This window comes from Vicia villosa, unplaced genomic scaffold (assembly GCF_029867415.1).
Source record: "Vicia villosa cultivar HV-30 ecotype Madison, WI unplaced genomic scaffold, Vvil1.0 ctg.002184F_1_1, whole genome shotgun sequence".
Lineage (NCBI taxonomy): Eukaryota > Viridiplantae > Streptophyta > Magnoliopsida > Fabales > Fabaceae > Vicia > Vicia villosa.
The window spans coordinates 336,274-402,256 of record NW_026705861.1 but is presented as its reverse complement, the minus strand read 5'-3'; the positions used below and the strand labels follow the sequence as shown (position 1 = coordinate 402,256).

General features: G+C 35.2%; 5 protein-coding genes across 5 annotated transcripts; 2 read left to right on the top strand and 3 right to left on the bottom strand.

Annotated features, from left to right (window-relative positions):
* Nucleotides 1–17,008: 17,008 nt before the first annotated feature.
* Nucleotides 17,009–19,990, top strand: LOC131638127 (pantoate--beta-alanine ligase). The gene is made up of 4 exons (XM_058908675.1): nucleotides 17,009–17,709; nucleotides 18,703–18,816; nucleotides 18,899–19,030; nucleotides 19,150–19,990. Exons 1-4 carry the CDS (start codon nucleotides 17,140–17,142, stop codon nucleotides 19,264–19,266), a joined length of 933 nt encoding a protein of 310 aa, XP_058764658.1. The 5' UTR covers nucleotides 17,009–17,139; the 3' UTR covers nucleotides 19,267–19,990.
* A 1,153-nt stretch (nucleotides 19,991–21,143) lies between these two features.
* LOC131638128 (vesicle-associated membrane protein 722-like) lies at nucleotides 21,144–24,723 on the bottom strand. The gene is made up of 5 exons (XM_058908677.1): nucleotides 24,257–24,723; nucleotides 23,112–23,250; nucleotides 22,906–23,026; nucleotides 22,614–22,676; nucleotides 21,144–21,847 (listed from the first exon to the last, which is right to left on the bottom strand). The coding sequence occupies exons 1-5, from the start codon at nucleotides 24,444–24,446 to the stop codon at nucleotides 21,698–21,700; spliced, it is 663 nt and encodes a 220-aa protein (XP_058764660.1). The 5' UTR covers nucleotides 24,447–24,723; the 3' UTR covers nucleotides 21,144–21,697.
* A 12,543-nt stretch (nucleotides 24,724–37,266) lies between these two features.
* LOC131638118 (vesicle-associated membrane protein 722-like) lies at nucleotides 37,267–39,355 on the bottom strand. Its single transcript, XM_058908667.1, has 5 exons — nucleotides 38,916–39,355; nucleotides 38,661–38,802; nucleotides 38,438–38,558; nucleotides 38,112–38,174; nucleotides 37,267–38,001 (listed from the first exon to the last, which is right to left on the bottom strand). Exons 1-5 carry the CDS (start codon nucleotides 39,103–39,105, stop codon nucleotides 37,873–37,875), a joined length of 645 nt encoding a protein of 214 aa, XP_058764650.1. The 5' UTR covers nucleotides 39,106–39,355; the 3' UTR covers nucleotides 37,267–37,872.
* An 8,046-nt stretch (nucleotides 39,356–47,401) lies between these two features.
* LOC131638123 (laccase-17-like) lies at nucleotides 47,402–49,995 on the bottom strand. The gene is made up of 6 exons (XM_058908672.1): nucleotides 49,854–49,995; nucleotides 49,579–49,730; nucleotides 49,236–49,480; nucleotides 49,019–49,147; nucleotides 47,804–48,778; nucleotides 47,402–47,702 (listed from the first exon to the last, which is right to left on the bottom strand). Exons 1-6 carry the CDS (start codon nucleotides 49,986–49,988, stop codon nucleotides 47,572–47,574), a joined length of 1,767 nt encoding a protein of 588 aa, XP_058764655.1. The 5' UTR covers nucleotides 49,989–49,995; the 3' UTR covers nucleotides 47,402–47,571.
* Nucleotides 49,996–51,775: 1,780 nt separating this feature from the next.
* Nucleotides 51,776–52,435, top strand: LOC131638122 (uncharacterized). Its single transcript, XM_058908671.1, has one exon. The coding sequence runs from the start codon at nucleotides 51,776–51,778 to the stop codon at nucleotides 52,433–52,435; it is 660 nt and encodes a 219-aa protein (XP_058764654.1).
* Nucleotides 52,436–65,983: the final 13,548 nt, after the last annotated feature.

The following is a 65,983-nucleotide window of genomic DNA, read 5'->3' as shown; positions in this document are numbered from 1 at the left end:
TTTTACTTAATTAAGACCTAAACAATTAGGGTTTTATCATAAACTTTATTTACAAAATGATTTAGGTTAAAACAAAGTGAAAATATGTATTAAAGTATTTAAGAAAACACCTAAAACATACTATTTTAAACCTAATAAAAATACATGAAATAAATAATATTTTTTATGATTTTTTTTATTATTCACAAAATAGATATGTTAAATAAGAAGTGTGTGAAAAATGAAGTGAAAATGATTTAATTTGATAAGTGAATTAATTATGTGAAGTTGTGAAGAAAATGAAGAGAAAAAGTGATAAAAAAAATATTTTGGCCTCACCATGGTTTGAACCCACGCCCTTGAAGCCAACAATCAAAACACACACCAACCAGCCAACGCGCGCATGGTGTTATAGAGGGCATTTCATTGCAATATGTGTGTTGTCTAGTGCATAGAGTGGAAAAAAGAAAATAAAATCAAAAGGTCTGAGGCGAGGGGGATTCGAACCCCAGACCTTGGGCATGAGGAGACTAAGAGCGCATGTGTGGCCACTAGGGCAAGTTATTCATTCGTTAAGGAAACGCCTATCATTAAAAATAAAACAAACTTCGCTCAGAGATTTGAAAAATGGCGCCACCCTCCATCTTCGTCTTCAACCTCAAGCTCCATCAATTCAAATTTCTGAACTCTCTCAACTCTCAACCATTTGCAATGATGTAAACATGAAACTTGCTCTAAATTCACTCACGATTCTAAATATGTAACTAACATGAATTAATATTAACTACATCTAACTAATTTACCAGAAATCGTGAAGAACCCTAAAATTTCAAAATCAAATTAAATGACTATACTGAAAGATAAATGGATGATGATAGAGGGTTTTCAATCCTCTGATGATGCTGAACAAGATAGAATCGAGCTATTTCACAAAGAGTACTTAAATTAGAGAAGTGAGGTTCAGAAACTTACCTCTGAAAATGGAGGTCGTGAGGATGATAGAGACCACCTGGGCTTGAATGGATGATCTCAATAGCTTCCCTGAGACTCAATGATGCTAACTGGATGCTTATTGTAGCCTGAATCCTTCTGAATTGTTCTATGGACCTCCCTCGATTTCAGCTTCAAGTGAACATGGAGGTTGTTGAATTTGGAGTTACAGATGAGCTGCAGCCATCTGGTTAGCTTCACTATGACCTGAGGAGTGTGCCTGGATGATTGGCTTGGCTTGAAACCTCCTGAATTGTTCTGTGGTCCTCCAACTGCAAGTGCTCCAAATGAGAGGTGGAGATGATGATTCTCCACGCCCAGCAGTGTTCCAGAGGTTTGGATCACCTCCAAATGCCTCCCTCAATGTGTTTGAATACTTATTTTCAAAGAGAGGGCTTTGGTTTGAAGAATCCGAGTCTTCTTGCCAAAGGACCTTTGAAAAAACTAAGTATGAAGAAAGAAAAGAGAAAGCAAGAATTCTGTTGCTTTGGTGTGTTTTTTGAATGAGAATGAGGCCTCTATTTATAGGCAATTGGTTCAGAGCAATTGATCATAGTAAGCTTGCTTAGTGTAGTGAGTTTGGTTTCTTAGCCATGAAGGAATTCAAAGAATATTCCAAGTGCAATGATGAGCTCTTTGATACCACTCCCTAGCCCTCGGTTTTGCTTGATCTTAGGGGACCAAATGGCTGCAGAAATGAGCTCCAATTGGTTGGGAGAAGATTCCTTTGATGAATCACCAATTTGTCATAAATTCAAAAATGCAATCATTACATAATCACATGCCTTTGTTTTTGGGAATCTTCTCTAATCCTTATGCAATGATGGAAATTGATGTATGGTATGGTTTCAGATGCATTAGAGGTCGTGTAGCATCACTTAGTGAAGCAAAATGCACAAAATTGCAAAGTTTCAAATTGTACATGACCTATAATTTTACTTCATGAGGCCAACTTTGAACAAGCATAACTCCTAGATCAAATTGAATTTGGAGAAGGTTGAACACAATTTGGAAAGCCCTAAACATCTACTTCAAATCATTAGTTTATGTCTTCTTCAGAATCATTTGGGAAATTTGTGAAAAATGAGCCCAAAGTTGGATGAAAACTAGGTTAAAACACTTAGAAAAATTTCTAAGTGTTTATGACCTAAACTTCAAAATTTCCAAAACTTCATAAATGATTGATCTTTTGAAAAAAGTTCCTTTGTAAGATGTTGTTTTATTTTGCAAGATCTACAACTTTCATGTTGGAAGTTTTTTGAGTTGTGTAGGTGAAATTTTGAGTTCTCACCATGCCTTAAAAAACCCTAATTCCCGACTTTTTGCTCCTTGATGAATTTCTTTGAATTTCTTTGGTCAAATGACTTTGACATCCATATATTGATAATATTGACCTTTGAAAGTCATTTTTTGACCAAAAACCTTAAAAGTCAATGATGATCCCACACAGTTGACTTTTCCTGACAAAGTGAATTTTTGGGCTTTTGTGTAGAAACAAGATCTTCTCCTCAAATGAATGATGTAAATGGATTATATTGAGGTAGTAGAGACTCTTGAATCATTTCTTGATTTTTGGATCCATGCCCTGATTAAAAGTCAACTATCTTGGTGAATTAGGTCAAAAACCCTAATTGTCGACCAGAGGACAATGATGACTGTAGACTTTGAACTGAGGTGTAATGTCCAGTGGATATTGTCATAAGAGTTATTTGAAGATGATTGATGTCTTTGAATGGTTCCCTGGGGCTTTTTAGGGTTTCCCAAAGGTGATCCCTGATTTTAGTCCTTGATAGGCTCCAAACCCTAGGCTGTTGATCTGAGTAATCCTGTGCTTAGATGACTGGGTGTCTTAATCAATCATAGGTGTAATAATGAAGCTTTTGAGTTTTATGATTGTATTAGAGACTAATCCCTCTATTGATTGATCCTTTGCCTGAGTTTTCTTGTCTTTGAACACCCTCGATTGAATGCCAGACTGCCCTGAGTACTTACTTTGACTTGATGAAAATCCTGAAGATATGTCATTTCAGGGGGGTCAAAAATTAGGGTATGACAGATATATGAAGTCATTTGATCAAGGAAAATCAAGAAAATCAATCAAGAATCAAAAAGTCAAAAGTTTGACTTTCCATACTTAGAAAAATTCTAAGTGTTTTTCAATGGTTTTTTCCAAACTTTGGAAGGGAATTTCTCAAAATTTCACCTACAAACTGAAAAAAACTTCCAACAAGAAAGTTGTAGATTTTGATCCAATAAACAACTTTGTCACATATGATGATTTTCCAAAAGATCAACCATTTAAGAGATATAGAGCTTCAAAGTTGGTATCTTTTGAAAATTTCACTTAAAATCTCACTTTTCTCAAAGTTCATGGATCTTTTTCACCCATTTCCTTAAAGGTCTTGAAGAAACTTCCAACTAGGGTTTTGAAGTACATAACATGAGCTTTCCAAAATTTCCAAGAGCATGAAAAAATATGGAGTGTAGCCATGGTTTTGAATTTTGTCATTAGAGGTCATTATGCATGAAATTTCAAGCCATTTTCACAAAGTTCTTACACTACATGACCTATAATCCAAGTAATGATGCATAGAAGCAATAATTGAAAGATATTTTCTGATTTGAAGATCAGAATGGAAGAGGATAAGAAGCTTGATATTTAACCATGGTTTAGTCACTTTTAACCATTTGCATTTAATGTGAAAGATTCCATTTTATCTCTTAAGCCAAATCATCATTCTTGGATCAACTTGCAAAGGCTTTGAGTTCAGAATCCTTGGCCTATAAATAGAGGTTCAAATCACTTCCAAAATCACACCAAAACCTCACAATTATAGGTTTTCTCTCTTCTTTCTTGAATTGCAAGTTTCATAGTTTTCAAAGAGGTAGAAAACTCAACCTCCAAATCCTTGAAGTTATGGCCAAAGTGATGGTTCTAACAACTTCTAAACATCATATGTGATGTGTTTGACCCATCCACATACCCCAAAAACACCCAAAACTCAGAATCACTCTTCAACCTCCAAACTTGCACAAAGTGAGCCTTATCATGCTAATTTTCGTTCTAGCTCATTTCAGTCCAAGTTAATCATCCAAACACCATCCATGTACCATATATGAACTATCCCAATCATCATCCCTGACCTGTAACTCCAAAATCACCAAGTTTGATCCTCACTTGAGCCCTACTGCAGATCGAGTACCACAAACTGATCAAGAGGTTTTCAATCCACTCCAAGCGTCCAAACATGTTCCATAAGGTCCACTGAAGGTGTTCAGATCAAGAAACAACATCTGGAACCCCTCATTTGCAGAATTTGATTCTCAGTTGTGCCGTTTTTAAGGTAAGTGCTCATGAACTTCAAACTCTATCATACATGCATCATAAATGAAAAATTGAGTTACCATCTTGTTTCTGCACCATCACTGAATAATAACCCTCAATCAATTGCATCATATCATGATCATACACGATTTCACAATGATTTGTCATATTAGGGTTCTTCATGTTCATGCGAAAATTAACCATCTTAGAACAAAAATAAATGAAATTAAAGATCACCATCATGTTCCTTATGAAAAATCGAGCAAGATAGGCTATTCACTTGATCCAAACAATTCAGTTTTCAGAATTTTCAAATTCAAGTTAGGGTTGTGTTCTTGGCGCAAGATTTTTGAAACTGAAATTAGAAATTGATTCAAAAATATAATTGATTCGTTGCAAATGTTAAACAGACCACGCGCGTGGTCCAGTTGGCAATGTTTTTGAATGGTAAACGCAAGGGCGTGGGTTCAAGCCCTTTGGAAGACAAAACCTAATTTTTTAACACTATTTTTCTTATTTTTCTTCACAACTTCATCAATTATTTTAACCTATCAAATTAACTCATTTTTTTATTCATTTTTTACACACTTATTATTTTATATATTTATTTTATGAGTATCAAAAAAAATCACAAAAAAATATTTATTTAATACATTTTTAATTAAGTTTAAAATGACATATTTTTAAGTGTTTTTAAATACTTTAAATATTGTTTTTCATTTGATTTTTCAAACTTAATCATTTGTAAATATTTTGTGATCAAACCCTAATCATTTAGGTGTTAATTAAGTATAATCTTTGTGTTTATCTTAATTAATTTGATTTCTTTCAAAATTTCAAACCGTTTCAAAACAAACGATCACAGTTTTTCAAAACGATAAACCTTTTCTTTTTTTGGTTTTCTTTTCAAAAGAAACTATTGATTAAATCTTTTTGGATTGATCAATTGATTTTCAAACTTGGGCCTCTCGAATATTAGAGAGTATAAGTCCCTTTCCTTTTCTTTGTACAGTTTTTCTTTAAACAGAAAACTTCTTTCAAAACAAAAACTTTCACACTATTTTCAAAACCTCACGCTTTTAAGCAAAACAATCAACCATGTTTTATAAAATAAAACAGGGGCCTCCACATAGGTATAAGTCTCATTCCTGTACATGAAATTAGGTATTTCATTGTACACACACCTTTTTGTATATATCTCGTTCAATTTGTTTTTTTTAACTTCGAACGACAAATCAAAAAATGAAGGTTTTCTTTAAATCTTCCCAAAAATACCATGGGCCTCCATGTAGGTATAAGTCCCGAGCCTTTTTGTAAATACTTGTTTACATAGCTTTTGAATAAACTCAAGTGGGCCTCTCCCCGAGTATAAGTCCCGAGCCCCCGTGTATACAAATGGATCATGCTTACAGGTATATTTCCTTCATAAACTCCATTATATACACACACCTTGTCATATATATGTAATTGTTCATGTTTGTCCATGTTTGTTCATACTTGTTCATATTTGTGATTGTGTTATATATACTTGTTCAACTTAGTACAACACTAGGTTCCCCATAGCCTCCTATTGGGCTCCGTGCAAAGAATCTCCCTAGTTTAGGTTAGGACATAGAGTATGGTTTCCCGGTGAAATCGCTCTAAGAGCTCAAACCAACTATACCATGCCTCCTCTTGGGCTTCGGACAAACGACTTGTCCTTCCCATAGCCTCCTCTTGGGCTTACAATGCAAGGACCCTCGATTGTCCCTCCCATAGCCTCCTCTTGGGCTTACAATGCAAGGACCCTCGGATAGCCTCCTCTGGGGCTTCGTACAAGGACCCACGGGCTTCTTATAAGCATCCCCAATATCCAAATAAAATACCCTAGGAGATTAGACACTTATCATCTCTATGATAGGAGTATCTCATCTATATCATCACAAACAATCAATCAATCAATCAATCAACTTAGCTTTTTTTGCCACAAGGCTGGCTAATCAATTAAACCTTTTTGCCACCATACTGGCTGATTAATCAAAGTTTTTGTCACAAGGCTGACTTCATTGAAACTTTTGCCACAAGGCTGGCTGATTAATCAAAACTTTTTGTCACAAGGCTGACTTCATTGAAAGTTTTTGCCACAAGGCTGGCTAAAAAAACATCTTTATCATTCTAAGCACCATAAGTGGCATGGCCCAGGGCTTATAATGAAAAGATTTTCAAACAAAATCAAACAGATGTATGTGATGATATAGATTAGATACATCGAACATTGAGATGACATTTGTCTCTTTTCCTTTGCTTCCACTAGCATAAGTGGGAACTACGATTGCTCTGACTTTCTCAACATCCCTTTGAGAATACGTAGGCACAAGGTCGTATCCTTGGCGAGCAAAACTTCTCCCTCAAACCACTCAAACCTTAGCACCCGTAGACCCCGAGCTACAGATGCTCTGATTCCCTCTAAGGGATATGTATGCAGAGGATCGCGACGATCTTTGCGAGCATAATCAAACAAACACCCTAGGTCCCACCTATCTCACAAGAACCTCTCCATAACATAGAATGAAACAAACATAACAAAGAAGCCTATAGAGTACTATAGATACGTTGGGTGCTAATACCTTCCCTTCGTATAACCAACCCTCTTACCCAGAATCTCTCCCCCACTTTTAAGGTTATTGCAGCTTTTTTCCTTTTCCTACTTTGGAAACAATAAAAAGTTTGGTCGAAACAAAAGAAAAATCATTTTTTTTGAGCACTCGAGCCCAAAGAAGGCATCAGGTGTCTCATCCCGAAAAAAGATACGATTTTTCCCCGCGACAGACACAACATTCTATCTGTGGTGAATCCTAACAACAATCTTCCAAAGCTCTTTTCCATCGTTGATCTCTGCTATTCTCTCAACAGGCCTTGACATGATCATGCAAATTCACACTGCACTGAATTATAACCGCAGAAGTTAGAAAGCATGGAAAGAGAAGAATGAAAGTGACTGATAAATAGGCAAGCTATTTAAACAGGTCATTACTACGCATTGTGCAGTTTGGAACGTGGATAGGCACACAATGATGAACCATGCGTAACTGCAACAACATGAGAAGCTGGGAGGGTGAAACTCCCACAGCAATAACTGCCGCTGCCCACCATGCAGATGAATGATCAGAAAATCATGCTTAACCGCCGAAGCTGATGTGGAATTAATATAGAACAGATGCTGATGTGGATAGGCTAAGAATTGCTCAAATGGTAGACTCTTCTTATATGATAGATATGATTCTGAGTTATAATTATTTTGTAATTTCAACCGGTTTTTTAATTAGTAGCGGAAGGTTTGTCATTTGAGTTCTATTTAATTTTTCTTTTTTTATTTGATGAAATAAAAAATTTGTATTGAGTAATGAAATTAGTGGGACGTATTCTTTTTAAGTATTTTTTAATTAATTAATTTTTAATAAATAAATGAGTATTGATATTGATTAATTTATATTCTCTTATTTAATTTTTTATACTTAATAAACAAAATTTAGGGGCCTATTTTTTAGTCATTTTTAAAATTAATAATAATTATTTATGAATAAATGGGACCCGTTTTGGTGAATGAGGTTTTTTTAATAATTTATTATTATTATATTTATTATTTATTTATACTAATATTTACTTTTTATTTAATTAATAAGAGTGCTATTTAGATGGTTATTTTTAGGGGTGTTCTAAACCAAACCAACCCAATAGAAAACCGCAAACTAAACCAAACTAAACCGAAACCGCAAAAAACCGTATTTGGTTCGGATTAGTTTGGGTCATTTTTCAACAAAACTGCACGGTTCGGTTCGGTTGCAGTTTGTATTTTGTAATTCTAACCAAACCAAATCAAACCGCATTATGTTACAACCTAAATTTTACTTAACGTCGAACCTCTGAATCTGGAGGATTCGACCATATCTTATTGATCATGAGAAGCTGTGATCCAAGAGGCCTTGATCCTGATTCCTGCTACATTTGCATCTTCATTAACATTTTGCATTCATGCATGTGCATCCATGGTTACCAAGACTCTTACCACTCTTCCTCTCCATCAGACTAGTCAAGGCGATTCCTCCACACCGATATCTGACAAGAGCTCACAGACAAAGAATCATGGGGAATTACAAACAAGATCAAGCTACTATCAGAGAATCCCATGCCTACTTATGAGGGAACCTTCCACCAAAGGAGCCTAAAGACTTTATGTTTGTCAAAGAACATTTCATTTGCATCCAAATAAGGCCAAACTTGCCATTGTATAGATTTCTCAAGTATCTTCAACTGTATTACTTTTGTTGTTATCAAGTACTTCTCAATGTAAGAAACTCATTCTGTTCGAATAAATAAAAATAATGCAATATACATGTTTTTCTCAAATCATTTCATCTTTGTCATTATGTTCATTGATACTTCACTCATTTGTCTTAAGCAACTAAAAAGGAGAATAATGAATCAAAAACACATGAATCACTAATTGTATGCTTTTGGAACAAGATCCTGCTGACGATGTACAGGCATTGTTTCAATTCCCAAACACTGGAGTTATAAGGGAGTGAAATCCTCGTCAACCCCTTTGAGCCTAAGGAGTAGTAGTTTCTTTTCAAAAAATACAAAACCCTCAATCTTAACCAGGGGCAGGGTAGTCTTCAGTTAGTGCGACCGAGTGCTCAACTTTCAGGTATTCCATCAGAGGATCAATCATATCTCAGATCTCACAACAAAAAAAGAAGAGCACAATCCACAATGGATGTCTCCCATTCACTAAGAAGAAGGCAGTCACAACCTTTTCATCAAGTCAATCACCAAAGTCATACAACTTGTTCCCGAACGAGACAAAAAAAGAAGAATGAAAAGAAAGTTATGAATCATGATAAGAAAAAAAGAAACAATAGCCCGCTAAGTCAAAAGAAAAAAGAAAAGCTTTGAAGCAATTGACTTAGGCAAAAATTATGGCATATCCCGCTGGACAACGAAAACCAAAATCAAAAGAAACTTTCTGTCCAGGCAAAAGTTAGGGAAAGCAAAAGAAAATAACAAGAACAAAAATCCTCCAAGGGACAAGTTGTCATAATCATCGACGAAAGCACCGAAGGGTGACTGCCACCTCCATCAAAGCCATAAAAGATCCTCATCCATCACAATCCTTCCTGAAAGGCGAATACTCGTGTCGAACTAACTGAACGTAGGACTGGAGAACATCACGAAGAGGGGTGGGTTAAGTAGAATTTGAGCCTTTATCCTTTGTTTCTCAAACCGTGAACCCGACCACGTTACAACCCTCAAAAGTCCTAATTGAAGTAGGGTTCGTTCCGAAAGCATACAAACTGTAAAATCATGTCAAACTGACTCCTAATGTCGCTGTGTCACTTGTGTTAGTATCAATACAACATTTTGACAAATAAAACTTTTCTTTTGAGATTAACATGTGCATTGCATTCTCATTATCTCTTTCAAAACAGAATTGTCTCTAATATGAAATTAAGTACTTGATACCAAGGAAAGTTCAACATTGAAATTCCATCGAGCAATCTTACAAAGGCAAAGGTTGATCATCCACTAAGCAAATATCTGAAACATTCATTAGGTGGAAGAGTTCCTTTCAATCTGGGGCATCCATTCCATGATCTACACTGGGGCAGACCATCACAAATCTCCATGATTCAAGCATTATCAAAGTTCTATCTCAAGAGATCATACACGCTGGGGCAAGCTAGTAAAAATTCATCTCTTCGTCTTCAATCAAGTTTCAGATATCAAGACAAGTGTCGAGGATTCAAGCTAAACACCTCACCTTCACAAGGGCTATCCTTCAAGCTATGACATTTCTACAAAGGCACTCTCCATCCATCCCTGGTACCTTGGAAACAAATCATTCCATTCATAGTCGTGCATGCATCATGCATATCATTGCATTCTCATTGACATTTCTCCCACAATAATCCAATCATCAATAAATCAGGGGCATCCACTCTACCTTGATTCTCAAACAGAGTGTCAAAACTCCACCTAATATATCCCCCACACAAAGCAGAAACCCTGATCAATCAGTACACTGCATATAGAAATCATTGCATCGCATCTTCAGAAGTGCATAAAATAAATCAAACATTTGCATGTGAAGCATAAGCCAAGTTACTCATTAGATGAGGTCCCTACAAAGTATTCAAATTGATATCCCACTGGATCACTCAGAGTTACCATTGTGGCGTCATCTCCCATAGTCAATCATGTTCATCTTTCTTCAATCCAGAGTTGATGTTTTTGCTCAACCCAGAGTTGATTTTCCTTTCATCTTTTAACCCCGAGTTAATTATCTCTTCTTATTTCCCACTCAACCCAGAGTTGACGGTTATCTTTTATCTTTTCCCTCTCAACCCAGAGTTGACGGTTATCCATTGTTCAATCCAGAATTGATTTCTCTCTTCCCACTCAACCCAGAGTTGACGGTTATCTTTTCTCTTTTCCCACTCAACCCAGAGTTGACGTTTATTCCCATTTGACTTTCTTTTCCCACTCAACCCAGAGTTGACGGTTATCTTTCCTCCTTCCCCACTCAACCCAGAGTTGACGGCCATCTTGTTTCTTTTCCCACTCAACCCAGAGTTGACGGTTATCTTTTACTCAATCCAGAATTGATTCCTTTTCCCACTCAACCCCGAGTTGACGGTTATCCTTTTTCCCACTCGACCCAGAGTTGACGGTTATCCTTTATTCAATCCAGAATTGATTTCTTCTTTTCCCACTCAACCCAGAGTTGACGATTATCTTTTCTCTTTTCCCACTCAACCCAGAGTTGACGGTTATCCTTTGTCTTTTCCCATTCAACCCAGAGTTGACGGTTATCTTTTTCTCAACCCAGAGTTGACGGTTATCTTTTACTCAATCCAGAATTGATTCCTTTTCCCACTCAACCCAGAGTTGACGGTTATCCTTTATCCTTTTTCCCACTCAACCTAAAGTTGACGGTTATCCTTTATCCTTTTTCCCACTTAACCCAGAGTTGACGGATATCTTTTATTCAATCCAGAATTGATTTCTCTTTCCCTCTCACCCAGAGTTGACGGATATTTCTTATTGTTTCCCTTTCCCTCTCAACCCAGAGTTGATGGTTATCTTTTTATCCTTTTCCCACTCAACCCAGAGTTGACGGTCACCTTTTATCCTTTCCCACTCAGCCCAGAGTTGACGGTTATCCTTTGTCCTTTCCCACTCAACCCAGAGTTGACGGTTATTCCTAATTGTTCATCTTTCCTCTTTCAACCCAGAGTTGAATTACCTTCTCTCAACCCAGAGTTGATGTCTATCTCTTGTTTTCAACCCAGAGTTGATGTTCTTGCTTTCGTTCTCAATCCAGAATTGATATTTACCTCTTATTCAACCCAGAGTTGACTTCCCTCCATTCTTCAACCCAGAGTTGACCCACTTTCCTTTTTCAAACCCAGAGTTGAATTCCCTTTATTCTTCAACCCAGAGTTGATCTACTTTCCTTTTCAACCCAGAGTTGACGTGTATTTCATTTCTAACCCAGAGTTAATTTGTTCAAACCAGAGTTGATATGATCTTCCTCAGTGGATTTGACACCACTCTTTTCTCCCATGGATCCTATCTCATCAGGCAAATTTTTCAGGTTCACTTGGTATTTAATCTTCTTCTACCTCGAATGCTCGAAAGGCTAGTGCCAATCTCACCTTCAGGTTTAAGATGATTAAATAGGGGCAGCTGTTGCACCCCAAAATTTGCCCATCTTAATTTATTTATAACCGGCTTATGTTTTCTCATTCATCTGCATACTTTCATAGGTCATGTACATAACCTTGCACCCATTCAGGAAATAATTTGAGACAGGGGATCAAAGGTCTTATGGTGAATTCATTGTCTTTTGCAAGTTTGCTTCAATTAAAATTCTCCTGGAACATGGATTAGGGTTTATTTCCCTATTCCGTGTGATGATGAAGAGGTCAAAGGAATATTGGAATAAAGTTTATTTATTCGTCTATTTGTCATGAAAAAGAAGGGGGTTTGGCACTTAATTAGATGGCTTTCATGGATCATTAATTAAACAACCAAATGAAGTTCGTGGCTTAGAGTTTATTTCTCTAAATAATTAGTGAACATTCTGAATTTATGCTAATCCAAAGAAAATAGCCCAGCATACACTACAGCTATCAAACCACTTCCATAACTTCATTCTATTTTTATAAATCGCCATGCAAATTTCAAATAAATTACATCCGCATCAGGGGTTCCATTACATATTGGGGCGATTACACAGAATAGAAATGAAGAAAAGATTGTGTCAAAGCTATTCTAAGTGATACATCTTAACCATGAGTGTGTTCCTTCAAGCTTTCATCCATCATCTACTGCACATGGCATACCAAAAACCTGCTGCAATTTACCATAATGCTACCCTGCATCAAGACAAAAAAAAACCGTAGCATAATCAGTAGCAGCCAAAAAAACTGTTGCAGAACCCACACATACACAAATAAACCAATACAAATAGCCTTGCACAAAGTCACATTCACACCTACACATCATATAAAAGCACAATTAACATTTATTCACTCACGGACAGTTACCAACAAAGCTTGACCCTTAACCACCCTGCAACTAACTTAACAAACTTTCTAATAGTTTTCAGCAACTCATAACCAATCCCTAACAGAATTTAACTTCTAACAGCTAACAGAATGTTAACTACCAAACTCTAACAACTCCTAACCATTTTCTAACAACCTAGATAAATCTCCTAACTGCCATAACAACCTATAACAGAAGGAACCAACAGCAATAACAGAAAATTCAGAATAACAGAAAACCAACCTTTAACTACATTGAATCTGGACCTTCAATCTTCAACCAACTTTTTGATCCATTGGCTCAAGCTTCTCCCTTTTGTAACTAACTTCAAGCTCTAACTGAATTCAAACTCTCACCTATATATCTCAGCTTCCCTCCATAATTCAAGGCTCTCAACCATTTTCACCATAGCTCTCCACCATAATCTCTCTCCTCCATCTTTCACCTTCACCATTTCTCAGCCTCTATAATCATTCATCATCTTCTCTCTGCTTGATACTCAGCACCTCACTTTCTTCACCATCTTCAATCTCTCTCCACCACAATTCATCATCACCAAAACCTCTCAACCGTTTCTCTGCCTCAATCATCATCTTCACCCAACTCCGCACCTCAATCACGAATCTGCAAAACACGTATTCATCCAAGCTTCAATCTTTGACATGCTCCAGATGCATCGTCATCTTCATCAAACAATAACAACACGCAGCAAGTACATAACAAAAGATTCAACACGCAGAAATCACACAGAAATAGAAGATTAAGGAGAAGAAGAATCAATAACAAGAAAGAGCTCAGAGCGCACATACCAGAGGGATTCGTCGTCGCCATCTTCGCATCGGTTTCAAATCAAGGTCCACCGCGTTTATTTCGCCAATCGCTCATCAGAATCTCCTCTTCGGCGTTCTCAATCTTCAATCTAGGTAAGTCTGATTCCCTCTCTTATCCGGTGCACGCTTGTATTTGTCTGATTGAGAGTTGATTTAAAGCGAGAGACGAGAGAGATGATGGGGAAGGCCATTTGCATGGCGACCGAAGCAAGACGACGACGCTCAATGGAGGTCGGAGAAGACGAGTTCGCCGCCGTCGTCGTGTTTGAGCGAAAGAGAGGGAGAGTGAGTTGAACGAATCTGAAAGGCCACAAAAAGAACCCTAATTTTATCCCTTTCTTCTTTTAATTTTAATTAATGGTTTAATTGTGTTAATTAGGATTTATTGCATTTAATCGAGATTATTCAGTTATCATTAAGTGTCAATAATTAAATCAAAATCTGGATAAAACTTGAATCTAGATCAAATCCCTTTGGGCCGAGTTGCTATACACACTTTCTCTTGGCCCACACACATTCTTTTTCTTTTTTGGTGATTGAACAAAATCTGTAACAAAAACATCTCCTGGGCCAATCATTTGGGCCCTGCGCCCCATTTATTCTTCACACCTTTAATTCCAATTCATACCCCCTGGCTCTATATTTTAACTAGTGAAATTTAGTTTTTTTACTTAGTCTTTTTCCATTATTTTTAGGCAATAAAATATTAATTTTTCTCCTATGTTTTTAGACATTAGTACTAATTTTTGACATAGACAATAATCAAAAAAATATTAGTTTTTAGGCTATTTGTTTTTAGTCTTTTTACTTGACTTGTAATTCAATTTCTCTCATAAAATTAACATAAAAATAATAGTACTTTTAATTCACTTTTGTGCTATATTTTGACTTGTTCTATTTCATGCTCTTGTACTATTTTCATGTATCCTACTTGTTAACTTCTAATTGTGATCTTTATTTTCGTATTCTTTTATTCCTAACCTTAGGTAGAAACCATGATAACATTAGGTAGAAATTCCCTTCATACTTAGGCTAGTTTCTTTTCCTTTTCAACTTTAAAACACTTAACAAATGCTTGATTTTAATTCCCTTAAAAGATACAAAGACAACACTTAATAAAACATTAATAAAAAAGTGAAAATCATTAAAAAGGGAATGGAAGCTTGAATCTCCCTTGCTTTAGGGAATCATTCGAGTGCTTGGATCCCCCTTGCTTTAGGGAACCATTCGAGCGTAAGTTCCCAATTTCTAAAAAACACAAACCAAAGAGCAACTCGAGTCTCCCTTGCTTTAGGGTGCCACTTGAACGCTCAGACTCTTTTCTCTATCTCGCCTCCGAGGCATTCTTTAATCGGACACGTTATTTCCGCTCCATTCCCAGCTTAAGACTCCAGAGGTCGAGCAGCAGAGTGCGAATGTAACTTCGTCCACTAAAAAACACAAAAACAAACAAAAACTAAAGAGTCGAACTACGGCGCTCTGATTCCTGAAAAGGATATGTAGGCATTAGGTCGCGGGGCCTAAGCGAGCACAACTATTTATAACCCTTATTTTCCCCGTGTTTCTTTTCTTTCATTTGCATGCATTCCCTTAGTAATTAAGCTTTAGATTTATACACCCTTTATATAGCAACAAACATAGGTGGATACCATCGAGTACGATGGGCGTAAGGGGTGCTAGTACCTTCCCCTTGCGTAACCGACTCCCGTACCCTATCTCTGGTCGAAAGACCTTTTCTTATCCTTATTCTAGGTTTTCTGATATTCCTTTCCCTTATGGGATAAATATATTGGTGGCGACTCTGTTGTTCATTTCGCGAGCTTGCGACAGTAGACTCTTCTTATATGATAGATATGATTCTGAGTTATAATTATTTTGTAATTTCAGCCGGTTTTTTAATTAGTAGCGGAAGGTTTGTCATTTGAGTTCTATTTAATTTTTCTTTTTTTATTTGATGAAATAAAAAATTTGTATTGAGTAATGAAATTAGTGGGACGTATTCTTTTTAAGTATTTTTTAATTAATTAATTTTTAATAAATAAATGAGTATTGATATTGATTAATTTATATTCTCTTATTTAATTTTTTATACTTAATAAACAAAATTTAGGGGCCTATTTTTTAGTCATTTTTAAAATTAATAATAATTATTTATGAATAAATGGGACCCGTTTTGGTGAATGAGGTTTTTTTAATAATTTATTATTATTATATTTATTATTTATTTATACTAATATTTACTTTTTATTTAATTAATAAGAGTGCTATTTAGATGGTTATTTTTAGGGGTGTTCTAAACCAAACCAACCCAATAGAAAACCGCAAACTAAACCAAACTAAACCGAAACCGTAAAAAACCGTATTTGGTTCGGATTAGTTTGGGTCATTTTTCAACAAAACTGCACGGTTCGGTTCGGTTGCAGTTTGTATTTTGTAATTCTAACCAAACCAAATCAAACCGCATTATGTTACAACCTAAATTTTACTTAACTCACATTCAACCCAAACTTAAACCTATTATACATTAGCCTTATAATTACGAACAATTTTCTGATCCTTACACATATAATTTTAGTCACGATCTTCTCAAATTTCTAATAACATTATCGCACATTCTTTGCCACATACATCTTCCCTCTTCTACTATAATCTCTACTCTCTTATATTCTTTCTTTTTCACCTTCTCATTTTTATGGAAATGTTCTGTATTTCAGTTTCGTTTTTATCGCACATCTTCTTCTCTAATCTCTCAACACTTTTTTTTTCTTTTTCACCTTCAGTAATCTTTCGTCTCTTCTATTTTTTGTTTCATTATAATAATTTTTATATTATTTTATGCTATTATATTATGTTTAATATTTCACTTTTGTCTAATTTAATTTTTACATATTAAATGGAAAATTGTTGTCAAAATATGACGAGTTTTGTTGTTATTTGATAGTGTATGAATGTCTAAATACAAAATTATGTTGTAATCTATATGTGTATGTATGGCTCAATAAAATATTTGTAAAAAACCGAACCAACCGAACCGAACCGAACCGCATTAGTTTGGTTTGGTTCGGAATTTTTTTAAAAGCCAACCGAACCAAACCAAACCGCACTATTTTTTCTCTTGCGGTTCGGATGATTTTTTTCGTCAAAATCACCCAAACCGCACCGCGAACACCCCTCGTTATTTTTTAGGAGAAATTATAGAATTATATATTACTAGTTTACTTTTCAATAAAAAAAAGTGTACATACTAATTAAGTAAATAATTTTAAAAATCAACCTAGTACATTCCATTCACAATCAGAAGTACAAACAGGCGTGCGTACACCAACATATCCGACAATTCCTTTTGAGTTCTTCCGCCATCACCAACGTTGTACCAAACAAAAACAAAAAAACAACACAACCCACCAAACCCTTTTGATTCCAATGTCTCCAAAACAACCTCTAATAATCAGAGACAAAACCCAGATGCGAAACTGGTCAAGGTCAATGCGATCCCAATCCAAACTCATTGCTTTCGTTCCCACCATGGGTTACCTTCACCAAGGCCATCTTTCTCTCATCACAGAAGCTCACAAACACGCCAATGTTGTAGCAGTATCCATCTACGTCAACCCGGGTCAGTTTTCACCTAATGAAGATCTTTCCACTTACCCTTCTGATTTTGAAGGTGATGTTCAGAAGCTTTTGTCTGTTCCTGGTGGGGTTGATGTTGTTTTTAATCCGAAGAATTTGTATGATTATGGGGAGAGTGAGGGTGGTGAGGGGGGTGGTGGTGGTGGTGATGGGGTGGTGTCTTGTGTTGAGAAGAGTGGTTTGGGACATGAGAGTTGGGTTAGAGTTGAGAAACTGGAGAAGGGTCTTTGTGGGAAGAGTAGGCCTGTTTTCTTTAGAGGGGTTGCTACTATTGTTGCTAAGTTGTTTAATATTGTGGAGCCTGATGTTGCTGTGTTTGGGAAGAAAGATTATCAGCAGTGGAGAGTTATTCAGAGAATGGTAATTGTTTCACACTTTTTCCTTTCTTTAGTTTTTTCCTATCATAACAAGTGCTCTCTGCCTCTCTCAAATTACTGAGAAATATTTAGGATGCATTGAGAAGAGCTTATTTCCTGCTTATTTGGGTTTTTTTGTCTGTGTTGAATACCACTAGTACTATTCATTAATAAGTGGACAGACTCTCGAGCCTCGCGAGTGTAGTGAAACCCTTGTGGCACGGCCCTACCTGTAACCCTATGTGTTGAATAATAGAAAACTACAAAGCTATTATATTATCGGAGGAGACATAGGCATAATTGGCCGAATTCTGTGATCAATAGTTGTTTTCTTGAGTGGACTGTGTAAGTGTCTGTGAATGCTTAAGAAAAGAAACTTATCAGATGCTTATTTACCTGTTTTCAACTTATTTCAATATGCTTTTTAAGATATGTCATTCTGTGTTATTCAATATGTTTTCAAATTATATATAAAACAATTTAGCCATCAAATTGAGTACATAAGTTATGTCATTGTGTCTTATTCTCATTCTTCGAACTTCAGCTGGTTATAGTTATACCCTTAAGCACCAAGCTTCTGAAAGTGAGGTCGGTGATTGTTAGATAGTGAAAGTTTATGCTGTAAATTTCCTTAACCCAATGTTGGTAAATAGCCGCTATAACAGTGCTATGCTGCTATAGCATAGCAGAATTTGAACATACCAATATTATCTCCGTTTCTTCTGTTTCTGTTATCACTGAAAAACAACATGTCCATCATGCACTGTACCTTAAGCTTCTCTGATGGGATGGAAAATGAAAACGGGCCTAAGAATGAAACAAATAATAGACCGGCGGGAGATAAATTGGAAGAGGGAGAGAGGATTCAAGAACTAGGAAATTAGAGGGAAAATGGTGAATATAAGGGTAACTTGTAACAGAAGGTTTTCCTTAAATGCTATACCTATTATTGTTGTAGGATGTTGGTTTTAATAGAGTGACTGATTCTTTTTCGCAGGTTCGCGATCTTGATTTTGCTATAAAAGTGATAGGTTGTGAAATAACAAGGGAAACCGATGGTCTAGCAATGAGTTCGCGCAATGTACATCTCTCATCTGAAGAGAGGGAAAAGGTTTATTTTCAGCTTTACTTCCATTGTTTGTATTATTTGCCTTCTTTCTACAACTAGGTAACATTTTTAAATCCTTTTGCAGGCACTATCTATAAACAAATCATTATCAAGAGCCAAGTCAGCCGCCGAAGATGGTCAGGTGCAATGTGAGAAATTGAGGAACTTAGTCAACCAATGTATTACTGACGCTGGGGGAAGACTCGACTATGCTGAGGTCAGATGTTAATATTTTTTAAATTATTTCTGGGGTACAATCAAGTAGGGAAAAGAAAGGTTACGAATAAATAATGGTATATTTCAATGCTACCTGCTAACCGATACATTTTCGTGCAGATTGTTGATCAACAGAGTTTAGAGAAAGTGGAGTTGATCAAAAGTCCTGTTGTGTTCTGTGTTGCTGCATTTTTTGGGAAGGTCAGGCTTATAGACAACATGGAAATCAACTTATAATTAATCTAACCTTCTTTGTCACATAGCTATTGGTTAGTAGTTCTAACAGTTCATAGGGTACAAAACATAAGGGATATTTTTCGAAAAATCTATGCATGAGATGCATTTATCCGCCACAAGAAATTCTAGGAGAGCTGCTATACAGAATTCAAATAAATGCTAAATAACAACTTCATGAAAGTGGAGGAGTGGATTGAAGTTTTGTGACTGCAAAACATGGATTGAATAATTTGTACTACTCTTTGTTTCCTAGTTGTATGTTCAAATCAATTTTTTAGTCGTCTTCACTGTAATAATGATTATAAGCACTTTTTTTTTACCCCTTGATACCTATCTCAAAATTGACTTCGAGGATAAACAATAATATCTAGGTTGGTATCAACTCTCAACTCTAATTAAAAGTAAACACTTCAATCTCAATAGATATCTCCCACTAACATTTTTCAATCAAGGATTCTTCGAGTCATCATTTGGACAAAACCTATAATCAAGCTAAACAGATATTTTTTACTAATATTTTTCAATCAAGCATTCTTCATGATATTAAAATGCATGGATGTTTATATTCAACTTCTTATTTGAGTGCTTTTTTAGTGGCAAACTCACATTCTAGCGATCTTAATACTTTTTGTGCTTGTAGATACAAAATTGTTTGCTTTTAAACTTGACAAGCTAAATGGGGGCAATACAATATACTCCATCTACCCGCTAATTATAAAACTCTTCAAAAAAATTGTTTGTATTTTAATATTAGACACTACAAATTTCTGAGTACATTTACTTTTAAAATATATTTTTATCAAGACAAAAATTAATATCAAATTACCTTAAAAGATGAAAATTTAATCACTCGTAATAGTTATGTACAAAACATATCGTACTAAAAGAATATACACGGTATGAAATCTTACCAATTGCGAAATAGAGCATCAGTATTATGTAAATTGTCCCCTTATTTTTTCTATTCTTATCTAGTTTTTATACCCAGGCCTTCCATTCACAATTATGCCGGATAAGGCATGTCTCTTTATTTGAGTGTAACGGCCATAACAACCATTAACAATAAAGTCCTTTTGTATGAGCATTTGTAAATCTCCTTAAGACCATTACTTATGAGTTATGACTAAGTCACCAATGCTAGACTCGCACATTTGTAAATCTCCTTAAGACCATTACTTATGAGCTATGACTAAATCACCAATGCTAGACTTGTATCCCACTCTTAATTTACGTCAACCACAAGGCCAGACCAAACAAGATGACCATCTTCTTCATGATGGCAAGCCGTTGTGATTCTTGCTTGAGCTTGCCCTTTCCCTCCTAAAACTCTTCACGTCAACCACAAGGCCAGACCAAACAAGATGACCATCTTCTTCATGATGGCAAGCCGTTGTGATTCTTGCTTGAGCTTGCCCTTTCCCTCCTAAAACTCTTCGGGCTCAATGTATGATGGGCAAAGGTTGGTTGATGCCAAGTAGGTGTAAGTCCATAAATGATGGGCAAAGGTTGGTTGATGCCAAGTAGGTGTAGGTCAATATATGATGGGCAAAGGTTACTTGATGCGAAGTAGGTGTAGGATTAATATAAACATATCAGTGCACAGTCCTCTAAGCAGAGGCGAGCAAAGTGCTTTGACTTGGAATGAATCCGACTGACAAAATTTGGAATAGGCATACTAGTCTCTTAAAAGAATGTTGGAGCGAAGTGCTTTGACTTGGATGGTACCGAATATCAGAATAGGCATTCCAGTACACATATACATTAACATGACCCCTATTTCTAGACGCAGAGATAACTAAAATAAAATGGACACCAATCATCAATACTTAAAATTTAATTAATCCTTATCAGTCAGTGTTTAAATTTAAAAAAGAAAATCTAATTAGTTTCCATTCAAATGTTAGAACCGTGCCAGTTCAACTTTTTCAACAAAAGTTAAAAGTTAAAACCCAAACTGTCCGCTTTAAGAATATCACGAATCAAAATGCAGCGCTTGCCCAAGATGGACAGTGTAAAAACACACATAACAAAGAATATGGAACTTAACTAAGAAATGGCTGGTTTCTAATAGACGTGTAAAGAAAAATAGGCAACATCAAACTAATTAAGAAATGGCTGGTTTCTAATAGAGAAAACATCATAATCCTCGCACAAAATGCTGAAACAAACTCCCACCTAAACTATATGAGAAGAACAGATTAGCACTATACTATGGGAGACAAAATGGTGAAGTGAAGGCTAATAAAGCATTGCACACTATACAAGCAATGTCATATAATACTGATGACTATAATAGATGTAAGAAGAATGTAAATCCCAAAAGCCAAAAGCACTGCGTGGATAGTAGAGGCAATGATAATCAGCTAGCAAAAATCTTATCATCGAGTGAGGAGATAGCTTGACACAGTTGAAGCCACAATGGAAAGACTACTCATTTAGAACAGTTGAAGCCACCACAGACTGAAAGAACAATAATGAGAATTATGGCAATTATGATACCAAGAACTATTAGCTTTATCTTCATATTTTGGAACCACATCTTTCTCCTTATCTTGGTTCCCTGTTGCCTGAAATCTTGCGCCTGCAAATTCACATGTGAAGTGTGAGTTGCAGAAAAAATAACAAACAATTTTGTTTCTATTACAACAGATCACTGCAAGCACAACGTGAACCAAATTCATTGTTTGGAGGTGAAAAAACAAAGAAAAACAATACCATGTCCGAAACATACTATAGCTTTTACACAATCTTACAAAATTTAATGAAACTTTGAAACTGTAACTATTAGATGTAGACAGGCTTGCCTTACTAATGATTTGTATTTACAAACATATGCATGTCAAAGGGCACTCCAGCAAATTTGTTTTACCAATGTTACTAGTACTCAACTAATCAATATTGTGTACCACATATCAGATTTACCTTAATGCCTTGTTGTGATAAGGTAAAACTAAAAAGTGGCATCGAATACCTATTACAGTATTTCATGTAGCTAAGACACTCATCATTAGATATAATGTTTGCTTATGAAAATCTTGTTGCCTATTTACTATACATGTATAGATTTGGGTCTTCATAGCATCTGTCCAAAATCATCTATTATGATTGAAGATTACTTATCATATAGATTGAATATCAGCAATTTAGTATACAAATCTCAGATTGTAGATGCCTGTTACTTCAATACTTTTTGACAGCTAAAAACATTAAAACTCAGCACTGAGTTTTAAGGAAGGTGGCAGGGGCAATTTTGGACCATATATAGCAATATATTACCTTGCACTTTTATAAGATTGCTACTTAATAGTTTATTAATATACAAAATGAAACTATAGTAACCAACAGACCTGAGAGCGAAGGTTCTCTGTCTTGTCAACTAAAAGCTCAATTTTCTCTCCACGGTCCAGAACCTGCCAAAATGGATAAATGTTAAAAAATTCCATATGTCAAACTCAACAGATTAAACTGCTTTAAATATGACCACTTGATAAAAAATAATGGAAACAACAATAACTATAATCATGAGAAAGTTAAGCTTCTGAAAACATTTTCATCCCACCCACAGCAAAAAGACAAAATGTATTTGCATATATGCCTGAAAACAGAGGAGGAAAAATGATAAGGATTTAAGTGTTTGACCTTCTCAATATTTTCCATCATAACTCCTTTAACTTCTGAAACCTGAGCTTTCACTTTAGAAAGCTTGTTAATCTCCTCTGGGTGATCAACACAGTACTGCATCTGTTCCTTTAACTTAGGCCTACACCATGAGCAACAAATATTTCACAATAAATGGATGTCATTATAATAAATTAGCATTGACAAATTGCAGGATTTGAATATACCCAAACTCTCTATTCAGACTCTTCGCAGCCGCATTTTCAGCTTTTCCAACATATTTCTTGGTAAATTCCTCCTTGATGCGTTCAAGGAAAGCAATTGGAGTCTGCCGTCCAGCAGACTCAACAGCAACAACACAGTAAGCTACAACATTCAACCGACTTAAAGTCAGTTCCAAACTCGTAATTATTTAAATTTCAATAGAAAACGGAAAGCAAAACATCACCAAAAGAAAACAAAACTAAAAAACAATCAAGTTTTTAACAATAAAACCAGATTTAATTTTTTAATTTATCATTTACATTCGGTATTGTAAAATCTCTGAACAACCAAATCGTTTCCGTAAAATCTCTGAACAACCAAATAGTTTCTTTCTCCCTCAGCTTTCATTCTATATAGCTATAAAAAGAAACTTTCCGTTGATCTTTCATCTATCAACAAAATTTTAAATGTTCCCCTTTAAGTTAACAAGTAATAGAACAACAACACCAAGGTTTTTAAAAACAATATGTTATTGCAAAAACGGCCGCGGCAAAACAGTATTCCACTATTAGTCACCGTTTTTATGATAATTGTGGTTAATTTACACAACAACCACTGCAATCAGTTTCGCAACAAATGTTCCAACCGAAATCGCGAAAACTTTTACGCGACCGCGACAGTTATTAGAAACTCTGAGCTACACCAAATACAACTTATGTAGCACGAATCTTCGAATTGAAGACGTATACGAAGCTCAACAATGACATGTAGATATATTCAATCACTTTGGCTTCTTCTATTTTAAATTAATATCAGTGCTGTGTCCAAACGAGATACGCATATTAGATCAACAATGTAATCGACTCAAATCTCAGCACACAGATTTATCGTTTCCTATTACACCTTTTTTTTTGTTATATTCAGACAACAAAACCATTAGAAGATTTCAACAATGAGAATCAAATACAATCGATCAGAATTAACATAACAAAATCAAATCAAGCAACGCAATCGGAACGCAAAACTCCATTTCCGTTAACCTTTTTCTCAACATTCTACTGTTCGCAGATCAAAGAGTAAAGACTAACCTATATTCAAATCGTAAAATAGAAACATCAAAATCATAAAACGAATACAGATCAACGAAACAAAGAGTTAAAAGAGTTACTGAGTCCACTATCCACGAGGTAGTTAAACGTATGTCCATCGCAGTTGTAAGTGAACTTGTTGTTAGACGAAGGAAGTTTCTGGAGACATTGCGCCGCAACGCCGGTGAAGTTACCGGTGAACTCGGTGTATTCCGCGATGATAACGGTGCCGCGAGCGACGAAGCTGTAGATCAACGATTGTTGTCCCATCGTCGGAACTACAATCGCAGATTAAGAAAATATCACGAGATCGGTTCAGAGAAGATGAAGAAAATGGCAATGTCGGTTGTAGAGAGAGAAAGAGTGAAGGATGATACGGTTTTAGAGAGATAAAGTGTGGAGAGAAATGAATGAGGGAGGGTTCTTTCGTTTTTCTGTTTGTAGTAACAGAAAGCGTTTGGGAAAAGAGAAAGAGGAAATAAATGAAATGAAGTGTGTGTGTGTGTGTGAATGTGTTTTGTGCTGGCTTAGATGCGAAGCAAGCGTGAAATGGAAGAAAAGGTGAATGTGAATGGGATTAAACTTAAAGTGCCATTGTGTTTATTGGTTATTTACGTAAATGACACGCTGTACGCTGTATTCGATTCGTGCAATTCAAATTCAAATTGTTTTTTTATTGGTGAAATTTCATTGAAAGTTTTCATTTATTGGTTGTGTCTAGTTGTTTCCTACCTCCTTTACACACTAAAAATGATTTTACACTGTTTCCTACCTCCTTTACACACTAAAAATGATTTTACACTTCACCCAATTAAATGTTAGATAAACAAATTTATACCCGTGAATTTTAGTTGAATAGCATATTTTAAAACAAAAGAGTGATATATTATCAAATAATGTACGTCTTAGCTTAATTACATTGATCTTTCTGGCCTTGTGTTTGAAAGATTGTAAATTAGAATGACTTTTTGCATGGATCTAAAAGAGGTCCTATCGTCTACTTAGCCCAAAAATAATACGTAGTACAAAAAAAGATTGGACACAAAAAGGCGACATATCACGCAGCGAATAATACGTAGTACAAAAAAAGATTGGACACAAAAAGGCGACATATCACGCAGCGAATATATGATGTTGTTTGGTTTTTCCAATACGCATTAGATGTGGATCACCCTAGTCACATAAGGATGTATCAAGACACGTATAAGAGAAAATAACTATAATGTCTACTAGTCTAGGAAAGTAATAACATCCCATATTAAGGGAGGATTGATTCGTCTTATCCCCGTTGTCTCGCTGAGGGAATAGGTCTTGTAACTGGTTTCTTATCAATAGCATGGCCTAGGGTTCATGTATATAAATACTCCAATCACACAGTTGGGGCTATTCATTATTGTACTTACCATAAATACAATTGGTGCTCATTGTTGAGCTTGGTAAAACTGATTAGGGCCATATTTTCATATGAAACATTGGTTGCCTTTATCATCCTTCCACAATGGTAAGACAAGACAACGCAAGCAACAATGATAGCGAGGCCATATCAGAGATAATGGTCGTTATGGAATAATTGTCTCGCATCAACGACAATCCATTAGAGGGAGACATAAACCTTTATCCCTAACTCCTCTCTAACGCAATCAGGGATACTCCAATACCAAAAAATTCAAGCCTTCATCTCTGATAGCCCTTAACAAAAAAGCGATCTGCAAGAGCACATTGCTGCCATCAACACTCAGTTGGCAATAATAGGCATCACCGACTCCTTGAAATGCAAACTCCTATCTAGAACGTTCAAGGAGACGACACTATGGTGGTAAATGAACCTCATTGTATTTTTGATGACTAGCTATCAATACCTTTCGAGAAAGCTAATCCATCAGCTTTTGGCAAGCAATCATTGAAAGGTCTCGACCACTAGCTTGGTCAATATGCATTAGGGTCACTCTGGCTCCTTGAGACAGTATCTTGTCGGGTTCAATGAGACGTCCATGAAGGTGGATAATCAAAAAATGTTTGTGGGAGCGTTTCAAAATGGCTTGAAAGTTAGGTCGCATCAATGAATCTCTCTCCCAAAAGCCTGCTACTTTCCATGGCTGAGATAATGGCACGAGTTGAGTACTACATAAAAAGAGAAAAAAATAATGCAAAGAAGAAGGCAAGAGACACAAAGGAGTGAACCAAGTTATGTTCTTTGAGATGATGAATTTTGGCAGGCCAAACCTGTAAATAATTTGTTTCACTAAAGTCACATTACCCTCTTTATTCTAATATTTGACACGAACTCGATTTTTATCCACTTGGTGAAATAGTCCACACCCACAAGTAAGAACTTTAGTTGTCTTAAGGCCAACAAGAATAATCCTAGAATGTCAACTCCTCACTAATAGAATGGCCACATAAAGGTCATTGAATGAGGGACCTCACTTGGGACGTGACATATGTTTGAGCATCATTGGCTCTTGTCGCCCTTGTTGAAATGGTCGTCATTGTCCCTTTGCAAGGTTGCAAATAATACCTAGCTCTCAATAATTTATTGACCAACGCTCTTCCTCATATAAGACTTACTGATATGCCTTTATGGACCCCTACTAGTACCAATGTCGTCTCATTATCGTCAAGATACCTCAACATTGGCATTGATATTTCTATATTGTATAATTTTCAGACAATCATAGTGAAGGTTCAAAGAAACACAAGAAATGGGGGGTTTGAATTGAGTTTCAAGATTGAAACTTTTTCTTACTAAGAACACAAACAACAAATCTTCTAACAAAAATAAACACACAAGTATTTTTATCCTAGTTCGCTATTAACTAAGCTACCTCCAGTCCACCCGCCTGAGTATTTTTTTCTTCTCTAATAAGGTCTTAATCCACTAGTAAAAAACTTTGATTACAACTTAAAGACTACCCGTCAATGACTTTTCAAGGATTCTGACTATACCCTAGTCCCTCAAGGAATATAATCTAAAGGTTAATACAAGATGTTTGTGTTTACAAGTTGCTTCTTAAAAAGCTGATACACAAGTTTAATACAGATGAGATTTTATAACTAAGAATGAAAGAGATAGAGCTTTGAGAAAAATGGTGTTCTTCTTTATGTATATTTCACTGTTTTTCATTTAAAAAATATTTAATTTCTAAAGTTTCTTGTCCTCTTTATATAGATGGTGAAATTGATTCTGTTGGAGGGTAAAATGGAATTTCTTCACTTTTACACCTGCAATAGTAGTGGAGCGTAAGTTGTGGAGAAAATTGCGAATAGTACAGTACTTTTATGATTTCCAACGTAGTGGAGAGGAAGGTTGGTTTTGTATTATTTTCACAATTTCTTCTTCCAAAAGTTATCTTCTTAAATCAGTGGCTTCTTATATGAGATGATGAAGCTTGATCAGAGTTCAGATCCTGATTTCAGTGCCTAGTTGAAATGAGACTTCAAAGTCTTGAGTATAAAGTCCTGAGATTACAAAAGCTTGTATTATCATAGTCATGTTCAGAGTCATTTTGTATGAATATCTTTCTTTAGCGCGTACTTAGTAATCCAGATGCTTGACTATCATTGTAAACACATCATTGTATATATTTTTAGAGTGCGTTTGATATCCAGAGTTCACTTGTCCAGAGTCCATAGGCTGTTTTCAGAATCTGCGCACTTAACAAAATAGTTAGAGTACAAAATTGTTCTCTATACTTTGTATATCTTGTTATCATCAAAACTTAAGGAAAGTTGTAGAACCAAACTTGTTTCAACAATCTCCCCCTTTTTTATGATGACAAATTCACATATTTTGATGAACAATTTTTACTTGGATAATCAAACTTTAAAATACCAGAGTTAGGTTTATAAGCTCCCTCTAAGTTTTATATTGTCAAAATTATTCTCAACTTCTTCAGAGTGAGATTTGTAAGCTCCCCCTGAGTTGATACTAGAATAATTTTGATATTTCAGAAAATAATAATCAACATGATAATACACTTTCACCTGGTTATCATAAGTGTTTCAGAGCTTGGTTATTATCAAGAAGGAATCTGATTGCTTGGTTGATAAACTTAAAAACACAAATCTGATTTCCCGATTTATAATGAAATTCTGGTATACAGATCTCAGATGTCCAACGAGATGTTGAATTGGTCTCTGAGTTACATACAATGGCAGGATAAACATGATTCAAGAACAAGGTTGAAAGTAATTGAACACACAAAATTGTTAACCCAGTTAGGTGTACAATAACACCTACTTTGTGGGCTACCAAGCCAGGAAGGAAATCCACTATTAGCACTATCAATTCAAAGCTAAACAACCTCTGGTATACAATTTCTCACTTAATCCCTACCCAGTGCAACTTCTACCTAAGAACTTCCTAGATAAGAGAAAACCTTCTCACTTCCAATCACCACAGTGATGTCTCAATATAACAATCCCAGTTATGATATTGACGACCCTTTACCTCAATCTTCAATTATAAGCAATACTAGATTAAGAACATCTTAATCAAGAAGAATACTTGATCTTACTTAAAAGCTTCGATCAAGAACAATAGCTTGAGACACAAGCAACACACACTTAGATTTCTGTATCAATGATACCTAAGTGACATACAAACATTCAATGCTTAAAAGCTTATTATTGTGAATTCAATACCAAGAACAAAGTATAATGCAAGGGAAGAATAAAGGACAAGGAAGAAGAGGAACACAAGAATTGGTTATAACTGCTATTCTTTCACTTTCTCTTAGAAAACAAGATTACAAGTTTACAAGAATAACAAATAACCTCTCTCACCCTAAATTAGGATTTGCAGCTTAGCAATGATGAGAGACTAGTATGCTATTTATAATAAAACCTAACATACTAACTAATGGGCTTTTTCCACAAGGCCCATTACACAAGCCAACTTAATAAACAAGCTAGCTTAACAAATTAGGGTTTAAACACTAAACCTAATTTAACATGCTAACAACCCTAGCATCTTCGACACAAGCATGTGAACAACCTTCGACTTCATGCTTAATCCTGTCGAACCAAGAAGCTACCCTTCGGCCATACTAGAGTTCGATCCAATATCTCACAAATCTCCACCTTGGATCTAACTCTACAACATCAAGGGAACAAACTAGCTTTCTTCATGCAGCTTTATCAACTGCATACAGTGGAAAAACTTGCAACTCGGCAATGTCTTGGTGATCATATCAGCAGCATTGTCTTCAGTTGAAACCTTCAGCACTTGGACTTCTCCACGCTCGATTACTCCTCTGACGAAATGCAGTCTCACATCAATGTGCTTAGTTCGCTCATGATAGGCTGAATTCTTCGACAGATGTATTGCACTTTGACTATCACATTTAACAGTGATACATCGACCTTGAAGTTTCAGCTCCTTCGCAAAACCTTCAAGCCACAATGCTTCTTTCACAGCTTCAGTTAGGGCAATATACTCCGCTTCAGTGGTTGATAGAGAAACAACCTTCTGAAGTGTTGTTTTCCAACTAATTGCAGTGCCAAACATAGTGAAAACATATCCAGAAATAGATTTTCTGGAATCCATACAACCTGCATAATCAGAGTCGACATATCCTTCTATTACTACTTTACTATCTTCACCCAAGGCTCCACCATAAGTTAGGACTCTATTCAGAGACCCATTTATGTACTTTAAAATCCACTTCAATGCTTGCCAGTGAGCCTTTCCAGGGTTCGCCATGTACCTGCTTACAAGACTTACTGCATATGCTATGTCGGGTCTAATACAGACCATAGCATACATCAAAGAACCAACTATATTAGCATATGGGATGCTATTCATATAGGCTCTTTCGACATCAGTACTGGGACACTGATCAATACTCAACTTGAATTAAGGGTTTGTTGGAGTCACAACTGGCTTCGAATTCGACATACCAAACTTTTCGAGAATCTTCCGTAGATATGCCTCTTGAGATAAGCATAACTTCGACTTCTTTCTATCTCTTCGAATGTCATTTCCAAGAATCCTAGAAGCAGCTCCCAGATCCTTCATATTGAACTCCTTATTGAGTTCAGCCTTCACCCTCATCACATCTTCGACACTGTTGCTTGCTATGAGAATATCATCCACATAAAGCAACAAAATAACAAATGAATTACCAGGTCAAAATCTGAAGTAAACACAGTGGTCGAACTGACTTCTAATGAAACTTATGTGTGCCATGAACTTGTCGAATCTCCTATTCCACTGTCGAGGAGATTGTTTCAGCCCATATAAAGATCTTTTTATCTTGCACACATAATCTTCCTTTCTCTTTTCGACATACCCTTCAGGTTGCCTCATCAAGATCGTTTCATCTAAATCACCATACAAGAACGCAGTCTTCACATCCATCTGTTCCAATTCAAGGTCGAACTGTGCCACTATGGCAAGCAACATTCGAATGGGCCTATGCTTCACAACAGGAGAGAACACGTCATTGAAGTCGACACCTTCTTTCTGAGTGAAACCCCTTGCGACCAACCTTGCCTTGTATCTTTTCGACGTCACTCCTTCAATTCCTTCATTAACTTTGAAAATCCATTTACAGCTGACTAACCTTGCCCCAGCAGGTTTCATGATCAGTTCCCAAGTGTGATTATCATGAAGAGATTTCATCTCATCATCCATGGCATTCATCCATTCAGTCTTATTTCGACTCCTCATAACTTCCTTATAATCTCTAGGTTCATCATCAAGAACCTCACTGGCAGAGATTAATGCATAAGCTATAAGATCTGCATACCCAAGTCTCTGAGGTGGTTTGATGACTCTTCTCGACCTATCTCTTGACAATAGGTAGTCATCGTCAGTTTCCTCAACTTCCTCAGCATCTTCTATTTCTTCTTCGACTTCATCAGGGATATGCAATTCAACATCAACATGCTCCACCTCAACAGGAATCTCTACCTGTTCCAGCTCTTCTGCACTTCGACCATCATCAGTTTTCTTGAAAGCCATTTCAGCTTCATTGAAAACTACATCTCGACTGGTGATACACCTCCTGTGACCTGGCTCTAGGCACTATAGCCTATAAGCTTTGACTCCTTCAGGGTATCCCATGAACATGCATTTCAGAGCTCTAGGTTCGACCTTGTCTTGCCTAATGTGAGCATAGGCTACGCAGCCAAATACTCTTAGTTTGTCGAGATCTGGTGGATGTCCCGACCAAACTTCTTCAGGTGTCTTCATATCTAACGCTGTCGAAGGACATCTGTTTATCAGATATGTTGCTGTCGAAACAGCCTCAGCCCAAAACACCTTCTTTAACCCCGCACTAGTCAATATGCATCTGACTCTCTCCAAAATAGTTCGATTAAACCTTTCAGCCAAACCATTTTGTTGTGGAGTACCTGCAGTAGTTCTATGTCTTGCAATACCAGAGGCCGCACAAAAACTGTCGAATGCCTCATTTCAAAATTGAAGGCCATTGTCGGTTCTCAACCTCTTGACCTTCCTGCCAGTCTGATTTTCTACCAGAGTCTTCCAACTTTTGAAATTCTCAAAAGTTTCATCCTTAGTCTTCTGGATGAATACCCATAATTTTCTGGAATAATCATCTACTATGGATAGAAAATACCTTGCTCTTGAATGTGATGGACACCTTGCAGGCCCCCAAAGATCAGCATGGATGTAATCAAGGGATCCATGTGTTCTTTGTTTGCCTTTGTTGAACTTCACTCTGTAAGATTTTCCAAGTACACAGGGTTCACAAAACTTCAGCTTTTCGACTTTGTCTCCACCAAGCAGATTTTGTTTCCCTAATTCGACCAGACCCCTTTCACTGACATGGCCCAATCTCATGTGCCAGATTTCTGTCTTCGACAAAGGTTTCGTGGATGCAACATTTGTCGAACCACTTACAACTTTAGCCTCAAGGGTATACAAGCCTTGTTTCATCACGCCTCTCAAGACTTCCTTCGACCCCTTCATGACTCTTAGGATATTTTTCTCTCCTTTGAAAACATACCCTTTCTTGTCGAATTCACCAAGAGAAAGTAGATTTCTCTTCAAATCAGGAACATACCTGACTTCAGTCAACAACCTTATTGACTCATCATGGAGTTTGAATCTCACAGATCCAACACCTGCAATTTTGCAAGCTTTATTGTTTCCCAGCAGTACTGATCCACCATCTTGATCACATAATTCCTCGAACAAGTCTTTGTTTAGAGTCATGTGCCAAGTGCAACCTGAATCCATAATCCACTCCTTCCTAGAGTCACTGCTCGAAACCACAAGGACATCAGATGATTCGAAATCATCTTGAACAATGGCTGCATTACCATTATCCTTACCTCCATGATATTTCAGGCGTTCAGGGCACACCTTTCTTGTGTGACCCTCCTTCTTACAATGATAGCATCGAACGCCAGATGCTTCGCCACTGTAAGACTTCGACTGGCTTTTGCCCTTCTTCTTGTCAAACTTACCATCCTTTCGTAAGAGTTTTCCTTTAACGGCCAAACCTTCGCCAACAGTCGAAGGTTTATGCTCCTTTCGTTTGTTCAAGTCTTTAGAATACAAGGCTGATTGAACTTCTTCAAACGTCAGGGACTCCCTTCCATACAGGAGAGTTTCTTTGAAGTGAGCATGTGATCGAGGCAAAGAACACAATAGTAACAGCGCTTGATCTTCATCATCGATCTTCACATCAATATTTTCAAGATCAAGAATCAGCTTGTTGAACATATCCAATTGCTCAGCCAACAATTTGTCTTCAACCATCTTGAATGAATACAAAGCCTGCTTCAGGTAGAGTCGATTTACCAGCGATTTGGTCATAAACAAACTTTCAAGTTTCGCCCATAACCCTGATGCCGTCGTCTCCTTTGATACCTGTCTGAGAACCTTATCACCAAGGCTCAACAAAATTGCGCTGTGTGCCTTCTCGATCATAGTTGTCTTCTCCGCTGCCGTTAATGCAGTATTCATGGATGCCTCTCCCTTCAACGCTTCCAAACAACCCTGCTGAACCAGTAAGGCTTTCATCTTCAAGCGCCACAGACCGAAATCATTCACTCCGGTGAACTTTTCAATCTCATACTTTGTTGAAGGCATCTTCTCCACGCTCACCGCACCAATTTGTTGTGAATTCAATACCAAGAACAAAGTATAATGCAAGGGAAGAATAAAGGACAAGGAAGAAGAGGAACACAAGAATTGGTTATAACTGCTATTCTTTCACTTTCTCTTTAGAAAACAAGATTACAAGTTTACAAGAATAACAAATAACCTCTCTCACCCTAAATTAGGATTTGCAGCTTAGCAATGATGAGAGACTTGTATGCTATTTATAATAAAACCTAACATACTAACTAATGGGCTTTTTCCACAAGGCCCATTACACAAGCCAACTTAATAAACAAGCTAACTTAACAAATTAGGGTTTAAACACTAAACCTAATTTAACATGCTAACAACCCTAGCATCTTCGACACAAGCATGTGAACAACCTTCGACTTCATGCTTAATCCTGTCGAACCAAGAAGCTACCCTTCGGCCATACTAGAGTTCGATCCAATATCTCACACTTATGAATGCATGACAAAACTTACAACTCAAAAACAATCATAGTCTTCTATCAAGAATGATATTAGAGAGGCTCACATTAAGCACACAAACCCTAACCTATTCCACTGTAAGTTCTACTATTCAATTAGGTTTATAGTCTTTTATTTAAAGCACACATCTGGTCTGGATTTGGGCTTTAAAACACAGGAAGGAGACTGCTAAAAATCTGCACAAGATTCTCCATAAAAATAGGTCTCCAATAATTAGTTTCCTAAATATTCTCCATATTTAGAAACTATGAATACATCTTCAAAATAGATAAAATCTTTTATCCTCAAATTTAGCGCCACATTGGGTTGCATAATATTCTCCAAATATTCTGCATCTATTGAATCTTAAACTGATCCAAATGTCCAGCTCAAACAGTCACGATGTCGAGTAACTCTGCATAGGACATCTTGTCCGACATGTTGTTTCAGTTGATAGAACATCTCAACTCAACATGTTTCTTCATAAAATAGGACTTCTTGCTCAATCTGTTCTTCTTTGCAAGTTAACACATCCTCTTTAACATATTATTGCTATACCTTTTTTACTAAAATTAATGTCAATCCTAAAAATAGAGAGCTAACAAATAAAACTCCAAAAAAATTAAAGCATAAGAGTATGGCATGTTTGAGATTTATTACGGGATAAAGACCTATCAAAATCATGCTTCTCCCTGTTTGTCATTAGTAAAAAAAGAATAAGATTACACTTTTTTAAATACTGAAAGACAAATTAAAAAACATTCAGAGGCAAAAAAAAAACTTAGAAGCTGATTAAAAACTAAAGGTGAAAACAAGATTTATGATGAGGGTGGGAGTCTAGAAAGGATGGAAGACAACATGTTTTGAATCTGAGAGTTTGTTTCATCTTGACTATCCAGCCTGGTTGTGACTTCTTTGTTTTCCTTCTTCTGCTCTTCCAAGATCTTCAGAATTTCAAAGGGAACTGTCTCAGAAGCAGGGGGTTCAAAGTAGGGGTGTTCGTGGTTCATAAACTGCACTGAACTGAACCAAATTAATGGTTCAGTTCAGTTTTTGAAAACCATTTTAATAAAAAACCAATTAACTGGTAAAACAGTTTCAATTCAGTTTTAAATTAGTTCAGAACCAGTTTGTATTTATAAACTTGTTTATAATCAGTATCTAGTTATAAACTAGTTTAAAACCAATTTATAGTTAAAAACTAAATTTTTCTTTTTCGATTGAAGATTTATTTTATAAATTGTTTCAAAATTGTTTATTTTATATATATATATATATATATATATATATATATATATATATATATATATATATATATATATATAAAGATTTGTTAGTGTGTTGTACTTACCAGCTACAAAATCAATTATTAGAATCATATGTAGAAATAATTACTACTGCATTTCATATTTTATTTTTTATTTTATTTACCACCTGAAATTTGTTTGTTAATTATAACATGCAAGCTTAGCTTCTATTATGTATGTAAGCTTAACTTCTATTATGTTTTTCAATAGTTGCAGTGAATTTTTTCGGTTTTGTTTTTTCAGTTTTGCAAGTAACACACGTAGGGTATGTGGCAATAGTTTATGTGTTGATAAATACTTTTGCATAATTTTTTTTTGGTTTTCTTGATAAGCACTTTTGCATAAACTTTTTTTGGTTTTCTTGATAAGCACTTTTGCATAAACTTCTTTCAACTATGAATCCACTTTTTTAATTGTAAGAGATTTTCTTTTTAACTTCTCCTAGTTGGTGATACTAGATTATCTATATGGATATTCAATGCATTTTCTTAATTGTTGGGTCTAATTATCGTTAATTCATCTATATAATTGATTATAATTGTATAATTTTAAATGCAATATAAATTAATTACCTATATATTTTTGGTATCACATTTGTCATATTTTACCATATTGGTGTATTTGAAATATGGTAGCATTATTTTTAAACTTAATTTTCTAATAATAAATCAGATTTTTTTAATTTTTTTATGTTTTAAAAAACAATTAGTAAAACAGTTTAAACTGGTTTTTAACTTAAATTTGGTTAACTGAATTGTTTAAAATATATGGTTCAGTTCATAAACCATTTAAATGGTTCAAGTTTTTTGTGGTTCAGTGCAATTCAGATTAGGAATATGGTTCAATTAACCATATTTTTGCACACCCCTAGTTCAAAGGTAGCAATCCCAGAAGTTATTCCAACTTTAAGCTGAAGAACTAAGTTTTGTTCATAAGAGGTTTCAACTACAGTCAGAGCACCAAAAACTTAGGTCCTGCTAAGGACGCATTAGCAAACTTCTTCAAAATTGGATTCACCACTTTAGAGAATCTGGATGAGAAGTTTTTCAATAATCCTTTATAAGAAATATCTTTGAGAGATTTTGAGTAGTAAACTGACCAGTCCCTGTATTTGTCCCATAATGCATCACTTTCAGCAGGATTAACATAATTTGTGACAACCTGCCTCATAAAGCGTAGACTTTCAACAACTTTTGATTCTATTTCAGTTAAAGCTTCATCAAAAGAAGGTGTTGGAGGGAAATTTTCAAAGAGATTGGTCCTAAGAAATTCTTGGTCATAGACGGTTCAAAACTCTATACTGTGTATAAAATGTGTACTAGTTCCAGGGTCAGAAGCGAGGTCAACTACAAATGGATGCTTTTTAGAGAAAAATTCTTTTTCAATAGAGGAATCATCTGAAGAGTCATGGGTTCCTTGAATCATGTCATCAAGAAATTTGTCAAAGACGGGTGAATGAATTTGTTTAGAGTGAGGAGGTGAGGTGTTCATGGGTGAGACTTCAGGAGTGTTTGGTTTTTCAGTGTGTTCAGATGAGGGTGGAGGTGGAGGTTGTTGTTGGCTAGACTTATTTGTGGTTTCAGTTTCTTTTGTGGGTTTAGTTATGGTACCAAAAGGCTAGTTTTGAATAGGCAAAGTGAAGTTTGGGAAAAGAATTGATGAAGAATTAACATTAATAGAATTATAAAGAGTAGAAGTCTCAGTATTAGAGGACTTACTTGGATTCTGTGGAGGAGGAACTTCAACAAATTCTATTTCAGCATCCTTATTTTGTTTTCCAGATCCTTCAACATCACCTGTGTACTTCAGAATGCTCTCTAGGCCTTCTGACCGCTTGACCTTCTTTGCTTCAGAAGGATGTGGAGTCCCAAAAGCTTCTTCTTCAGACTATTTCTTCTTATGCTTTCTATTAAGGAGTGTTATGGATGACTTATCTCCAGGAAACTTGCAAAAGTGGTGAAGTTGCCCATTTGCTAAACACGTGCTCAACCTCACTGGACGTTGTTAAGTTCCTCTGGTGCCTCGCATGTGGTCACAAATGAATTGTTAGATATTATGTGGGCATGAGTGTCCATACAAACAGCGTCCACTTCTCTGATCTAAAATTCAAATTCACGATATTATCGACGGACTACTTGGGATGATGAAATTTGACCGGCCTTGGTGGAAGACCTGCACAATACCTACAAACACTTCAACGACTAAGTTAATTAGTATTGGCTGTGAGGCTTTTAAGGTTAGAAAGTGGGCATCTTAGTCAAAAACACAGTCCCAAACAGATTCCGTAGTATACCTACTACAAAACTCCTTTAAAACTCTGAGAAAATATGGTATCAGATCATCAAGATATGCATCATGCTCCTTGCCTCCGACTTGTGAGCAAGGCAAAGCTGGTGGTGTTGCAAATTTGCAATGTATCGTGTAGGGAGATAAAAGTAAATTTTGGAGCAATTATTTAAGATGAGGTTGAGAAGCATGCTCATCTCCTCATAGAAAACCTGATGTTTTCATGCCTAAATCACAAACTTATGTTTGGAGCAAGGTCTCAAAATAGAAAATGATATCATGTGAGGATTGTCAACAAACGGATTGTTGACAAAACAGTTGTTCAAAAGTTCATAATCATATACAACGTTGCAGCAAATACTACAGAAACACAGAAGTAAGAGAAAAGGGATGAGAGATTAGAAAGAAAAGAAATCTCATTCAATGCACACATATGCTTCTTTTCAATAAGACTTATATACACAACATATTGTTGATACAATATCCCATATACATCCTAACTAACATTTTACATTACAAAATAATAACAACCGAAGTAACATGTACCATTTGAATTATGTAACAATAAGAACAATTATAAGAATGATGACAATTATGATAGCAAGAACTATTAGTTTTATCTTCATGTTCTGAAACCACATCTTTCTCTTTAATTGGCCTGTCTCCCCCCTGAAATCTTGTGCCTGCAAAGCCACATTCAAACTGGCATATCAATTACAAGAACCTACACATACTAGTTAGTTGTTGCAGTTGCAAATAAAAATTAAGTTTATGTATGAATAAATAAAAGAACCTGATCGCGAAGGTTTTCAGTTTTGCCCATCAAAACATCAATCTTCACTTGACGATTAAGAACCTGTATACAAAACATAGTAAAATCATTGAAAGTGGATAATGTTCTGGTCAACCTCAAGTCTGCCAATTGTGGCTACGAGGTATTTTCCGCTTTGGGTGTGAGAATATCCTCATGGTTTTGTACTTTAGAAAAGGCGCCTCATTGTATACAGACTATCCTTAGCCTCGATTCTCAAGCAATGTGCAACTATTTTGTCTCTCTTAATCTAACGTTATACAATTGAGTAATTGACTATCAATGATCCATTTTGGCCAGATATATACCTGATCAATATTTTGCATCATAACGTCTTGGACTTCAGAAACCTGAGCTTTCACTTTGACAAGTTTGCTAACCTCTTCTGGATTCTCCACACAATATTGCATATGCTCCTTCAATTTAGGTCTAAGCCATGCATATACAAATTTTTTTTAAAAGTAATCAAGGCAATTCAGCTTTTTAGACACATTTTTTATAAACAGAATTACTATAAACTGAAGTAAGTACCCAAATTCTTTGTTTAAGCTTTTATCTGTTGCTGTTACAGCTTTTCCTCCACCATATCTTTTGGTAAAGTCCTCCTTGATGCGATCAAGAAAGGCCATTGCTATATGGCGATCAAAAGAATCCACCGCCACGACACAGTAAGCTAAAAATAATAGATCATGTAATTAGTCTAACTAACTACATATAATGGTGCAGTCCGTTTGTCTGATATTTCTGTATAATAATAAATAAATAAAAAGAGAAAGAAGCTAGTACTGAATCCATCATGGGTGAGGTAGTTGAAGGTATGACCATCGCTGTTATAAGTGAATTTTGTGTTGGTTGCTGGGAGTCTCTGCAGGCACTGCAATGCTATAGCTGGGAAGTTTCCTATGAAGTCTGTATGCTCCGCCAGGATCACCGTGTCACGCGCTACAAAGCTGTATATTAGTGATTGTTGTTCCATATTGGAAAACGTTCAAAACAACTAGATTGACAGATTCTGCTAAGAAACAGAGAAGAGTTTTTGCTTTGAGTTTGATTGGATTGTATTCGAGATGTTTAATGTTGCACAAGATTTTTGAAGTGCTGGAGAGAAATAAATAGAAATGAAAGCGTGTGTTTGATTTTGACTTGTTCATTGTTATTTCTATAATTTTGTGGATTTCTTCAAACTTTGAAACATGCAGTTTGGACAAGTCAGAGAAGAGGACTAGGTAGAGATATTAATTTCATTCCAGAACTTGCAAGCAAAAGCGTATGCAAGGACTCTTTATTTGTGAAATTCTAAGTAGAAACTCATTTTTTTTCATTATAAAAAATGAATAGTAGAATACAAACGGGTTTCATTTTTTTCTTCTTCTTCCAATTATATGTTCAATCCAAAATATATAAATATTAAGGCCAATTCAAATTCTATTGGGCCACATGCTATGAGATAATATTTATTTGATTGTTTGTGCCATGATGCATATGTATAGTCTTATACGTGAGACAGATGTGTAAAAAATATCAAATTTCATTGTTAGAACAACAATTAGTATAAAATATTAAAGATAAACAAATGTAAAAGATAATGAATTTGAATTTTAGAGCAATTATATTTTTCTTTATTTTTGTCTTAGAATTATTTTTATTTTAATGTTAAAGATAAACAATTATTTTTATGATTATAGAGCAATTATATTTTTCTTTATTTTTGTCTTAGAATTTTAGAATTTTAATGTTACAAGTCATATATATATATATATATATATATATATATATATATATATATATATATATATATATATATATACTAGGTTTCAATTTAACTAAACTATAATCCCCATTTACCCTCACCAAACAATTATCTCAACAATATCCGTAATAATCTCCGCAATATCAACATACTCAACAATTTTTACCTTGACAAACATCAAACCCTTGTGAAGATTTCATGCAATGTCGATTCACCATAAAAACTAAGGGGGTACACCTCCTGTTTAACATTGAGAAACATGTAACAATTTCAAGAAATGCTTGAACTTGTCACTGATGACTGACATGGTCAACATGCCAGCTGCATTCTCTGAAGTATGAACATCTTAAGTAATATATGTCCATATGCATGTAACTCTCTGATTTTATGAGTCCTCACATCAATATGATTGGTCTTGACACAATACATCCAATTATTTGCCAAATAAATGACACTATGACTATCTGTTGCACCCCAAAATTTGTCCTCTTTATTTGAGCTATAAATTATGAAAGACGTTTATTTCGTCTCTCAAAACTCAAGAAAAATAATAAAGAGTTTCTATACAAGGTGCCCGCAATCGTTAATGCAACTGAGATTCATTGAATTTCATGTCAAGATGTTCTTATGCGCCTCAATTCTTATCTTATTCGAGGATTCTCTAGAGCGTGTTTTGTTGGATTGAAGTTCAAATACGAATCATGGCATAAAAAAATAAAGTGGCGATCAAGACAATTGTTTGTTCCCTCCGTTGCTTATGACTTGTTGCTTATAATGTGAGTTAATTTGAGATTGAGTTAGGAGTTCATTAAGAATGCAAGAAAATTGAATTTGAAGTTGATTCGGATGTTTCCATAACTTCGAATTATATTCAAGATTGTATAAAGTTTTAAACTTGCAAAATTATTGAGTTGTTCATAAGGATTGCTACTACAAGGCTCACAATGTTAGTATCATATTTCATTCAAATGCTATTCACCATCCAACTTTATCCATTTATCACCTCTCCAATGGAATGAGCAAACAGTCATAACAAATTTCAAAGCAGAAAAAATTATCAAACGTAACAGAAAATCGGGAAGGAGGAAATTGATAACAGAAAAATGTAACAAACTTGAATCCTCTCTCCCTTTCGTTCTTCAATCACTTCTTCAATCATCTTCTTCATCATCGATTCATCTTGCCACTTCCTCCATCTTCTTCCACGAATTCACTCTTCATCGACCTCATCAGATATTCACTTCCACAAACTCTTCACAGCTTCTTCATCACCGCCATAACCTTCAACAATCTTTCGCTTCGACGCTGTAACAGTAATCTGCGAATTCGGCAGTCTTCGCGTTCAAACTTCACACCGTGCACTTCACTTCCGCTATCAATCTCCGACGAACATTTCGATTCGTCTTCACATGCACCAACAACGCAGCATCATCATCACGTTATATCAATGACGAGAACTCCAACATAAACAGAGGACATCGGATTAGAAGAGAAGAAGACGAAGTCGGAGGAAGGGAACGATTGAACACCGTACCCGTACTTCTCGCGGATTTCTTTCTTCATCTTCGTCGAGAATGAAGAATCACCGGACTCTGCCTCCGGTTGGTAAGTTTTACTCCGCCTCTGATTTGTGTGTGTTTGTTGTTACTAAGCTCGCATCGAGGCCGAGAGTTTGAGTCAGAGACGATAACTGAGCGGAAGATTGAAAAGAGGAGAGGTTAGGACGGTTGCGTTCCGTGGTGGTGAGGACCGGTCACATCACGGCATTCTGAGCGTTGTTGGAGTTTGGCCGGAGGAGAAATTGGAGGCGCGGCTATTCTTTGTTTAAGAGGTTGAAGGAGAAATAGAAGCTTCTCCAAGAAAGCTAATCCCAATGGTCACAGAGAGTAACCCTAATCCTCTTTTAATTAATCCTCTTTTAATTAATTGTTGTTTCATTATTAATTGCATTGTTAAGAGAAAATCTGATAGCATAATTGAAATTAATTAGAGATAAGTGATGATTAGTGGATAATTAATTGAAAAATCTGACTAAATCATGATGGATCAATTCATATCCCTGGGCCTCCACGAAATTGCTATTGCTCACCCCCTTTGTTTTGAGCCCAACACCAATTTTTTGGCCATGAAAAGCTGTAACAAAAAACATTGAATTCACCTTGGGCCAAGACTAAAATCGCAAACCACACTCCCTGGAAGCCCATATCACCTTTGTTTTTGGCTATTGCGACAAAAAAAAACTAAAACTTAACTCTGTTGGGCCAATTTCTTGGGCTGCTGCGCCCAATCTCTCTCTGCACCACCAGATTCACTCGAACCCCCCTGTGTACATAAATTTACATTAGATTTTAATTGTTTTACCTAGTTTATTTTCTATTATCTTTAGTGTAATAAAAACATAAAAACCAATCATATTTTGTTAGTTTCTAGATGATAAAAATAATCAAAAACATAATATTTTACTTGTTAGAATTCAAATGTTTTGTTATATAGTTTAGTTTTAATTTTTCGATAAAAATGTATGAAAAAACAATGTTTGATTAGCTTTCTCGCATTGATAAAAAAGAACAAAACATGTAATTTTTTGCTTGTTAGAATTTAAATTTTTGTTGTTGCATAGTTTAGTTCTAATTCTTTGAAAATGTCATGAACAATATATCTTGTTACATTTTGTTGATAGAATTTAATTCTTATTATTTTCTATGGAGGGCGAAGATACCTCCTTGTTGTTACTAATGCATTCGTTAACTTGTGCAAGGCGTTTCAAGGGAGCTTTCGATCGTTTATTTCGATTGAAAAGTATTTGTGTTCCACTTTATTTGTGGGACACAAATTCGCGTCCGATGCGATTTCTCTTTGTCTCTCATTCACGAGATGTATATACATTGTTCGATGTGCTTGTATTTTGTTGTCCCTTGCAGGATGCGGTCACGATTTATTTTCGCGACCGACCATGTTGCTTTTGATGCTTTGAAGAAGCATTCTAACTTTGCTTAATGATGGTTTACGCGAAGTATTCTGGACTTCTCTGCTTACGCTTGCTAGCTCATTGCGGATTTGCTATCCGTTCGATATTATCTCCTTGTCCCTTTTACTCTTTCGCGCACTATATGATGCCATGAGAAGTAGGGTAGGCATGCCGCATCATTCATAACATGAGAAGTAGGGTAGGCATTCATCTGGCCAAGCCCTCGAAAGAGGCTCTGTTTTTGTTTGTTTACTATTTCTTGTCTCTTTCATTTTACTTTCAGCCAGTCTCGGGTGGCTTTCCCCGTTGACAATAGCTTCGGGTGGCTTTCCCCGTTAACTAACAGTCTGTAGCGTGTCTATCTCGGGTGGCTTTCCCCGTTGATAGTAGCTTCGGGTGGCTTTCCCCGTTAGCTAAGAGTCTGTAGTGTATCTATCCCGGGTGGCTTTCCCCGTTGATACTAGCTTTGGGTGGCTTTCCCCGTTAGCTAAAGCACTTCCCCTGTCCCCAGGTCACTACTTCGGTAGTTTGCTTGCTTTACGAGCCGAGCTCGTTTGTGTGTTGCATTTGCATTGATTACTACTTCGGTAGTTTGTTTGTTTCTCGAGCGGAGCTCGATTGTATGCCATATGGTTGTGATGCTGGTTCACTATCTTCTTATCTACTATGCCTGTTAGTATGATATCTTTGTGATGCTTGTTCACTATCTTCTTATCTACGATGCTTGTTCGTATGATATCTTTGTGATGCTTGTTCACACACTTGCACATGTATGCCTGTTACATGTTGTTTGCGATGCCTGTTCGCATTTTTTATTCGTGATACTTGTTCACATTTGACGTGTATGCCTGTTACATGTTTGCCATGCATGTATGTCTGTTACGTGTATGTCGTTTATCTGTTATGCCTGTTAGTATGATATCACTTGTGATGCCTGTTCACACACTCACATTCGTGTATGTCTGTTACATGTTTGTCTTTCTATCTACGATGCCTGTTCGTACGATATCTTTGCGATGCCTGTTCGCCTGTTCTTATCTGTGATGCCTGTTCACATGCCATGTTTGCTAGGATCTTTGTGATGCTCCTTGTTTGCATGCTCCCTTAGGGTACTCGGTTCCGTTTCTCTAGGAGACGCGAATCGAGATAGAAACAGAAACTTTTGAGCCGAACTACGGCGCTCTGATTTCTCAATTGCACATTGGAGGTACGTAGGCACAGGGTACGGACACCCTAGCGAGCGAACTTTTTTTTTTTTGTTCGACTTTTTTTTTCCTTTATCTTTTTTGCCTACTATTTGCATGTTTCTGTTATGTGTTTATTCTTCCATTGCATGTTTCCCTTAGCACATAGCATGACACACACACACACACACACACACCCTTGGATTAGAAAACTAGCAAGAATGGATCCTGTGGAGGACCACTGACGTGATGGGTGCTAATACCTTCCCCTCACGTAACAGACACCCTTACCCGTTCTCTGAGACCTGTCCTATTATTTGGTTTTCTTCGATATTTTCCATTCCTGTACGTAGGACAAATATATGTTCGATGGCGACTTCATTGTTTTTGTTTCGATGAGTTTTCCAGTTGCTTCACTATCATGATGCAATTGGACCTCACCTTGCTCAACATCAATTCTCTCACAAATCCTGTAAGCCATAAGGCTTCTTTGGCAGCTTCCCTTGCCACCTTATACTCTTCTTCAGTTGTCGACATGACCATTATTGATCGAATTGATGATTTTCCAACAAATAAGTCATTTTGCTAAATTAAAAACATAACGTGTTTTATACTTTTTGTCAATCATATCACCAGCATAATCTGAATTAACATATCCTATAGCTGAAGGATCACCATGTTCACTACTAAACATGATACCATAACTCATAGTACCTTTCAAGTACCTGGAAAATCCACTTGACTGCTTCCTACTGATGTTTTCCTAGTTTGAACATAAACTTACAAACTTAACTTACAACTTGTGACAAATCTGATTTAGTACAAACCATATCATACATTAAACTTATACTCAACTTATGCATCTATCTTTGGACACTAATCCAATGAGAGCTTAAAATAATTCACCAATGGAGCACTTGCAACCTTCGAATTACTCGTGTCAAACTTGTCTAGCACCTTTTTAACATAGTTTTTCTAAGTGAGACATGATTTTCTAGCACTCTTATCCTTGTAAATTTCCATACTTAGAATTTTCTTAGCAACACTTAAGTCTTTCATGTAAGAATCCTTTCCCAATATAATTTTCTGTTCATTTAGATCATGCAAATAATTAGCAACAATCGACATATTATCAACGTACAATAATAAGAAAATAAAAGTGTCATCAACAAGACTCATAACATAAACAAAATAATCATACTCACACCTTCTGTAGTCAATCTTAAGCATGTATAATCAAAAGGCTAGTACCATTTTCTTGGAGTTGCTTTAAACTATACAAAGACCTCTTCAATTTACAAACCAGACTATGTTGGCTAGGTCACTGGGCTCATCTAGATTCCCATGAATAAATGTTGTCTTCACATGCATCTGATCTAAATGCATATCTCGACTAGCTACCAGGGCTAACACATCCCTGATAAAAGTATGTTTGATGACCAAAAAGAAAATATCATCATAATAAATTCTCTTCTATTGTGAGTACCCCTTTACCACGATGACCATTTTTTCTTAGGAAGTTGAACAAGATCCCATGTTTGAAGTGTAAAGAGATCGAATCACCAGAAGTCTAAGAAAGATGTCAGAATAAGGAAGAAAATATGAAGAGAAAAGAAAATGATAATACAATGGCTTAAGAACAACAATGGTGAAAAAGATGAGTAAGTGTTTGGTGAACAAGGAAGACCAAAAGAAAAATTAGTTTTTTCCTTTGGATATATAGACAGGTGGAACCCCACAATCCTCAAAAGACAAGAGAGCACTAAAAAATATTCAACGACCTAAATCCGATCTTGATCTTGTAACAACACTTAAATATTCTATAAGATATCAATCTTATCCCAGAGGCATAGAGCTCCGTGGAGAAGTTACACTACAATACATTTTTTATTATAAGAAAAATATTTAACACGCATGTTCCCGTGATAACCTGCTCCCACTCAACACGTTTCTGGTCACGCCGAGGCGACTAAGACTTTCGCTCATTGTCAACTATTTTATCCAATCTAACGACATCCTCAAATATTCATTTTTACTTTCCCATTATTGCATTTAAAAACAAATAATTATCTATTTATATAAGCAACTCTTCATAAAATAATGCATAACAACGTAAAAAACCAAAATATAATAAATTTAGGAGTGGCAAAACGGGCCGTGGTCCGCCAGGCCGGCCGCACACCCGCCTTAAAATGACGGATTGAGTTGGGATTTTGAGTCCGCCGTCCCCTAAAGCCCGTCTCGCCAATATCTGCCGTCCGTCAATACCCGCCTCGCCTATTCGTTCAGCCCATTCCGTCTTAAGTCCGCCATTTTTAGTTAATTTTAGTAATTCAAATTCTTGATGATTTAATTTATACTTTTATTTATGAATATATGTTTTTTTTAAGTAAAATTTGTTAAAAAGATGCTTTATAAAAAAGTATTCTATATAATAAATGGAAAATTTAATTAAAAGATAAAAAAAGTCTATTAGTCTATTAAAAAATGAAAAAAATAAATTAATAAAAAAATAGACACACAAGCCCGCCACCCGTCAACTCGTCACCTTAATAGAGTGGACTTGATTTATGCCCATTTCAACTTGGAGGCTTGTCTGTCTCGTTTTTTTTATTGACTTAAAGCGGGACCGACCGGGCGGACTGCTGATATTACCCCTAATATTAATAGCAAAATGACTAAAACCCCTTCTTTTGACTGCGGCTAAAATAGAGAAAACCGTGTGCAGTTCACAGTTTGCTTTCTCTGAGTTTGGCGCCAACAACCCGCATAACACTGTGATGAAACAAAACGATAATCGGTGTTTTTGCAGATGAGGAATCGAGGAAGAAGACGACGATGCTGGTGCGTTCTTCATGAGATGAAAATGATTAAACCATGCGGTATTGGCATGAGTGCAATGCAGGTAACTGAGACAAAGAGGTGAACAAGCTATTCAAAATTCTGCTCCATTTAGGTTTTAAGATGAAATATTAATCGAAATGGTGGAAATTAATTTTGGCCACAAACAGGACTTTGCATATGCTTAGCAGTTTGATTGAGTTTGACTGACATTTTCAATTTTTTTCATCTGTTTCAGAAGTGAAAGGAAGGAAGAAAAGAAGCATACAATCAAAGGTGGAGAAGAAGAACATTTTAGGTATTTTACTATCCATCAATAACATTCTCACAATAGCAAATTTTGTTTTTTCCAATGCAAACAAATTCGGATCAATATTGAGTGTATGTATGGATTAGTTCACCTGATCTTATCTAGTAACATAAATTTTGTGACATTGATTCGGAGAAGTTATGAAAATTTACTTGCAACAGTTTTAACATGTTTTTTCAACTCATTTTCATAAGTTTTTCAAGGTGCGTATAAAAAACAATTTAACATTATTTTATCACTCAAACAAACGAAATACAATTGTATAGTTAAGTCTCTAAAACCATTACAGAAAAGAAACCGAAGAAATTAATGAAAAACAACTGCCCAGTGTTGAATAACAAAAAGGGCCAACATGTTATATCAAAATAAATCAATTTTTTAGGTTGAAGTTAACACTTGGGTAGATCAGTTGGTGGTGGAAGCAGCTTCTGATTTGGGAGTTTTCCATCCAAAACAATCCATGCCATCCTAAGACCCCAACTTGTATGTACTTCCAAGTGACAATGCATGAACCATACCCCTGAAGTTCAAATAAACATATGAAATTGCATTCTTTCTTTTTGTAATCTATGAATATGGACCAATATAACTTTTGATTGTATGAATAAACTATGAACTAACCTGGATTATCTGCTAGGAATCTGATAGCAACCCATCCACCAGATGGAATGCCAACTGTGTTTCTTTCAACAGGATCAACAAGATTGAAGTTTGATGGGTCCTTACTTGGATCATAGTTACCGAATCCTTGTCCAACAACAAAGAAGTTAAATCCATGCAAATGGAGAGGATGACTTTCAGCACCAAGAATGCTAGTGTCCTGCATCACAAGCTCCACACTTGTGTTGAAAGGAAGAACCACAACCTTAGTTCCATTGCTCACCATCGTGTTGTTTGGTGGGTTTCCAGTATAGTTGAATGGATGCAAGGGACTAACTGGGAAATAAGGGGCATAGACCCCTTTGGATTTCCCAGAGAAGTGGGATTGAAGAAGTGCAGTGGTTGGGAGTGTGAAAGAAACATTGTTCACTGATGCGGCAAACATTGTTCCATTCGGTCCCTGACAAGTTTGATTATGCTGGCAGGGATTTGTACCAAGGCCTACTGTGAAGAAAAGGTTCTTATCAACTTTCTGGGGAACGTTAGCTGGAAACTGTGCACTAGCTAGACTACGAAGTTTGGTTGTGAACTTTGTTGCAAAAGAAGTATCATTAAGTGCTGGCAGAGTAGGTTTGAACAATGGAAGCTTTTTTAGTGAAGCAGCTGGATTGAGATGATTATTAGATGGAGATTCATATTCCAAGATACCAGCAACAGTTGTGTTGTCAAAAGTTCCAAGACCAGTGACATATGGTCTAGCAGTCATTAAGAATGCCGCATTGGGATATTGAGACTTGGTCTTGAGAAGAACATTAGTGGTTTGGCCAGGTGCAATAAGGATTGTGTTAGTCTCAAAAGGTTTTACATAAACAGCATCTGCTTCAACAACTGTGAGGGTGTGATTTGCAATGCTGAAGAACAACTCATCATTTAGTGCAGCGTTGATCAAACGGAGGAGGTAAGTCTTTCCAAGCTTCACCTTCAACTTGAATGTATCTGTCACAGATTAATTTTTATAAGGATTTCAACCATATTCCTGATACCATCATATAAAGAACTCTTAATGCTTTGAAGAAATTGGTGCCTAAACTTGTGAATGTTCATTTGGCGAGTGCCTTTTTTTCGTATTCGCTATTGTGATAAAGTAGATTATTATGTAGTTATGTATATGGCTTCATATTCAAATTTAGTATCTGGGGATTATCCCTAGAAAATATATTTATTAGCACTTGATACCTTTTTTAGAGCAGTTATACAATGGGCCTGGAAGTCCATTAATTGTGTAGGCTTCCGAAACATTTGGTCCTCCCCCAGTTTGCAGGGCTTGTGCTATGATGGCCTCAGTATCTGCATTAAACCATTCCCCTAAAACCAAAATTCAAGAGAATAATTAGCTTATGCAAATTTAAAACCGAATAGTGCTAGAGGTTAATCTTCTTAGTAATTTCGTTACCAAATATGATAGGAACTTCCTTGTGGGGTTTCACAAAAGGATATGGAACATTTTTCTTGGGAAGAATGATGAGTGGACCATAGACAGTTGATCTTAACCAAGATATATGGGCATGCCAAAAGAGTGTGCCTCTTTGGCCTTTGATTGTGTAATTGTAAACATAGCTTTGACCTGTTTGGATGGGGCATTGGGTCACATATGCTGGTCCATCAGCCCATCCTGTTTGAAGTTGTCTAATGCCATGCCTATTTCAAAAATAGCAAAGGTTTTTACACATTAATTTTATTCTCAAACTACACACTACTTTGTAGCAATTTTGTTTTGTAAATAGAATTCTGTTTACCAATGAATGGAGATGTTATTCTGCACATGATTAACCACTTTGATAAGAAGATTATCACCTTCTCTAGCTACAATGTGAGGTCCTGGAAATTGACCATTCGCTGTCACCATGCTCTTGCTGTGGCACAGTCTTGTCACATTTTGATACATTATCTGCATCAGTGACCTCAATTTTGTTACATGAAGACTAAAGAAAGGAATAGAAACTAAACGCACAAAACAATACACAATTAATAAGGGTGGTGCATAGTAAGTGTTTTAAGGAAGTAGAAGTACATCAAAATGGTAGTGTCTGGTTTTTCCTGCCAATGCAAGCTCAAATGTACAAAAAATGATCAATGATAAAAAGAGCAATGGGAATTTAAGTGATGAAAAAAGGGAAACATCCATGTTTCTCTCTGAATGTATCATGAAGTTCTTTTTTATGTTTGAAACTATGTTGATGAGATGAGGCACAAATTGTGGTCTATATATAGAGAAGTAAAAGTATATAGTTGTTTGATTAGAAGATAAAAAATGTTCTGTGATTGAGAGAGAAGCTAGTTGAACTCAGCATTGTTGTCTTTGAAGGGGAATAGTAGTTAGAACAACTTTAGAGTGGTGTCAAAGACATTCAATTTTCTTTCATCTCCTTCTTGTTCAAGTCAAAATTTATTATCAAATTATATTGTTCTGATTATTATATCTATGATAAAATTCCATTCACACAGTTTGTTTGTCAATAGACAGCATAGGGTATGTGAGATTGCATTGGTCAGATATCACTCTCAACATGTTCTTGTTTCCAAAGTTATAGAGTTATATCGTATATTTCACTTGAGAAGTTAGATATTAATGTCATGTTTTATATTACCACAAAAAGAAACAAGAATAGTTTTGCATGAAATGTACACCAAATCTGAAATCTATTTTATCTAAGTAGACAGAATGATAGAAATATTACAAGGGTAAGTGGTCACGTGTGCATGGATTATTATAAAACCAAAAACAGGGAAATGTCTTAACAGAGATACCCTAGTTAGTTTGCTTAGATGGTGTGCTAGTTAGGTGATGGGTTGACATCTCTTTAGTTAAATATATTTGGATTAACATATTTTAATAATGAACATCCCTATTTAAAAATATGGGTTTAGTATCAACTATCTATGTATATAAAATCAAATCAATTGCATAAATTCCTTAAATTATCTTTTCACTACAAAATTATTTACATTAAAAAAATAATATTGAATTAAAGAATGTTTATTTATTTTCATTCTCATCTTTTGTTACAACATGTTTGACATTTATTTTCCAACTTTTCCTAATTAAATCACAATTAAATATTACATACACTCATTCTCTTTCTTGATTAAAATTTCAAATCTCTCTCATATTTCTTTTTTTCCTAATATTTTAAAATGAATGTTTTAAAAATCCATTACATAAACCTACGGTCGGTTAAAGGTTCATTTAGTTCAATCGGTTAAATCTACGGTCAAACTATTTATTAATTAAATTAACAGTATAAAGCTAAAATTTATGGATAAGTCACATAATTATATGTTCATAAATTAATAAAATGAATATTTTAAAAATCTATTACAAACTTAATACTATGAGATCAAGGATAGACATAATTACACAATATAATGACACGCATAAAGAAATAAAACTATAACATAGTGTTATAACTAAAAAATTTATGTTGATCTCTTATGTTAAAGAAGAGTTTTTTTTTAAATAAAAATATTCTAAATATTAATGCTAATATATTAATCATTTTCAATTTTTTTATAAAAAAACTAAAGTGGGACAATGAGAAGCATTTATTTGAACTAGAGGATTTTATAAAACCGGCCCCGATTCTTTGGTTAGGACGGTTTTGACCGGTTCAATCTATTTTTATATTTTACTCTGATTTTGACCCACCTTCAATTTTACAAGGCAAAGCGTACCAGAGTCACCTTCCACAAATTAATGTATATACATATATAAAATAGTCACAAATTTTAAATTAGATATTTGTTGTTGTCAACTTTATAGTAAGTAATTTAATCTCGATAACAAGATATATCTTCAAATACATAATTCATATAAAATACATTTTCTCAACGTTCTTTCAAAATATCTTGTTGGGTTAATACGAATAAATATCTCAATATTCATATTTTGTGTGTTTCAAATATCTAATTTAGAGTTGGGTCAGTCATTACTATATGAAGAGAGGAGCTAATGCTACAAATTATTGTGCTAAGCAGAGTGATTCTTGGATCATCAAGTCTATCTTTAAGTACAGGGACCTGCTTATGAGTTCTAGAGCTTGGAATGAGTTTTTGCAAACAGATACATATAGAACCAAGCAAATATATCTGGAATTAAGAGGTGATCGTGGCCTGGTATCGTGGAGGAACATTTTAAGAGGAAATCTGGCCAGTTCAAAGGCTTTGTTCTTCTTGTGGATGGCATGCCAGAATCGTTTACACACCAAGGATAGGCTGAGCAAATTCGGAACTGTGACTGATGGTGTTTGTTTGTATTGTAACGAGACTGAAACATGTGCTCATCTCTTCCTTGCTTGTAGGGAAACTAGAGATTTCTGGCTGCAGGTGTTGAATTGGAGTCATAATCCCCATTCTCCTCAAGCCTGGACAGAGAAGCTAATCTGGATTACTACAACTGCTAGAGGGAAAAGCAATAGAGCTAAGCTCCTCCGCATATGTGTGGCTGAAGTCATATACCATATTTGGATCGTGCAAAATAACAGAGTCTTTAAGAATGCTAGAATGGAGCAACTCAACTTGCATTGGGTGCTGGATCGGATCAAGTATCGGGCAAAGCTTGACAGGAAACTAGGAGTGTATGTTGATACCTTGTAGTGATTGTTTTGTCTACTTGTAATCATGGGCTTGGATCTTAGTTGATCAGCTTGTACTGAATGTTTTTTGGAATATATATATTCTTTATTGCTCCAAAAAAAAAATCTAATTTAGAATTTATGATCTCACAAGCATAAACCATACAATTAATTTTAGACATCTAAAGAATAGATCTTCAAGTCCAATAATTGGATACTTGTTCAAAGCTCAGTAGGCTGATTATCAGTTGATAAATTAATTTTCTCAATATTAGGGGGAGAGAATAAGCAACTAAAAGTATGAACCAGAAGTTCAAATGAACTATTTGAAATAAAATATTATTATATTATTTTGATCCTCGAAGTTCAAAACACAATTCATTTGCAAAGTTGATGAAAGAAAATTATCAGCGGCTAATACTCCACTTAAAATGGATTCATCCATTGGACAATCTAATATTGCAAATGAAACTAAAGTTAAATATTACTCAAGTGAGGATATATGAAAATTCTAAGCATTTTGACATAACTTATTTTCTAGCTCCAGGAGAACTAATCAAGTATTTGAAATATGAAATAAAGAGATTTTGATAAATTATGTCATGAATGAAACACGGTGGAACTGAAATTAAGATAACCAAATAAAGTCAACATTGGAAATCTATTTGTGTACAATATAGCGCTAAAGATGATAAACGATAACAAGGATCATGAAGCAAAATCTACCAAATATTGTAGACAAAGTGAGAATTGGTCAAAATGAACAAATCATGAATCAAAGTAGGCATGGCAACAAAAACCGTACCCGCGGGTATCCACCCGAACCCGCCTCGAAGTTGACGGAAGAACCCGATTTGACTGGGTTCAGGTATGAGTTTTCTTCGATTACAAAATATAGGGACGACTCGGGTAATGGGGAAAATAGTACCCACCCCAAACCCGCCCCGTTTATTTCATTATGTATACTATTATTTATTTTTGATAATTTAGAATATTAAATAAGTGGTCAATGTTTTGATATTTTGATTTGTATTTATTATTTAAAATATTTTAAATGTATGTATAAATAATATAATTTGATTTTGGAAAAATAATTTTTTTTATTAAAAAAAATTATTTCACTAAATGGATGGCGGAGCGGGGATACCTGGACCCGTTTGGGTCGGGTTTGAGTTTTAATTCTCCATCGCCGTTTGGGTTTGGGGCGGGGAATATGGATTGTTTGGAGACTCGGGTTTGGGTTTAGGGGAGGTAATAACCGTCTCCAACCTACCCCGTTGCCATCCCTAATTCAAAGTCTATCAAAGATTGTAGACAAAATGAGAATTAGCCAAAATTAGAAGATCATAAATCAAAGTCTATCTAAGATTATAGACAAAGTGAAAATTCACCAAAAAAAAACATATTCAATTGAAGAATAATTAAAATCACTTTAAAAGCGAATCTTTTTTGGACCTGTAGTCCGAAGACCTCTAGGTGTGAAAATAATTCGATATAAATGAATTTAAAAAAAACAAAATTAGAATGGTATAAATCTTGATTTGTTGATCAATGATTTTCACAAAGACCTAAGATTGATTTTGATGAAATATATCCACCAGTAGTGGATTCAATTAATTTTTGATATTTGATTAGCTTGAAGCACATGAAAGGCTTACTTTGAATATGATATATGTTGTGACATCTTATTTATACGCTCTCACTTGATAGTGACATTTATTGAAGGGATGCATAATTTTGGATCTCGAGAAAGCTACTCCATCAAATTGAACAAGTCTCTCTATGAATTAAAACAATATGGACATACGTGATATAATTGTCTGAATAAATATTTTCTAAGGGATAAATATATAAATAAGTCCTTAAGTCCTTGTATTTTCATGAAAATATCTGGAAAATAATTTTCTATAATAGTTGTCTATGTAGATGACATAAAATTGTTAGAACTTCTGAAGAGATTCCAAAAGCTATAAGTTGTTTAAAGAAACTATTTGAGATAAAGGACTTGGGAAATAAAAAGTCCTTACTAAATGAACATTTAGATAATGGAACTTTTATACACCAAGAAGGTTATATAGAAAAACGTTAAAATATTTCTATATGGACAAATCTCGTATGTAGTCTACCTCTATGATGTTAGATCATGGAATATGCAGACGATTCTTTTAGATCTCGAGAAGAGGATGAAAAACTAATTGGTAACGAAGTACCATATCCTAGTGTAATTCAAGGACTAATCTATCTTGTTAATTATACACACCATGATATGTTAATTTCTATAACTCCACTAGCAAGATATAATTTTTCACCTACACGAAGACATTTGAACAAAGTCAAACATATACTTCGCTATCTTAGAGGTAAATGGACATGAGTTTGTTTATTCCAATATTTTCAAATTATAATTAACATGTTATGCATAAATAAGTTACTTGTCAAATCCTTATAATGGTACATCGCACAGATTACTTATTTACTTATGATGGTACAACTATTTCATAGAGACGTGTGAAACAACTTAAGGCAGCAACTTCATTTAATTATGAATTTTTTTTAGCACTACATGAGGAAAGTCGATAATGTGTTTAGTTTAGAACTCAAATTCAACACACTCAAAAGACTTGAGGTTTGAATTTTGTTAAAATAAATACAAAACTCATATACGAAGATAACACTACATTCATTGCTCAATTGAAAGATGGTTACATTAAAGGAGATCGAACAAAAAACATTTTTCCAAAGTTTTTTTCACTTATGATCTTCATAAAAGTGGTGATATAAGCTCCAACAATTTTTTTCATGTGATAATCTAGTAGACTTTTTAGTGCAAAAGATTGGCCTTCATCGTCGAAGAAATGATTGTTCAACTGAGGGAGAGAAATGAATTCGTTCAACTGAGTGGGAGAAATGAATTTTTCTTAAAATGATATTGTACTATTTTTCCTTCACTAGATTTTTTCTCACTGGATTTTTATTAGTAAGGTTTTGACGAGACATATCATAAACAAACATCCAAGGAGGACTATCATGAATAATGGATAATTGTCTCCCTATAATTTTCTTTCTTATTTGTAATAATATGTATTGATTAGTAACGAGGTAGTTTCTTCACAAATAATGATGTATTATTTTTTCTTCACTATAATTTTTTCCACTAGATATTTTCCTAGTAAGATTTTAATGAGACATATTCTTTATACACATCTAAGGAGGAGTGTTACAAATGACATGATTATAGATGTCCATCAATTAGGAGATGTCATATTCATTTTTTATTTATTAGATATGTCCTATAAATATGACTCATATTGTACTTGAAATTGACACGGATAATAAGAATAATATAATATCATTTCTCTCTTCTCTTTCTGTCCTTCGTCTCTAGTTTTTTATTATATTGTTTTTTTATTAATTTCATAAAAATTTTAATAATATATAATAATCAATTTCATTTTCTCAATTTTTAAATATTCTTAATTGAGTTATATTTTATTTTAATATTTAATACTCGAATCATTTTCTCAATTTTTAAATATTCTTAATTGAGTTATATTTTATTTTAATATTTAATACTCGAATCATTTTCTCAAATTTTGAAAAAAAAATGATAGGTCATAAGATTAATACTATTTCAGATTATAAATACAAATTATTTAGAAATACATTTGTCTCTTAGAATTCTCCCACACATTTTTAATCATTATAATTGCATATTATAATAGACACTTTAATAATAGTATCAAACATTTTTCATACATTATTTTTATAATTAAACAAATTTTTTTTATTTTAAATTTCAATTTTATATTTGCCTAAATCAATTTACATTATCATAGCATTCGGAGAATTCTTGAGGTTGAATGAACTATAAATTACTAAAAGTTATTTTTAAATGATTATTTTTTTCCAAATCTCATTGAAAAAGAATGTTCTAATCAATTAATTTTTTTTCAAAAGAACTAAAAAATACAGTTTTCAACAATATTGTTTGTATTTCTGTGACTTAGACCACTTTTGGTATCATTTGTCCTCACTATTTTAATGTCGTATATAATTTTTTTCTTCTTTTATTATAGAAACAAGCAAACCCTTGAACATATACATGTAAAGTTAATTTAATCCACTACAACACGGAAGGGCTTTAAAAGCGCTTTTTATGGGCTTTAAAAGCGCTTAAAAGCGCTGTGAAAGGCAGCGCTGGCGTAGGTAACAAAAGCGCTTCAAAAAGCGCTCTGGTAGGCCCCCTATAAGAGCGCTTTTCTGGAAAAAGCGCTCTGGTAGGCCCCCCTATAAGAGCGCTTTCCTGGAAAAAGTGCTCTCGTAGCCCCCCCTTTAAGAGCGCTTTTTCCAGAAAAGCGCTCTGATAGCCCCCCTGTGAGAGTAAAAAATAAAAAAAAACGCAACATACGAAAGCGCTTTTGAAAAAGCGCTCTTATAGGGTGGGCTTTAAGAGCGCTTTTTCTGGAAAAAGCGCTCTGATAGCCCCCCCTATAAGAGCGCTTTCCCAAAAGTGCTTTCATATGTTGCGTTTTTTTATTTTATTTTTTATGCTATTTTATTAATCTTTGGCAGCGCTTTTACTAAGAAGCGCTTTAGTAGGTGGACCTTTAAGAGCGCTTTTTAAAAGCGCTGTCGTTGCTAAATGAGGTATTTTAATGTGCAGCCTGTAATTTAATCCTCCCAGTCGACCTGTAATATTTTCGACCTGTAATATGTTTTCAACCTGTAATATTTTCGACCTGTAATTTATTTTCGACGATATTATTTCAGCCATCAGTAAGACAATATATATACTAATATAATACCATTATAATATCCAAAATTATATATATACATCATTACAACATCAATAATATTATAGTTCAAATCGACACAAATCCTACATGAAAAAGCGCTTAATATAAAATTGACACAAATCCTCTTTTATTTCTTCCAACTTAAGTCTCGGGTACCCAGCAGCACGGAATTCGTCAAGGTACTACAAAACAAAAACATAATATGAATGATACATTTAGTTAAATGTAATAAATTATATGAAATTATCTTAAGTTATAAATTCATACCGTGAGCGGAATCTCTAATTGATTTGCCTGAAGGATTTCTTTCATAAACCTCAATACAAAGTATCCGCAATCGTAACTGTTTCGCTGTTGCGGACACTACATAGAAAAACAAATAAGATTCTATAGTTGTCTTGTTTTATCAAGTAGCATAAATATATTATAAGCAAAATTGTGAAAAATAATGTACCTGCACTTGGATCCAAGTAATGTTGTTAGATTTAGTTCGGGATACCTGTGCGTCCCGTTGACTTCGGAACACTTGTATTGATCTAATTAACAAATATATAAAAGCATATGTTTAGATCAATCCCACAAATAAGTAAATATATAAATATACACGAACCCTACGAGAGCGCTTTTTGCGTAGTGATCATAGATATGTATGTTTTTCTGAAGCCATGATTTTTATTTTTATTTCTCAAATAAATAATAGAGTAAATTATCATAACTATACATATCAAAATCAGCGGTTTAGTTATAAAAAAAAAATATTCAAACCATATACAACTATTTATCAAATAAATAAATTATAGAAAATTAAGCAAACCAAAATAATTTATTTGCCTCTCATAAATTTTTTTATTTAAATACATTCTAGTCAAACTCGTGCAATGCAAGAGTTTATTACCAAGTATTACATAGTTTTCGACTTTACATCCCTCTTTTAATAACAATACAATACTTAGTATCATACACATTTATTCTTTTCAAAAAAATATATTTAAACTAATTTATAATATTTTCTTGAATAAAAAATAGAATATATTAATTCAAAAACACAAGAAATACACGATGATCGCTCACGATCTAGCCACCAAGTGCACCACAGGCTTTTTGTTGACTTATCTTCTACTTTAAAGGAGAAGTAGGACCAAACAATATATTTTTTTACTAAGCTCTTTGACATCCAACCTCTATACACAATCTTCTCAAGTATACTCTCAGTAATGTTATCTATACCATGATATTATTTCTATAGAACTAAATTCCATGAATAGTTTCAGCCAGTGCCAGTTTCAAGATATTGGCTTTCCAACCTTTCTTCCTAGTGTGTTCAATGACCCAATTTTGCTCTAGAGACCACTCCTTTTGAACATGGTCCACTTCCAGCTAGGTGAGGATTGCACTGCAGATGTTCTTTGCGATCAGACAGTCAAAGAATAAATGGTTAATTGTTTCTTCCACCTCTTGATACAAACTGCAAATACCCTCTTGAATCAAGCCAAATCTTTTAAGTCTCTCCTTAGTAGCTAGCTTACCATGGCAATCCAACCAAAAAGCAAGCAAAGCTCTTGGTCTAGCTATATTATTCTTGAATATTTCTCAATCCACCCCATGAATCTCTCATACACCACGCGAAATTCCAAAAATGCTTCCAGTTTCCGTAGATGCATCTTCGAAAGCACCTTTTTTTTTTTTAAAAAAAAATTGATTTTTTTCCGTAGATGCATCTTCAAAAGCGTTAAAACATAGTGGAACTTGGGATTTTCCCAATTAATTGGGAAAATTAGAATGTTCCGTAGATACATCTACGGAACACTCTCTTTTCAACCCCTTCCGTAGATACATCTGCGGAAGATTTCATGAACTTCACTACGCCAAAAACATATATATATATATATATATATATATATATATATATATATATATATATATATATATATATATATATATATATATATATATATATATATATATATATATATATATATATATAATCACAATTTTTTATATTAACCTTAATGTTTTTTTTCTCGTGTTCATTGTCTTATTTTTCTAATGCTTTAAATGATAATTTCTTTATTAGAATTATGTCAAGTATTTCTTCAAAATTGTTTACTGGTGATTGTAGAATTTACTTTGTAACAAAATTTTTTAGTGTGTTTCTTGATGTAAGGGTTGTACCCCTAGTGCGATATCTTATATTCAGTTGCTTATTAAAAAAAATAATTTACTTTTATTATAATATACAAGTTATATGGAAAATTATAAAAAACAATTTTTTATTATATATTTATAATTATTATTTATATATAGCAAGTAATGGAGTTATTAAATAATTAATAAAAATATTGTTAATAATCATTAAAGTATTGAAATTATGCTATATATTTTTTTTAAATTAAGATTATATAAATCATTTTAAATATATCATTTTTTTTACAACCACAAGCTTAACTCATTATTAATGTGAGATTATTCAATATATAGAGGAACACATGAATAAAATTACACCAAGTTTAGGAATTGACCGCTTTAACTAAAGCGTGAGCAACCGTATAGACAAAATAATAAAACTAAATTCAAAAATACTATTGGATTAAATAACCTTGAGTCACTTTTTAGGAGTCACTTTTGAAATGTAATAATTTCTAATTTCTAATTTTTATTGTTTTATTTTTCTAAAGCTTAGAATGGTAGTTTTTTATTGAGTTATGTCAAGTTTATTGTTAAAAATGTATTATTGATTATTGTAGAGTTAGTTTTATTATAATATGAGCATGAGCATGAATATGGTTAAGAATTTTATGATTAGGGCTTGGAACTTTGTCCAACTCCCTCATATGTACTATCACGATGACGACTACTTCATTCTCTGATTCAAGAGTCGTGAAGATAAGGATACGGTTTTGATGAAAGGACCGTACACCTTTAGAAGTATGCTTGTGATTATAAAGGAATCGAGGCCGGATTTCAGTTTGAAGAAAGATATTGTTAGAACAAGATTTGTTCTGATCAATTATCTTAGTTTTGATGATAACAATAATATGAATTTTGCTTAAGATTATATGGTACTCTAATCCAATGCAATTTCCTTTTCAGGAAATATATAAAGAGTACGCATAATTCAGCGCTCAGAAGCTTTGTCTCAAAGGGTTCAGCATGCAACATCAGAACATGATCTGGCAAGACATCAGAAGATGGTCGAAGCAGAATCAGAACATGGGTCTATGGAAGCATCAGAAGAACAAGAGAACAGAAGCACTGAAGTTCTGATGGTATCACGCTCAGAAGCACTTCAAGGTCAGAAGATCAGAAGATGCTATGCACCAAGCTGTTTGACTCTGATGATATTCAAACGTTGTATTCACAAACATCAGATCAGAAGGAAGTACAAGTGGCAAGCTACGCTGACTGACAAAAGGAACGTTAAAAGCTATTCTAGGCTACGTCAGTAGACACAGCGTGAACAAGGCTCGAGGTAGTTGACAAAAGCGTATAACATTAAATGCGATGCTGTACGGAACACGCAAAGCATTAAATGCACTCAACGGTCATCTTCTCCAAACGCCTATAAATATGAAGTTCTGAAGTGAAGCAAGGTTAACGATCCTGAACAAAACAACTTGCTAAAACGCTGTTCAAAATCAAAGCTCAGAATCTTCATCTTCATCAAAGCTCACTACATTGCTGTTGTAATATATTAGTGAGATTAAGCTTAAACGTTAAGAGAAATATCACAGTTTGTGATTATCGCTTTTAAGAAGCATTTGTAAACTCTTAGAATTGATTACATTAAGTTGTAAGGAACTAGAGTGATCGTGTGGATCAGAATACTCTAGGAAGTCTTAGAGGTTATCTAAGCAGTTGTAACTAGAGTGATCGTGTGGATCAGTAGACTCTAGAAAAGTCTTAGAGGGTATCTAAGCAGTTGTTCCTGGAGTGATCAGTGTGTGATCAGAAGACTCTGGAAGACTTAGTTGCTGACTAAGTGGAGAACCATTGTAATCCGTGCGATTAGTGGATTAAATCCTCAGTTGAGGTAAATCATCTCTGCGGGGGTGGACTGGAGTAGTTTAGTTAACAACGAACCAGGATAAAAATAACTGTGCAATTTATTTTTATCTGTCAAGTTTTTTAAAGCTACACTTATTCAAACCCCCCCCCCCCCCTTTCTAAGTGTTTTTCTATCCTTCAATTGGCATCAGAGCGTCGGTTCTAAGGTGCAAGCACTTAACCGTGTTTAGAAAAGATTCAGGAAGAGAAAAACGCTTCAGTAAAAGATGGTTGATGAAAGTGAAAAGTCTACACCTGTATCTACATCTGGCTCTGCTGAGCAATACAACGGTAACAATGGTTATACTAGACCGCCGGTATTTGATGGTGAAAACTTTGAATACTGGAAAGATAAACTGGAAAGTTACTTTCTTGGTCTAGATGGTGATCTATGGGATCTTCTGATGGATGGTTACAAACATCCAGTAAATGCCAGAGGCGTAAAGCTGACAAGGCAAGAAATGAATGATGATCAGAAAAAGCTTTTCAGGAATCATCATAAATGCAGAACTGTTTTGCTGAATGCTATCTCTCATGCTGAGTATGAGAAGATATCTAACAGGGAAACGGCCTATGACATATATGAGTCCTTGAAAATGACTCATGAAGGAAATGCTCAAGTCAAGGAGACTAAAGCTCTAGCTTTAATCCAGAAGTATGAAGCCTTCAAGATGGAGGATGATGAAGACATTGAAAAGATGTTTTCAAGATTTCAAACTCTTACTGCTGGATTGAGAGTTCTTGACAAGGGATACACCAAGGCTGATCACGTAAAGAAGATCATCAGAAGCTTACCCAGAAGATGGGGTCCTATGGTGACTGCATTCAAGATTGCAAAGAATCTGAATGAAGTTTCTCTGGAAGAGCTTATCAGTGCCTTGAGAAGTCATGAAATAGAGCTGGACGCAAACGAGCCTCAAAAGAAAGGTAAGTCTATTGCATTAAAATCAAATATCAAGAAATGCACTAACGCTTTTCAGGCTAGAGAAGAAGATCCTGAAGAATCAGAATCTGAAGAAGAAGATGAACTGTCCTTGATCTCCAGAAGGCTAAATCAACTCTGGAAGACCAAGCAAAGGAAGTTCAGAGGCTTCAGAAGTTCAAGGAAATTTGAACGTGGAGAATCTTCTGATGACAGAAGATTTGACAAGAAGAAGGTCATGTGCTATGAATGCAATGAGCCTGGACACTTCAAGAATGAATGTCCAAATCTTCAGAAGGAAAATCCCAAGAAGAAGATTCATAAGAAGAAAGGTCTTATGGCAACCTGGGATGAGTCAGAAGATGATTCAGACTCTGAAGATGAGCAGGCTAACTGTGCGCTGATGGCGACAGAAGATGAAGGATCAGAATCTACATCAGAATCAGATTCTGAAGAGGTATTTTCTGAACTTACTAGAGATGAGTTAGTTTCCGGTCTAACTGAACTTCTGGAACTCAAGTCTCAGATTAGTCTCAAATACAAAAAGCTGAAAAAGCTATTTGAATTTGAAACAAAGAAGCTTGAGTTGGAGAATTCTGAATTAAAAGAAAAACTTTTAAAATTATCCAATAATGTTGGATCTCCTTCTGATTCAGAAAAATCCACTCCGAGTCTAAACCATATTCTGAAAGAATATGATTTAAGTTTCAGGAAGTTCTTATCTAGAAGTATTGGCAGAAGTCAGCTAGCTTCTATGATATATGCTGTGTCTGGAAACAAAAGAGTTGGCATTGGTTTTGAGGGTGAAACCCCATACAAACTTGAACCTGTTGATGAAATGAAACTCACATACAAGCCATTGTATGATCAGTTCAAGTATGGCCACTCCCATGATATTAGGCACACTTCACATGCTCAAAGTTTTCACATAACACACACCAAAAAGCATGTGACACAACCTAGGAAATATCATGTAACTCACATTAAAAATTATCATGCTGTTCCTCCTATTGCTTACAATGTTAAACCCAAGTTCAATCAGAACTTGAGAAAATCTAACAAGAAAGGACCCAAAAAGATGTGGGTACCTAAGGATAAGATTATTCCTATTGCAGATATCCTTGACTGCAAAAAGGACAAAGCACAACATGTCATGGTACCTGGACTCTGGATGCTCACGACACATGACAGGAAGAAGGTCTATGTTCCAAGACCTGGTGCTTAAGTCTGGAGGAGAAGTCAAGTTTGGAGGAGATCAGAAGGGCAAGATAATTGGCTCTGGAACTATAAAGTCTGGTAACTCTCCTTCCATTTCTAATGTACTTCTTGTAGAAGGATTAACACATAACCTCTTATCTATCAGTCAATTGAGTGACAATGGTTATGATATAATCTTTAATCAAGAGTCTTGCAAGGCTGTAAATCAGAAGGATGGCTCAATCCTATTTACAGGCAAGAGGAAGAACAAAATTTATAAGACAGATCTGCAAGATCTTATGAGTCAGAAGGTGACTTGTCTTATGTCTGTTTCTGAAGAGCAGTGGGTCTGGCACAAAAGATTAGGTCATGCTAGTTTGAGAAAGATTTCTCAGATTAACAAACTGAATCTGGTCAGAGGACTCCCTAATCTGAAATTCAAATCAGATGCTCTTTGTGAAGCATGTCAGAAGGGCAAGTTCTCCAAACCTGCATTCAAGTCTAAGAATGTTGTTTCTACCTCAAGGCCATTAGAACTCTTGCACATTGATCTGTTTGGCCCAGTCAAAACAGCATCTGTCAGAGGGAAGAAATATGGATTAGTCATCGTAGATGATTATAGCCGCTGGACATGGGTAAAATTCTTGAAACACAAGGATGAGACTCATTCAGTGTTCTTTGATTTCTGCATTCAGATTCAATCTGAAAAAGAGTGTAAAATCATAAAGGTCAGAAGTGATCATGGTGGTGAATTTGAGAACAGATCCTTTGAAGAATTCTTCAAAGAGAATGGTATTGCCCATGATTTCTCTTGTCCTAGAACTCCTCAGCAAAATGGAGTTGTAGAACGAAAGAATAGGACTCTACAAGAAATGGCCAGAACCATGATCAATGAAACCAATATGGCTAAGCATTTCTGGGCAGAAGCAATAAACACTGCATGCTATATTCAGAATAGAATCTCTATCAGACCTATTCTAAATAAGACTCCTTATGAATTGTGGAAGAATAGAAAGCCCAACATTTCATATTTCCATCCTTTTGGATGTGTATGCTTTATTCTGAACACTAAAGATCATCTTGGTAAGTTTGATTCCAAAGCACAAAAGTGTTTCCTTCTTGGATATTCTGAACGCTCAAAAGGCTACAGGGTATACAATACTGAAACATTGGTTGTAGAAGAATCAATCAATATCAGGTTTGATGATAAGCTTGGTTCTGAAAAACCAAAGCAGTTTGATAATTTTGCAGATTGTGATATTGATATATCAGAAGTTGTTGAGCCAAGAAGCAACGCATCAGAAGCAGAGCTTCCCAGAAGCAAAGAATCTGAAGATCAAGTATCAGCTTCTCTGGAGAACCTAAACATTTCTGAAGAACCATCTGTCAGAAGATCATCCAGACTCATCTCTGGTCATTCAGAAGATGTCATTCTTGGAAAGAAGGATGATCCAATCAGAACAAGAGCATTCCTTAAGAACAATGCAGATTGTCAATTAGGTCTTGTATCTTTGATCGAGCCAACTTCTGTTGATCATGCTCTAGAAGATCCAGACTGGATAATTGCTATGCAAGAAGAACTGAATCAGTTTACAAGGAATGATGTTTGGGATCTTGTTCCTAGACCAGATGGATTCAATATAATCGGTACAAAATGGGTCTTCAGAAACAAGCTCAGTGAGAAAGGTGAAGTGGTAAGGAACAAAGCCAGACTGGTGGCTCAGGGTTATAGTCAGCAAGAAGGGATTGACTATACAGAAACCTTTGCACCAGTGGCCAGGTTAGAATCTATTCGTCTATTAATTTCATTTGCCACTCAACATAACATCACTCTCTATCAAATGGATGTTAAGAGTGCCTTCTTAAATGGTTATATAGATGAAGAAGTTTATGTCCATCAACCTCCTGGTTTTGAAGACTCTATGTCTCCTAATCATGTTTTTAAACTAAAGAAATCATTGTATGGATTGAAACAGGCTCCCAGAGCTTGGTATGAACGCTTAAGTTCTTTCCTTCTGAATAATGGTTTCACTAGAGGAAAAGTGGACACTACTCTCTTTTGTAAAACCTTTAAAAGGGATATTTTAATTTGTCAAATATATGTAGATGATATTATTTTTGGAACATCTAATGCTACACTTGGAAAGGAGTTTGCTGAGTCTATGCAGGCTGAGTTTGAAATGAGCATGATGGGAGAACTCAAGTATTTCCTTGGAATACAAATAAATCAAACATCAGAAGGAACGTATGTTCACCAAACCAAGTATGTGAAGGAACTTCTGAAGAAGTTTAATCTTCTGGACTGCAAAGAAGCCAAAACTCCTATGCATTCAACATGCATCCTAGGTAAGGATGAGGTAAGTAAGAAGGTAGATCAGAAGTTATACAGAGGTATGATTGGATCTCTTCTATATCTGACTGCTTCTAGACCTGACATTTTGTTCAGTGTTTGTTTGTGTGCTAGATTCCAATCAGATCCTAGAGAATCTCATTTAACTGCTGTTAAGAGAATTCTAAGGTATCTGAAAGGTACTACTAATGTTGGCTTAGTTTACAGAAAATCTAAAGAATACAACTTAGTAGGATTCTGCGATGCTGACTATGCTGGAGA

Coding starts and splice junctions, on each gene's coding strand:
- LOC131638127 (XM_058908675.1), top strand. CDS start 17,140: ATGTCTCCAAAACAACCTCTAATAATCAGAGACAAAACCCAGATGCGA. Junction 18,817..18,898: donor CATCTGAAGAGAGGGAAAAG/GTTTATTTTCAG, acceptor ATCCTTTTGCAG/GCACTATCTATAAACAAATC. Junction 19,031..19,149: donor GAAGACTCGACTATGCTGAG/GTCAGATGTTAA, acceptor ATTTTCGTGCAG/ATTGTTGATCAACAGAGTTT.
- LOC131638128 (XM_058908677.1), bottom strand. CDS start 24,446: ATGGGACAACAATCGTTGATCTACAGCTTCGTCGCTCGCGGCACCGTT. Junction 23,251..24,256: donor CCTCGTGGATAGTGGACTCA/GTAACTCTTTTA, acceptor TGAATGTTGTAG/CTTACTGTGTTGTTGCTGTT. Junction 23,027..23,111: donor AGTCTGAATAGAGAGTTTGG/GTATATTCAAAT, acceptor CTCATGGTGTAG/GCCTAAGTTAAAGGAACAGA.
- LOC131638118 (XM_058908667.1), bottom strand. CDS start 39,105: ATGGAACAACAATCACTAATATACAGCTTTGTAGCGCGTGACACGGTG. Junction 38,803..38,915: donor CCTCACCCATGATGGATTCA/GTACTAGCTTCT, acceptor TATTATTTTTAG/CTTACTGTGTCGTGGCGGTG. Junction 38,559..38,660: donor AGCTTAAACAAAGAATTTGG/GTACTTACTTCA, acceptor TGCATGGCTTAG/ACCTAAATTGAAGGAGCATA.
- LOC131638123 (XM_058908672.1), bottom strand. CDS start 49,988: ATGATACATTCAGAGAGAAACATGGATGTTTCCCTTTTTTCATCACTT. Junction 49,481..49,578: donor AATAACATCTCCATTCATTG/GTAAACAGAATT, acceptor TTTTTGAAATAG/GCATGGCATTAGACAACTTC. Junction 47,703..47,803: donor ATTCCTAGCAGATAATCCAG/GTTAGTTCATAG, acceptor TTTGAACTTCAG/GGGTATGGTTCATGCATTGT.
- LOC131638122 (XM_058908671.1), top strand. CDS start 51,776: ATGAAGAGAGGAGCTAATGCTACAAATTATTGTGCTAAGCAGAGTGAT.